The 72,089-nt window shown below is 38.8% G+C and overlaps 1 protein-coding gene across 1 annotated transcript; it reads left to right on the forward strand.

Annotated features, from left to right (window-relative positions):
- The first annotated feature begins 7,744 nt into the window (after positions 1-7,744).
- cbln4 (cerebellin 4 precursor) lies at positions 7,745-23,154 on the forward strand. Its single transcript, XM_041800036.1, has 3 exons — positions 7,745-8,014; positions 15,273-15,389; positions 22,694-23,154. Exons 1-3 carry the CDS (start codon positions 7,745-7,747, stop codon positions 22,889-22,891), a joined length of 585 nt encoding a protein of 194 aa, XP_041655970.1. The 3' UTR covers positions 22,892-23,154.
- Positions 23,155-72,089: the final 48,935 nt, after the last annotated feature.

Raw genomic sequence — 72,089 nt, forward strand, 5'->3', positions numbered from 1 at the left:
ATATCAGGCCCCCCAAAGCTTCCTGTCTGGCCCCCAGATGATCATTAAATTCAGAAAAGGAGGAAAAGCAGATGTGGTTTTAAAAGTAAACCTTGGCTTTAAATTTCTGCAGCTGTTAAAACAATTAATATTGAAAAAGTTTTAGAATGACTTAACATTTGATTTGTTTTTACAGAAATTCACTTGTGAAGCATTATTAGTAAATGTTTTTTTAAAAAAAGGGGTTAAGACTGGCAGAAATGTTGCAAAAATGGCCAGATTAAAAAAATAGGTGATAAGTGGAAAAACTGGTTGTGGAGGGTCACAAAGGGACAAAAACTTGCTGGAAAAGTGGTGAAAATCAGTTAAATGTGGCAAAAATTGGTTAAAAAAAAAAAAAAAATAAATAAAAATAAAAGGAAAAAAAGGGGGCAGAAAGCATCAAAAATTGGTTAAAAGTGGCAAAAAGCATGACATGACATATTAATGAAAAGTGGCAAAAATAGGTTAAAAGTAGCAAAAATTGTAAATAATAATAATAATAATAATGAAAATTGGCAAAAATGGATAAAGAAGTGGCACAAAAAGTAAAAAAGTGGTTTAAAAGGGGTAAAAGAATGGCAAAAAATTGGGTTAAAGAGGCAAAAAGGGGCAAAAATTATCAAAAATGAGTTTAAAGTGGCAAAATGGTAGATAAAAATCCGGTGGCAAAGTAGTGAAAAGGCAGGCAAATGGGGTAAAGAGTGATAAATTTGGCAAAAAGTGGCAAAAATTGGTTTAAAAGAGGCAAAAATGGGTTAAGAGTGGCACAAAATGTTGCAGAAATGGCAGAAGGAAGCAGTGAGGTAGTGAAAAGTGTCAAACATGAGTTAATACTGGTGCCAAATCACAGCTAGGGAGGGACCATCCTCTGGAATTTTCAGGGGCCCAGCCAACTCTGGGGGCGTGACCGTCTCATTGTGGTCTGCAGCAAAATAGATAATAGGGGTAGATCTCACTGGTAATACCTAAAAACTTCTTGTGTTTTGAAAGAAAATACAAATACTGATAAAATAATATGTTAATCAGACCAAAATATTCATCTAATTTTTCTTTATTTGAAAGTCAGGCCCCCAGAGACTCTGTCAAGACTAAATCTGGCCCTTGTGCAAATGTACTTGATGACCCTGATGTAGACTGTTCCCCTATCCATTGTAAGGGATATTTCACCACCATCTGGGCAACCTCCCATACAAAGTGTTGGGGAAGGGTAGAACCTCGTAACAACATTCTTGTAGGATAACTGGACAAACATTCTGTCTGTCACATTCATTACTGGCTTGCAGCAATCAAGACTTGCAAAGCCTGGTAAGGAGAAGAACAGAAGCATCTTGTCTGTCACGAAAAGATTTCAGATTTTTTAGTTTTCATGAAGAAATGTTGTGCAGTTCTCATAAAGAAGCTACTTATTCTGAGCTTATCGCTTTAGCAGCGGCAGCCATTGTTTACCAGCTTGCAGTCCAACTAAACAACAAAACCTAACTATGTGTTGTAATCAAGCTTTGCCATTCAGGTTTATGACCATCTAATTTTTGGTTTCCTAAACCTTACCATAACCCAAATCAAAGGTTTAATCAAATTTTATTTTGAAAGTTTCAGCGTACACTTCCTTAGTGACAGATGCTACGTCTCACCATAGTGGTCTGTAATGGGGGGTGTTGTGAGACCTGCAGTCTGCAGCCAGACTGTCTTGGAATCCCCTGGGAAGAAATCGGAGAAGGAGCAGAGCAGACAAGTGTGTGATCATACAGGGCATTTAAAACAAAAACAAGGATTTCAGAATGTTTTCTGAGTTTAACTGAAAGTCAGAGCAGAGAAATTAAGATTGTTGCTGTATGAACGGACCGGTTACATCTAGCTATAGTTAGTCAAAAATAAAAGTTGGCAAAGGGTCTGTTATGCTTTAATTTCTTAAATTTTATCAGGCTGAATGAGCTTGACCTGTAACTTCCACATCTGACCAGTTATGAAAACATGTTCTTAATAATGACCTGGAGGGATGAATGGATGTAAGGACTTACTGATGAACAACAGAGATGCCCTTGGCCTTGGCTTTTGCCTGCACAGAAGCATTTAGAGGAGGAAAAAATGTCCTCAGTGCAGACCTTTATTACTCTATGCACAGATATTTGTCTGCAAAATGTTCAGAACCATGTCCTAAATAAAGAGCTGAAAAAAAGAACATGACTTCACTGGTGCAGAGCCCTGAAAAAGTATTTGCCCCCTTTCTGGTTCCTGAGTTTTATGCATATTTATCATGCTTAAATGTTTCACATCATCAAACCAATTTTTATATTTCTCAAAGACAACCCAAGTAAAAAGAAAATGCAGTGTCTGATGGATTCTTTAAGTTTGTAAGGGAAAAAAACAAACCCTTCTGGCCTTGTGTGAAAAAGTAATCGCCCCCTGAACCTAATAACTGCTTGTGCCACCCTTGGCAGCAATAACTGAAATCAAGTGTTTGCGATAACTGGTGATGAGTCTTTCACATCGCTGTGGAGGAATTTTGGCCAGCTCTTCTTCGCTGAATTGTTTTAACTCAGCCATATCAGAGGGTTTTCCAGCATGAAATGCTGTTTAAGGTCACACCACAGCATCTGAATTGGATTTAAGTCCGGACTCTGACTTGGCCACTCCAAAACCTTAGTTTTGTGTTTTTGAGCCATTCAGAGGTGGACTTGCAGGTGTGTTTCGGGTCGTTGTCCTGCTGCATAACCAAAAGAGCACTTCAGCTTGAGGTCATGAACTGATGGCCGGACGTTGGCCTCCAGGATTTTCTGGTAGACAGCAGAATTCATTGTTCCATCAACCACAGCAAGTGGTCCAGGTCCTGAAGCAGCAAAGCAGCCCCAGACCATCACACTGCCACCACCATGTCTGACTTTTATCATGGTGTTCTTTTTATCAAATGCTGTTATTTTTAAACCAGATATAACGGGACTCAAACCTTCCAAAAAGTTCAACTTTTGTCTCGTCAGTCCACAGAATATTTCTCCAAAAGTCTTGGGGATCAAGATGTTTTTGACACATGTGAGACGAGCCTTTGTGCTCTTTTTGGTCAACAGTGGTTTTGGCCTTGGAACTGTCCCATGATGCCATGTCTTTCTTATGGTTGAGTCATGAACTCTGACCTTACCTGAGGTCAACAAGGCCTGCAGGTCTTTGGATGTGGTTCTGGGTACTTTTGTTACCTTCTGGATGAGTCGTCATTGCACTCTTGGAGTCATTTTGGTTGGCCGAACACTGTTCACCACTGTTACAAGTTTTCTCTATTGGTGGATAATGGCTCTCACCATGGTTTGCTGGAGTCCCAAAGCCTTGGAAATGGCTTTGTAACCTTTTCCAGACTGATAGATTTCAATTACTTTGTTTCTTGTTTGTTTCTTTCTGAGATCTTGTAGCCTACTTCACTTTGTCTGACAGTTTCTATGTAAGTGATTTCTTGATTTAACAAATCTGGCGGTAATCAGGCCTGGGTGTGGCCAGTGAAATTGAACTGAGCTTTCCAAAAACTGTGGTTAATCACAGTTAACTCATGCTTTAACAAGGGAGTAAATTAGGTTTGGATTTTTCCCCCCTTCAAAAATTAAATAATCATTTAGAGCATTTTGTATTTACTTGGGTTGGTTTGGTGAAATTTAAAAATTGGTTTGATGATCTGAAATATTTGAGCTTGATAAAAAAAAAAAAAAAAAAAATCAGGAATCAGAAATAGAGGAAATGCTTTTTCATGGCACTGTAAATGAAACTTAGTGTACTTTATGAAGAGCATGGTAGTCATGCACCCAGCCGTGATCAGCTGTCAGCCAGCTGATCCTAATCATAGCCTACTACAGCCAATCACAGCTCTTTCTCTCAACACAGTGGTGTTTTCAAATATGACACACTTCTCACTAATCCCTGCTTGCATTAATGCTGATACACTGCTGCTGCTGCTGCTGGGAAGCTTAACCTCCTCCACCCCAGCCTCCTCCTTTATAGCATAATGCTTGTTGCACATTCTCTGCCAAGTAAAACTGTATATTCAATTTGCAATAAAATGGTGAATTTAAACTGAATCAAATATAATAGAAGTTAAAGGTTTTGATAATCTTTCTGAATTATCCTCCACATTATAAATCAAAGCTGATAATGAGTGACTGATGGGATCATGGGAATATACCCCGCTCTGATTTAAACATGCTGATTTTAAAAGCAGCTGCAGAAAAGTTTCAAAGAAGGAAAATGTATCTGCATGCTTCAAACTTGCTCCTTTATTGAAATGTACACCTGCGTTAAGACAATTTGGACTCATTTGCATATTTAACTGACCTGCAATGTGCTGATAAGAAATCTCACTTGGAAATTAATTTAAATTAATTACTTAGAAGGGAACTAATCAGGCACCTGTCTACATCTAATTTAGCAAAAAGTCCTGTATTACATTTTTCTCTCTGCAAAAGCACATTATATGGAATTCCTGCACCTGTTTTAAGAGCTTGACGAGCTCATAATGTCCTTACATTTCTTCACAATTACCTCAGCACTTTAAATGAAAATTAAAGAGGCTATCTGCTGATTCTCTGAAGGTGCCGGATCATGTTGCTTTTTGTAAGTCAGAGAAAGGACATCAGATTGATCTGATGTTTGTTTGGGGCCCTCGGTGGCACAAGGACAGAGGTGATGTGCTCACAGCTCTGAAACGTTGTCAATAATGTCACAAGATGTTTGAATGACTTGTTGATTTAGTGCAGCTGACGGACAGGTGCTGCAGATCATACTGCGAGATAAATGCATTACACCCAAGATTGAAAAATTATGCATGAGTGAGAGGTTTCCAGGATGGGTTGTTGTTGTTTTTCTAAGATTCTGAGGAATTAGAGGCAGGGGGGTTGCACGGGGGGAAAAAAGGTACTTATAACCCAGGCCCACAGTAGGGAGGGGTCCTTGAGAAGCCCACAATAAGAAGTGTGATTTTATTTACTTTTCTTAGCATTTAGTGTCATTATTGGACCAAAAGTGACTAAATGAATTGGTCAATAGAGCGAAATTTGTATCAAATAGAGCAGCGATACTCAACCCTGCTCAACCAAAGAGCCAAACTGTTGAAAAATACCTTTGCAAAAGCCACAATCAAAGTGGTATAAAGTGGCAAAAGTGGACTAAAGTGGCAATAAAAAGAAGTTTAAGGGGGCAAAATGGTCAAAAAGCAGCAAAAAAGGATCAAAAAGCCATATACTGGGTAAAAGTGACAAAAATGGGGGAGAAAGAGTGGCACAAAGGGACAGAAAATGACAAAATGTGAGTGAGAAGTGACAAAAAATGTGTTACAGGTGGCAAAAATGGTCAAAAAGTGGTAAAAAATATGACAAAAAATGAGTAGAAAGGAAGCCAAAGGTGGGAGAATGGGTAAAAAACAGCACAGTGGCAAAATTTGGGGAAAAAAGTGGCATTTAATGGCAAAAGGCAGCTTAAATGAGTGAAAAGTGGCAAAAATGGGGAAAAAAAATTGCAAATAGTAAAAAGCAGGATAAAAGCGTCAAAAACTGGACAAAAAGAAGTGACAAAAGTGGGCTCAAAGCAGTAAAAACTAGAAAAGCACTCGGAGAGCGCAGACCTCTGCCATTAGCCCTATCTCCCAATAGTGAAGAATCCTTTAATAGATTTCTGGATCCATTCCCACGTGCCCCCCACCCCGACATTCGCTGATTACTCCCTCCCTGGTTGGGTGGAAGCGCGGCGAGATAAAGCATAGGCTTCACTACGGGTGGACTGTCTTAGTGGAAGCATTGCCTGCTGGTGCCAACAGATGAACTGACAGTCTGACCCATGGTCTCACCGGACAACTGAAAACCATGGCAGAGGGTGAATATTCCTCTATTCCTCCCAGCATTGTAAGTGTTCTCGCTACAATTCGCTGTCTTTCTCTCTGTTATGCTCCAACTCTGTTTGACACTTTGGATAGAAACACACCCACAAATGCTGCTGGGATTGAAGTTACTCATGTCCGCCATCTCCTGGTGTAAAGTTGTAACAGCGCAGACCTCCACCATTATCCCTATCTCCCAATAGTACAGAATTCTTCGAAAAATTCCTGAATCCAGACGGTGATCCGGATCGGTCCCAAAATCTAATGAGTTTTTCCTAATGCCATTTCTGACATTTCCTGAAAATTTCATCAAAATCTGTTCACAACTTTTTGAGTTATGTTGCTAACAAACTAACTAACAAACAAACCCATCCGATCACATAACCTCCCTGGCGGAGGTAAAAAAAAAAAAAAAAAAGTGGCCAAAAAAGGAAATAAGGGCAATGAAAATATACAGACAAATGTAAAAGTTGACAATAAAGCCAACTGTATAAATGTGGGAAACAAACTGATGAATGTGACTTGCAATGGATAATTTCTGAGGTCAAAGTTTCCCTTTATTTAAGGTTTTCTGGGGGAATAATGTTTCAAATCAAGACATAAAAGAGCCACGTGTGGCTCAAGAGCCATGCGTTATCACTGAGACAGAGTAAAATACAATACTGAAGGCCTCCGCTCCTCCCTTAAAAGTGTCTAAATGGTGTGGTCCAGCACTGCAAAATAATTCATGTAAATTTAATAAATATAATGCTGATAAATGGGGAAATTATGGCCCAAAAATACATTAAAACGCAGTGATATCTGTAAAAATGAGAACATTTGTTGCTCGGCAAGCCGGTTAAGGGGGGTCCTGTGTAATATTGTTTCTAGGGGCCCTCGATCCCTTCGCTACGGCCCTGATTAGAGGTGACATGAATGAATCTGAAGGTCTTTTTGAGATAAAAAAAAGTTTATCCTCAAGAGACAGGCAGTGAAAAGATGAGTTTTTTCTGCCTTTGTCACCAAGACAGCTGTAAATAGACTAAAGGTCCCATCACTGGCTTCTGTGGAATTCAAACCTGAACGATTTTCAGCCCACCTGTGCAATGAGATAAGTATGAGTCACTGTGTTAAACCTAAAGCCAGAGTGGACAGGAAGCTCTGTTTGACGAAAGAAAGCAGAAGAAGAAGGAGTCAACTCCTCCTCAGATGTCCTTTTTTCAGCCACACTTCCACATTACATTCACTGCAAAGTGGATAAAATCCCCTGAAATATGTTTGGACATAATTATTTCACGGATTTGCTCCTAGATCCCAGAAAAGGACATAATTGAACCTCCACTACTTTCCCCCTGTATCATTACCAAGCCAATTACTGAATGTATATTTAAGTTGGAGTCTTTTTAAAGGAGAATTAGAGAAGTATAAGCTTTCTGCAAATTACGCAGGGACTGTTAATTATAACTTCCACTACAGGAGCGTGCGTAAAAGTGGATGGCTTTGCGCGCACACGCAGCACATCACTGCGGGGAACAGCTGCTGTCAGACGCATTATTCGGAGTGGGAGTGAGGGCTATGGACGATTTATGGACTGATTCGCCTCTCAGATTGGAACAGTCTCACTTAAAACGCACCACATTTTCCACTTTTAGCCTCCCTTTTGATGAAAAAATGAGACGCAATCGGTGATCTCTGCTTGGAAGATTTAACAGAACACGGATTCTGGTTTTGTTCACTCGGATATGGCTCACATTTGGATGCACTAAGAGGTTTTTTAGACGCGTCTGCGGCGGGGGAGACCAGCGGAGGGACTCGGAAACTTGTGTGGTGCAGGAGACGGGCTCTCTTTTTTTCAGGATCTGCGCTGCCACAGCTGTCACAAGAGAGAGAGAGAGCGCCATGGTGAACTCCCTCGTATTGGTGCTCAGCTGGGCTGTGATGATATCTGAGGTGGCGAGAGCTCAGAATGACACGGAGCCCATCGTCCTGGAGGGGAAATGCCTCGTGGTGTGCGACTCGAACCCGGCAACGGACTGGAAGGCTTCCTCCTCTCCACTCGGCATCTCGGTGCGCGCCGCCAACTCCAAAGTGGCTTTCTCTGCAGTCCGGAGCAACAACCACGAGCCTTCGGAGATGAGCAACAAGACGAGAATAATCTACTTCGACCAGGTTAAGACGATTTTTTCAGCATTTGTCTCATAAAAAGTGTTTAAATTTGCTTTTAGTGGCACTTTGCGCAAATCCTCCCTCTTATCCTTCGCTCATGCGTAATTCTGGCACTGAATCCTTTCAGATCCATAATCTACTTCGACCAGGTTAAGACGATTTTTTCAGCATTTGTCTCATAAAAAGTGTTTAAATTTGCTTTTAGTGGCACTTTGCGCAAATCCTCCCTCTTATCCTTCGCTCATGCGTAATTCTGGCACTGAATCCTTTCAGATCCAATTCCTCCTTTTGTTTTATTCCAACTAATCTCCATTCTTAACCTCTTTTTCCCCCATCTTTGGAATATTTAAGTGCCATAAGAGGCACGTGCTCTCCGGAGTTTAGTTTGGGGCTCGCGGCAGTGTGCTTTGCCTCCTCTAAAAGTGCACATATCACGCGCAGGCGGGTTAGAAAGTGACTGGATTCTGTTTTAGAGAGGGCACCCTGCAGAGCCTGCACACACGCATCCATCACATTGCCTCAAGCTACCCCACCACGCTTTGCGCACGCGCTCGCACACACTCCCCGCACACCTTGCATCAGCGCACCCAAACAAATCGCAAAAAAAAACACACAAACAAGCAGAATGTGATTAGTCATACAGAAGTGGGCAGTGCAAGGTGTTTGCAACAAAAAAACCCGAGCCTCTGATCCGCTGCCCTCTCATTTACATTACATAACGAGATCCCTTTTTACAGATATATGTGCATTTTTAACCATAACCTCCCAATTTATGAGTATTTTTTACTGTGGCTAAATTAAATTGACTTGCATTATTCTGTAGTGCTGGACCACACTGTTTGGACATTTTTGAGTCTGCAGAGGTGTCTCTGAACAATTTGATACAAATTTAAGTCTGTTTATTTATTTGGTCACTTTTGATACAATAATGAAACTAATTATTAATAAAGAAATATAAAGAAATCCAGTCATAATTATGAGATTAAAATTTATAATTATAAGATAAAAAATCATAATTAAAAGATACAAAGTCGAAATTATGAGATCAAAAGTCATTTAGTCAATTATAACTTTTTCTGTCATAATTTTGACTTTTTAATTCATAATCTTTACTTTTTATCTTATTATTATTACTTTTTCCCACTAATACTGACTTTTATCCCATAATTCTGACTTTATATCTCATAATTCTGACTTTTATCCCATAATTCTGACTTTATATCCCATAATTCTGACTTTATATCTCATAATTCTGACTTTTATCCCATAATTCTGACTTTATATCTCATAATTCTGACTTTTATCCCATAATTCTGAAACTAATTCTGACTTAATAAATAAATTCTGACTTTTTATTGTAGGCATAATTCTGACTTTATATCCCATAATTCTGACTTTATATCTCATAATTCTGACTTTTTATCTCATAATTCTGACTTTTTATCTCATAATTCTGACTTTTAATTCCATAATTCTGACTTTATATCTCATAATTTATAATTATAAGATAAAAATCATAATTAAAAGATACAAAGTCGAAATTATGAGATCAAAAGTCATTTAGTCAATTATGACTTTTTCTGTCATAATTTTGACTTTTAATTCATAATCTCATACTTTTGACTTTTTGACTTTATTAATTCTGACTTTTCCATAATTATCTCATAATGACTTTTATCTCATAATTCTGACTTTTAATTCCATAATTCTGACTTTTATCCCATAATTCTGACTTTTTATTCCATAATTCTGACTTTTTATTCCATAATTCTGACTTTATATCCCATAATTCTGACTTTTTATTCCATAATTCTGACTTTTTATCTCATAATTCTGACTTTTAATTCCATAATTCTGACTTTTATCCCATAATTCTGACTTTTTATTCCATAATTCTGACTTTTTATCTCATAATTCAGACTCTGTATCTCATAATTCTGACTTTTAATTCCATAATTCTGACTTGTATCCCATAATTCTGACTTTTTATTCCATAATTTTGACTTTTTATCTCATAATTCTGACTTTTTATCTCATAATTCTGACTTTTAATTCCATAATTCTGACTTTATATCTCATAATTCTGACTTTTTATCTCATAATTCTGACTTTTAATTCAATAATTCTGACTTTTATCCCATAATTCTGACTTTTAATTCCATAATTCTGACTTTATATCTCATAATTCTGACTTTTTATCTCATAATTCTGACTTTTAATTCAATAATTCTGACTTTTATCCCATAATTCTGACTTTTTATCCCATAATTCTGACTTTTGATTCCATAATTCTGACTTTATATCTCATAATTCTGACTTTTTATCTCATAATTCTGACTTTTAATTCCATAATTCTGACTTTTATCCCATAATTCTGACTTTTTATTCCATAATTCTGACTTTTTATTCCATAATTCTGACTTTATATCCCATAATTCTGACTTTTTATTCCATAATTCTGACTTTTTATCTCATAATTCTGACTTTTAATTCCATAATTCTGACTTGTATCCCATAATTCTGACTTTTTATTCCATAATTTTGACTTTTTATCTCATAATTCTGACTTTTTATCTCATAATCATGACTTTTTATCTCATAATCATGACTTTTTAACTTTTAATTATGACCTTTAATTTTATTATTATGACTTAGATTTTTTCTTTCAGGAATTGCTGGACTTTTACATTTTTTCCCTAATAGTGAAATAAGTGCCAAAAAAAGAGTCTTTTTGGACGCCTTTATTGTAGACAACCACGGTTAGGTGGCCTCCTGGGTACCATGTACAGGACCTATTAAAAATATTAAACCCCTTTGATTTTAAATATCAATAATGGCCAATAGAATTTGACTTTTTGACAAAAGATCTCTTTAATGTCAACATGAAAACAGATTTCGACAAAATTATTTCAATTAAATGAAAATATGACGTAAAATAAGTGGCATAAATATAAATAGTACATAAATATTCAACATATTCAAGTCAGTATTTAGTAGGTGCACCTTTGCTGCAATCACAGCACTGAGTCTATGTGGAAACTGCAATTTTACTCCATTCTTCTTTGCAGATCTATTTCAGCTCTGTCTAGTGTAAACAGCCCTTTACAAGTCAGGTCACAAGTTCTGTTTTGGATTGAGGTCTAGGCTTTGACTTGGCAACTCCAGAACATTCTCCTTGTGTGACTTTTGCTGTATGCTTCAGGTCTTTGTCTTGCTGGAAAATAAATCTTCTCCCAAGCCGTAGTTCTCTTGCAGACTGAATAAGATCCTCCTCCATGATTTTCATTTATGTTACTGCATTCATTTTACCCTGTACAGGCCTATTCAATTAGAGGCCTGGGGGCCACATGCGGCCCAGAACCAACCCCCAAGTGGCCCAGCCCATGTTCATGCCAGAGATGCAGAGGGCAACCTGTTTCACAAGTTTTCACAAATTCCCACAATATTACAGACCATGAATGCAACGCTCCGTAGCTAGCGATGCTGACAGAAGTAGCCCCAACTGAGTATAAAACATTTCCTTTTTAACTGAGGCTAAAACTGTGCAAATTTAGTTTTTATGTACTTTAAGATATGCCAGGGTAAGATGTGACCAAAGTTATTATTCACAGAATTTCATTTTATTTTTTATTCTATTTATTTTCTTTGTTTTCAAGTGAAAAACATGTATACTACCTCAAGTTATGTTCAAATACAGCTCTGTTGTTGTGTTTTTTGTGCTTTTGTCATGTTACCAAATTTAAAAGGGAGACTATGAATAAAAAGTGCATATTTTTCATCGAATTTATCTGTATTGATTCGAAATTTGACTTTACTAGCTACTTACTGGGCGCCGAATATGTCTGGCCTGGCTACATTGCTTGATTTTAAAATTTGGACCAGTTGAATTTGTAATTGAATAGCCCTGCCCTACAAGCCTTCCAGGGCTGGCTGCTTGGAAGCATCCCAACAGCATGATGCTGCCACCAGTGTGGACGGTGTGTTTGTGGTGATGTTCAGTGTTTGATGTCCACCAAACATAGCGTCTTTTCTGATGGCCAAAAAACATCATTTTTGTCTCACCAGACCAAAGAGCTTTCTTCCACTTGACCATGGAGTCCCCCACGTGTCTTTTGGTGAACTCTTGTCCAGATATAATCTGAGTGGCTTTCTCTTTGCCACTCTCCCATAAAGCGTTGTCTGGTGAAGAACCCAGCCAACAGCTGTATGCAGAGTCTCTCCCATCTCAGCTGTTGAAGCTTGAAACTCCTTCAGAGTAGTAGGTGTCTTGGCTGCCTCTCTCACTAGTCTCCTTCTTGCACACTCACTCAGTTTGTGAGGACGGCCTGATCTAGGCGATTACACATGTGACATATTGGATTTTAACACTGCCTGACTTAGACTTATCGTTACCTTTTCTCTGAGTTTCTTGGAGTGTTGTCTTCATGGTGTAATGGTATCCAGGGACATTGATTAATCAGTGACTGGGCCTTTCAAACACAGGTGTCTTTAAACTACAGTAACCTAGGACACATTCACTGCACTCAGGTGATCTCCATTTCACTAACTGTGAGACGAGTAGACCTCTGTTGAATGAGGCCAGTCACTTAAAGGGGGTGAATATTTATAAAATCAATTATTAATGACATTACTTTGTAGAAATCTGCTTTCACGTTGACATTAAATCTTTTTTTTTTTTTTGTCAAAAAAGCCAAATTATAGTGACCATGACTGATTTAAAATATCAATAAAAGGGCAAAACATCCAACAGAGAAAATTTGCCCTCTCTGATGCCCTTTAAATGGTCAAAAATACAATTTTCCATCTTTGGTGCCCTCTTAATGGTCAGAATTGGACTGACAAATTTGACTAAGTGAGGGCACTTTGTCAAAGTGTTTATTTAGACTCCCTCTACATGGACAAATTTTGACAAATTGTCCTCTCTAGTGCTTTATAGTTAGACAAAACATGAAAAGTACCTTCCAGGGAGCCTTTAAATGGTAAAAGATTGACAGATTGCCTTCTTGGAGTCCTCCAAATAGGATAAAAATATACAGTTTGCCATCATTGTGCTGTCTGGATGAACAGAATTTGACAAAATGACTTCTTTGATGGCCTATTAATTGTTCAAAATGTAATAAATTTCCCCTCTTTGGTGCCCTGAAATGAGCAAAGTTGACATATTTGACAAAAGGAGTGTACTTTTTCAAAGTACTCATTTTGGCACCCTCTACTGGACAAAATTTGGCAAAGTGTCTTCTTTAGTCCCCTTAAAATTGACCTAAATTGATAAAGGCCTAACCTGACACACCAGATGGATGTGCAGAGGCTTTGAAAAAAACTGGGAGTGTGATTGGATGAATGTTCTGTCAGTCACATCTCTACGGGCAAATAAGAGGAACAAAACACGTGACGTAGCCGCTATCGAGCTGCGCGTGTGCAGCTACGGAGAAATAACGTGAAACTTCGTGACTATAGACACGACATGAGTAAGTACACGACTTTTGTCGTTTTTGAAAAGAAAACAACTCACTGCTGTTCTTCTCCTTTAATAATATAATAATAATAATAATAATAATAATAATAATGTCGTCAAGTTCTGGTAAAACTGGCGCTTTAGCAGCATCCACGCTAAGCTCTTCAGCCATAATTGCTCCGGCCTCTTGCTGCAGCTTGTTTACGTCACGACTCTGCCACGCCTGAAAGTACTGCCCCTCATCGCTGATTGGTCCTGTCACTTTCTAACCGGGCCCAAACGGTTCAAATGGGAGCTTTGCAAGATGGATGCACCAGTGAAAAACAAGGAAACAGGCGTATCCATCTACTTTGCAAGGTTAATAAGTGCCCCCTTTGGTGCCCTCTAAATTAACAAAATTTGACAACATGACTTTTCTTATGGTCTCTTAATGGTGCCCTCTAAAAGGGACAAAAAAAAATCTAATTTTCCATTTTTGGTGCCTTTTAAATGAACAAAATTTGACAAAGTGACACTTGTAATGGCCTCTTAATGGTCAAAATTTACTAAAGTGCCCTCTTTGGTGCAGTGTTAATTTCATGGACTAAAACTATGACTAAAAATGTTCATCGACAGCCTTTTTCTCCATGACAAGAACTAGACTAAGACTGACAAAAATAGATCTGTGATGACTAAAACTGACATAAACTAAGTTTAGTTTTCATCAAGATGACTAAAACTAGACCATAACATAATGTAGTTTTCATCAGACATTCAAAATCTGAGATATTTCTCCACTGTGGGTAAATCTGTCAAAAACAATGCATCTGTAGCTATTCTGCCTCTCAGCTATAGAAAGCAGGGACCCCAGGTTAGACAGGGTGCAGAGAACACACTACCAGGATTTGGTATCAAATTTAGGCAAGAAAATAAATTCTTGGACTAAAACTAGACAAAAACTAAAAAAGGTAGAAATGATTAAAACTGGGCTAAAACTAAAATGCATTTCATTTAAAGAAACTAAAAACTATATATATATATATATATATATATATATATATATATATATATATATATATATATATATCTGCCAAAATGAACACTGCTTCAGTGCCCTGAAAAAGGTAAAGTTGACAAATATGACAAGGGGGGCACTTTTTCACAATACTCGTTTTGGCGCCCTCTACTGGACAAAATCTGACAGTGTCATTTTTGTTGCCATGCAATTAGACAAAACACGACAAACTGCCCTTTTCACTGTGATCCCCGCTTGTGTATCTTTGTGAAATCATAATAGTAGCAGTAATAATGAAATAGAAAATAATTTCTCACCCTTACAGTAGCGTGCTGAGGTTATAATCACATAATAAAAGCGTTTAATCTTAACCAGAGTGTTCCAGTGATGCTGTGCTTACAGCAGGACCCCTTTTATCATTTTTGCCCCTGTCCCTCAAACGTCCTGCGTCCGCTGCTGATGCATGTGATGCTATTCTTCACATGCTGCTTATAAAAACACACAGAAAAAGGCTTAAGCTGTCATTAAACATCATTTTGTTTTCTCCTTGAACAGTCGGCTGAGATGCTGGGCGAGGTCCAGAGAGAAGCAGGTTGAATTGAATATTTTCTGAAGTGTGTCACACTCACTTTGCGTCTGAGCGGAGGAATGTCTGGTAGCCCCAACACTGATTCCTGAGTGTACTGCTGCTTTAATATTAACACATTTAACCCTTCAGTAAATGGAAGTCTTTGTTGAAATGCTGGGCATGTAAAAAAAAAAAATCACAGTGTGTTTCTCTCTCTCTCTCTCTCTCTCTCTCTCTCTCGTAGGTTCTGGTGAATATAGGAAACTACTTCACATTTGAGTCAGTATTTCTGTCCCCGAGGAAAGGAGTCTACAGTTTTAACTTCCACGTCATTAAAGTGTACCAGAGCCAGACCATACAGGTAACATCTGTCTGTTTTACAGTGCTGTCCTGTTGATTCTGATGTTAATCTGCTCATGTGTTTGACTGGGATAACGTGCCCTTATTAGGGGCTGATGGGAAATGAATGAATGAGAAGGGGAGTGTAAGTTAAGTGCAAGCTGAATTAGCAGATACGCTAAAATGGAATGCATATTTGTGTTGAATTAACATACTGCTCTTTAATGCCATTATTTTATTCCAAAATGCACATACGGTGCATTCACAGAGTAATCAGATCTCCTTCACTTTTCTCTGTTTTCTTATGTTGCGGCCTGATGCTACATTCATTTTTATTTCTCTCATTAATCGACACTCAGCACCCCATAATAACAAAGTAAAAACAGAATTTTGGACATTTTTGCAAATTAATGACAAAGAAAAACTGAAATATCTCACTGACATTAATATTCAGACCTTTACTCAGTACTTAGTTGAAGCACCTTTGGTGGCCATTACAGCCTTGAGTTTTTGGATTGGGGGATTTTTTTTGCCATTCTTGTAAATCCTGTTGAGTCCGGTTTGACCTTCAGTGGACAGCCATATTCAAGTCTCTCCAGAGATGTTGGATAGGGTTCAAGTCAGGGTCGCTTTAGGACACAGGTGTCAAATTCAAAGCCTGGGGACCAAATCTGGCCCCTGGAACAGATAAATCCAACCTCCAAGATGATCTCACATTTCTGTTATAACTGGCCCAGCAGTATGAGGTCTGCAGATTTCCTCATGTATAAAAATGTGAACTTATCCTTGATGATTTAAGATATCCTTGTTAAGTCACAAAATCTGAAAAAGGAGTGAAAATATTTAAATAAGAAGTCAGGAATGTGGGAAAAGAAATTAATTGTGTTTTAATTTCACATTTTCAATTTAGCATCTCACAATTAGGATTCAAACCTGGATTTTGACTTTTAATTTCGTACTTTGAGCATTTCTACTCATAATTTTGATTTTTCATGTAATATTTTGAGCTTTAAGATTCAAAATTCTAATTTTTAAGAGATATTTTGACCTTTTCAACCAATTATTTAGTATTTTACCTCACATTTTTCAACTCCAAACTTTGACTTCATAATCATATAGTTTGAGCTTTTAGACTCACAATTTATTTATTTAAAAAAAGACTTATTTTTGGGCCTTTTCGTGCCTTTATTGGATAGGTTTGGAAACAGGGATGAGAGTGGGGGTGAGACATGCGACAAAGGGCCACAGACCAGATTCGAACTTGGGACGTCTACTCATCTTTTTAACTTTTTAAATGTCAAAATTGTTTGTCATCAGTACTAAGTTTTTTTTTAAAAATGTTTTATTCCTGGTGAAATGAGGTTGACAGTTCATGGTTAAAAAGGTGACTCTGTTAGGCCCTCAGGTTAGTCCTGAATCCAGAACCGGCCCCTGCTGTGACTGACTTTGACACCCCTGCTCTAGGACATTTACACAGTCGTCCCTAGGTTCAAAGTCAGGTGTACAGAGTCTTTCCTGACATCTACTGTTTTACACCAGCTCTGGTTGATATAAAGACACAAGCCTCCACCAAGTCATGGTAGGGTCTCTGTCCAGACAGAGGGGACTCTCAAACAATCATCAGTATCATGACTTGAGCACTGCAGAATGGCAGCAGTTCATTGATGTCACCTCAGTTTTAACTATGCCAGCGGTTTTCAAAGTGTGAGAACTTCAGGGGAGGCGCGGAACCATAAACCAGAAAAAAAATGATTTGCTTTGCTAACCTGCTGTTTATGGAGCAAAATGAATAAACTTATAGATACTTTGAGGCAGTAATACTCAGTGTGTGATTATTGGTGGTTCTTTGATGTCTTCATTTTAAATATTATTCCCCAGAAAAACCTTTAAAAAGGGAAGCTTTTTTGCCTCTTTATACAATTTTTTGATGCTTTTCATCCATTTAAGCATCCTTTGGTCATTAAATACCACTTCTTTCCTACTTTTTGCTCATTTTTGCCACTCTTGACTGCTTTTTACCAATTTTTTTACTCTTTTTTTTGCCTTGTTATTGCCACCTTTGGACCTTTTTTTGCCACCTGTTACTCATTTTTTTGTCACTTCTCACCCAAATTTTTTCACTTTTTATCCCCATTTTTGCCTGTTTTCACCCATTTTTTGCTGCTTTTTGACCATTTTTGCCATCTTTAACTTATTTTTATTGCTACTCTAAGCTGTTTTGCCACTTTTCAACACTTAGATTGTGGCTCTTGCAAAGGTATCTTTCAACAGTTTGGCTCTTTGGTTAAGTAACGCTGCTTTAAGGATTATCAGAGCAGAATAATCAGGTAGTATTGGCGATAAATTCATTACTGAAACCAAATAACTTTGGAAAGATGAATGTTTAAGAACATTTGCAGACCAAAATATCAAAGATAAGAAATATTAAAAATATTTCAAATTATATATAAATGTTTGAAAATATGGTTAAGTTTTTTTCAGTCTGAATCTTTATGTGCATGGGGGCTCATGAATGAATAATTTTCTCACACACTTTGAAAACCCCTTGGCCACACTCTTTCCTTCTACAGCGTCCTAACTGTGTGAGATAGTTGGTTTTTCTGCTGTTGTTACAATTAAGGCAAAAAAATCAAACATTGAAAACAGCCTGAGATTGTCAGTCTCACAGCTGCACCCAAGACTCAAGAGATCTGTAGCACCAAAAAGCCCACAGTATTAGATTATGGCAGGACTTATACATCTTAATAAAGATATTTGTTAAGTTTTTATTCTCATCATCAGAGTCAGAATTTTAAAAAACTCAAAATTTCACAGTTTAATGTGTTAAGTTCTAAAAAAAAAGAATAAAGAAATTTGTGTGCAAAAGGTTTGAATGCTGATGTTAGTCATACATGTTTATACATGTTGATATGTATGGTGAGGGGTGGGGGGGCCTGAAAATATTTTCATCTGCCAAAGGCGAACCTGACAAAAAAAAAAAGTTTGGGAACCACTGAATTAGAGCAAGAAGACAGGCACTGTTGTAGTCCTTTAGTAACTTCACATTGGCTTGAAGCTCATCAGCTTTGTTACGAAGTGACTGGACGTGAGCGTGGATGACTGAGGGAAGTAGTGTCCGGCAGTGACCCAGTCTCCTCAGCCTCTGGCGTACGCCACTTCACTTTCCCCTTTTCCTCACACCCCCCGAACTTCTTCACAAGCCCTCAGAAGGAACCCGCAGGATGATCACCTTAGGAAATGCAGCTGAGGGATCCACAGTACCCATGCCAGAGTCATGCAGCAGCAGAAGAAAGTCACGGCCATATTGAAGAGGCTCCCGGTGCATTACCAGCTCTACACAGGAAGTGACTCACTCCTGTGTTGTCTTGGCTGTGTCCGAGGATCACGTCATTTACAGAGTTTAAGCCTCAGCTCAGTCCTGAGCGCTGCAGAACAGATTATCCTTGACAATATCTCTGTGCTTTGCTCTAATCTTCCTATCAACCCTGACCGGTCTCCCAGTCCCTGCAGCTGAAAAACTCACCAACAGCATGATGCTGCCCCCACCAGTTTTCACTGTTGGGATGGTATTGGGCAGCTAAGCCTGGCTTCGTCCAGACATAACAGTTAGACATGAGGCCACACAGTCCAGTCTTAGTTTCATCAGACTAGATAATCATGTTTCTCTCAGTCTGAGAATCCTTCAGGGGAATTTTTTGCTCACTCCAAGTGGAGAGGCTTCCATCCAGCCACTCTGCCATAATCCCAGACTGGTGGAGGGCTAGCCACCTCTCTTACTAAGGCCTTTCCCCCGACTGCTTAGTTTTGCCAGGCAACCAGCTCTTGGAAGAGCCAAATTTCTTCCATTTGAGAATTCTGGAGGCCACTGAGCTCTTGGAAATCTGCAGTTTTTACAGCCTTCCTCAACAATCCTGTCTCTGAGCTCTGTGGGCAGCTCCTTTGCTCTGATATCATGGTCAGCTGTGAGGCCTTTTATAGAGAGGTGTGTGCCTTTCCAAATCAGGTTCAGTCAGTTTAATTCACCACAGGTGGACTGTAGTCATCTCAGCAGCTATCAAGCAAAATGGGAGGAGCCTGAGCTACATTTAGTGTTTCTGCAAAGGGGCTGAATACTTAAGTCAATGTGATATTTCAGTGTTTTCTTTTGTCATTATGGGGTAGTCAGTAGATTAATAAGAGAAAAACTAAATTCAAACAGTTGTGGCATCAGACTGCAACATAACAAAACTGAAAAAAGTCAAGAGAATATTTTTGAATGCTGTGTATATTTTGCCTTTTACTGTGACGTAAGTTCTCGTAAGCTGTTCTTCAGCCAGCCACAAGGGGGCGATTGAGACATTACCTTCATATTTACTACATACATGTTGCTGTCATGTCGTCCATCTCTGTCCATGTTTACATTTTGCATTCAGTGTAAAATCTGAAACCTTAATTCAACTCAAACCGTTAGAGGAAACTAATTACCCAGTACCATTTAAGTTTACTAACTCAAATCATTTAATGTGTCTTAAAGAATCAGTCTAACTCAAATATTTCTCATTAGTACAACTTAAAAGAAATAAAACCAAACAAACTCTTTTTATTTAGTGTGTGAAATTAAAACAGTTTGAGCGTCTGTAACTCACATAAAGCATTAAAAACATGTGATTACCTTAAAGTGATGATGTAAATTTAACTTAGTTATATTGACATGCACAAATATGCGCCTGCAGTACTTGCTTATTGCCTCAGTTATCATGTGTAAAGGCAAGGTCAGGTAAACTACATGTGCACACTGCAGGAGTATTATCCCAAATCGTGATGTTTTATCTATTTTAAACTATTTTATCATCTCTATTTTATTGATTTAATATTGCTTTATAGACCTCTTATTTTAACCAGCTCAGTATGAAGTCATGGTGGGGCTCTTTCAGTGGCTTAAATCTCATTAGTGGGCACAGGGATCCTTCTTTTATGGACTATCAAACAATTCTGATGTGATTTTATGAACTCAGGGTCCCTCATTTACATTTAAATACTCGCCTTAATCACTGAAGTCCTATTTTGATGTATAACTTACATTTGATGTTCACCTTTGCCCCCAGTTATTCACAGTCTCTGACTAATGGCAAAACTGCCCATGGATGCAAACAATACTAGAAAATTTCTTCTACAGCAGTGCTTCTCAAACTATGGGCTGCAGCCCCCAGGTGGGCCCTAGACACACTGCAGGTGTGGAGGTCATTAATTCAATTATAAATTGTTGGCATGATTTAAAGCCTCTGTAAAGTCATTTAAAAAAATCTAAAATTTAGGTTTGTTGTATGGAAGAGAACTGTCTTATGAACCACGAGTCCAAATTTCAGTCATGAACAACATCGATGTATAAAATTAAGCTTCAAAATCATGAAAAATGAGGCAGTCAAACCTGCTCTAGGATGGTGTGGGTGTGTCAGTTGAATGTGCTGAAGCCACGCCCACTCACAGGAAATACGATCCTCTGAAATTTAATACAATGCTACAACTGGTATGGAGGAATTATCTGCTATACTGCTATGTTACAACTCCCCTTTTTTCAAGCCACTAGAGAAACAATCAAAATGATTTCTTCAGACAGTTTAGAGCTAAATGTCAGTTTCATTTTCTCCCCCTGCATTAAACACTTCAGGGTCCTGTTATCTCAAACGTTATGTCTTTATTTTGTTAATGAGATATCTTTATTGTCAAGTTGTCGCTGAAAACACTCTACTCCATGTTGCTCTTCTAAAATGAAAGTCTTAAATGATGATTAGCATTGGAGACTTTTATTGTGAAAGACTTGGCAGGAATAGAACATGTCTATCATTGGATAATTGATCAAACTTTTGCTTTGCAACACTCACAGAGAAAGAGTGATTGAACTGTTGTTGCTTTGAGATATGCACCATTATAAGATGATTGCGTTAATTCAGGAGAAGAGAAGTTGCTGCGTTGAGAGAGACAAAGCCACAGTCCAGTTCTTTAAATCATCCAGGACTAAAGACAAGTAAATTATGGATTAAAACACACCTTCAGCAGGTAAGATAGTTGGTCCTGCTGGTTCTGGTTCAAGTCAGAGTCAGCTTTATTGGCCATGAATGCTTAAGCAACAAGAAATCTGACTCGTTAGCTTTGCTCTCAGTGAACAAGAATTAAACATTAAATACTTAAAATAAATACATTGAAAAAGTGTACAAAATTAAGATTTAAACATGTACAAGCTCTTGTTAGGTATTATTTCAAGTCTCTGTTCATTGACAGAATGGTTGCAAGATGTGTGAAGCATGCAAGAATGCTGACTAGACAGGATCAGAGTATGAAACAAGAATGCAAGAATGTGGGCAGTTTTAGATCAGGCCGATAAGATAATTTAAGATAGTTGATTAATGCAAATGAAGTGAGGCACACAGACCACAGAGAGCCTTCTTACAGCATTTGAGTTACAATGAATCTTGCATTTTATTACAGTTAATAGATTAAATTACTCTGTACTACAGCAAGTATTAATGAGTAATTATATGTTAGTGAAAATGGACAAGTACTCCAGTAATTAGCCCAACCCCTGACCTTACAGTGACTAATGTCCAGAGCGTGGCTGTCTGGCTCTGTGCCAGAGCAGACACAGAAGTCTGTTTTCGGGCACAGATCTCTTTGTTAGGATCCACAGACCAACCGTGGCTGATAGATCTTGGAAATCTACCTCAATGAACAAAAACACATGTAGATGGCTGTTAACTTTTAGTCAAGGCAGTGACATCAGCTAACAACAACAGTTTCCCTAAACTGCTTGTGATTATATATTGCTGGAGTGTGGGGGGTAGGGGTCATTCCCATAGCAGCACGTGACATCATGGGGCACTATATTTGCACACAAAAATCTCAGTGTTTTAACACATTTACAGCAACCTTATTCCAACATATCTCGTGTGTTTAGACTAGAACTTTGGTTCATGACTTTAAAGGAGTGATTCACAACTGGTTTAGCATCTAGGCTCACCGCCATCTTCATCATGAACCAGAATTTCTTAAATCATTACCACATGTTTTTAATGAACAATGGGGCAGTTTGGACTTCAGATGGAACAAAAGATATAACAAAACAAAGTGGAGAGATTTCCTTCAAAATAAAAGCATATAATAGCCTGTTTGCCACATCTTTTTTTTCTGAGCACACATCCGTGACCCATTGAAAATAGCTTTGTGGCCCACTTTTGGGTCCTAACCCACAAGTTGAGAACCAAGGAGAGTTAAAAGAAAGAAATCACATGAAAAACTCAGCCAGATGATTCTTGTTTTGTGAAGTTGCTAATAGTTAACTCTGTGTTGCAGGTGAACTTGATGCTGAACGGGAAGCCCGTCATCTCTGCCTTTGCGGGCGATAAAGACGTGACTCGTGAAGCAGCGACCAATGGAGTTTTGCTTTATCTAGAAAAAGAGGACAAAGTTTACCTGAAGCTGGAGAAGGGAAACCTCGTTGGTGGATGGCAATACTCAACATTTTCTGGCTTTCTTGTGTTCCCACTGTAAAAAAAAAAAAAAGAAGATTGTAAGCTTACTGACTTCTTCATAACGTGTTGTCACCGTATAATCAGAACATTGCTGCTGCGTCTGGTGGATCTTGCTGAGTGGCTGAGAAATTATTGATGAAAACTGGATCTGAATGGAGGGGGAAGAAGACTTTGGACATGGTCACGTATCGGGAAATGCTGATGAAAGAGACCTGAAATGTTCCCTATCGCTACTGTACGTTCCTGTCACTCAAAGAGCCTCGGAAAGGAACACCGACACATCCCAAACGTACTTCTCAAACCTCAACTGGTTGGAATGAGTTCTAACTTTTTCATGACAGCTGTTGCATTCGAGTACATCTGCCTTTTGGGTGTAAACTATAACTGCTTGTGTTACTTGTGTGACTTGTCATCACTGATAATAACTATAACTATTTCTTCTGTGGAGCTAATTGTTCAAGGCCAAGATTTGGTCAAACAAGATCAATTAAAGTGATTTCGGTCACTCATGATCAATACAGTTTTTGTGGGAGTTGCTTGATGGAACAAATTCATTTACATTTCATTAAAAGGGATTAATGTTTATTAAACAGCTGTGTTTGATGGTTTAAGGCATGAAGGTTCACCGGCAAAATGTTACTAAAAACAAGTTCAACAACTACAAAGTTAATAAATCACATAAAAAAGACAGTAGAGCAGAAATTCAAAGGGACAAAGACTCAAAAAATTTATTTTTAAATGACTACAAAGAAAAGCAGAATGGATCAAAAGAGCCTCAAAGACACTTTGAACAACTTTAAAGTCACTAAATGTTTTAAACACATCAATGAGGAGATCCAAGACGTTTACCTAGAAATGTGAAACATCCACAGATTTGTAAGAGAAGCACAAAGTGGCTCAACAACCACAAAGAAATAATAGAGGAGTTCAAAGTGACCTCTGAGTGACACACGAAAACTCAACTGTGATTGAAAATGACTACAAAAGGACGCAATGTGACTAAAAGAAAAACAATAGTGCAAAACAACCACAAAGACACTTAAGATCACTTGAAATCCAAAAAGAGGCCGATCAATGACAAGCAATGGGTCAAAAGTAAATAAATATGAAAATAAAGAGATGCTAAACGACTTAAATGTGCATAAAAAATTGCCCCAAAGCGATACAAAACAACCACAAAGGCACTGTAAGAAACCGTGACAACACAAACGTTTTGATGGCTGGCAAAAAGCTTAAAAGAAATAAAACATGACTGCAATGAATACGCAGAAACCACTAAGTGGTTTAAAAAGACTAAATAATGAATAGAACTACAAAGAGATATAAAATGGCAAAAAGAGATGCTAACAGTTCAAAGTCAAAGACGTTTTTAAGATGAAACACAAATACTTTATTATTTTTTTTAAGGTTTATTTTGGGCATTTTTGCACCTTAATTTGATAGAGGAGGATAGTGGATAGAGCCAGAAACAGTGATGAGAGTGGGGGAGAGACATGCGGCAAAGGGCCTCAGGCCGGATTCGAACCCCGGGCCGTCTGCGTACACGGGGCGCGCCATAACCACCCAGCCACCTGCGTCCCGGATGAAACACAAATTCAAAGAAGTGTTAATCACAAATTTGTGAGCTAAGGACAAAATTTGCAATACAAGCACAAAGTGGCCAAAGCCCAAAAAACAACAGAACAAAGGAGCTCAAAGTGACTGCTGAGCGACATTCAAAGACTCAAAAATGAGGAGAGGGGTCTGGCTGCAGACCGTACAGACGCTGTATATCTTAGAAAGGAAACGCTATAATTGTCCAGTACAGCATATTTAAACATATTTAAACTTTTTTATAGTTAAGCATGGAAGTTACATCATGAAATAACCACATTGCAAACATTACAGACTAAGAAATGCCATAAATCAAAAGAAAAAAAAAAGTTAGGGGTCTAATCAAGGATTTAAGTATTTACATGAATGGTTGCTGGCTTTAGCTACATTAGCTTTAAGCTAACATAGCTATGCAAGCTACTTAATTAACATAAGCCAATGTAGCTAAGTTACCTTTAGCAATATGGGCTTCAGCAACGTGAGCTTCAGCAAACATAGCTAAAGCTAATTTAGCTACGCAGATAATGTAGATACATAGCTTACATAGCTGCTTTGTGAGCTTAGCTTTAGCTATGTAGCTAAGTAGTTTATGCAGCTAACAGAGCTTTTCAAGCTATGATGACTGCAGTGGAATATTTCCACTGAGACAGTTTTTTTCCTGTTAGCTTGCTGTTAGTTTTTGACTTCTAACTTTTGGTATCCTAACCCTTATCTTAACTCTTACCATTACCCTAATTTTATTTCTAGAGTTTTAGCATGTACTGCCGTTCTGAGATGGATGGCCATCAGACTACAGCCAGACTATTGAAAATGATTGAGATCAACTACAAATAGATGCAATATGAGTAAAAGAGAAAGAAACAACTCTGAACATGCAACACAACTAAGCGATGCAAATGACTACTGCTGAATAAATGTAACATTGTTGAACAACAACAAAGTTGCTTAACCATCATAAAAAGATGGCACAATATGATTGAAAAAAAGACAAAGACTGAAAAAATAAAGAAAATGACTATAAAGACAAAAAATAACTTGATATAATAGTGTTAATGTATAACAATCATACTGTTTCAGCCACCATAACAAAGATGCAAAAATGGTGCACAAAGACTAAATAAATAATTAAAAACAACTACACAGAGATACAAAATGCCAACAATGAGATTAAAGACAGCTGCAACAAAACTTAAAACGACTTCATTACCGAATGCTTTGAAAGTTCCAAAGCATCTACATAAAGACACAACTGCAAAGATATGATGAAAGATGAGAATAAAGTTGCATAAATACAAAGTGACATATGAACATAAAGAGACATAACAAAGGAGTTCAAAGTGACCTCTGAGTGACATGAAAAGACTCAGAAATGATTGAAACTAACTACAAAGAGATATGACTTTGGAAATAACAAAGGGACTAAACAAACAAAAAGACACTTTAAACAAAAGTCAAATGCAAAACAACTAAAGACAAGAATGATGACAAGAAATATGGTGTGATCATGAAGTTGTTAAACAACCATGAAGCCACTAAACAACCATGAAAGGCAACAAAGGAGGACTTAAAGAAATTCAACACGACAACAGTAGTTTTTTTTTGTACCATAGAGAAAAAAAAAATGACCTAAAAGAAATCCAAATTTTTCACAAAGATATACTAAACAGCCACCAGGACATGCTAAATAATTCAAAGTCACCAAACATTACTGAAGGCTTCAAAAACAGGTACAAAGACATTAAACATAACTTCAAACAAATATTAAACAATTACAACTCTAACGAGCAGAGCAAGGTTGCAAAAATGCTACAAAGTGACTTAAACGTGGAAAGACATAACAAAGGAGTTCAAAGTGAGCTCTGATTGACATAAAAAGACTCAAAACTTGACTAAAAATGACTACAAAGAGACAATACCAGTTAAAAAACAATATCAAAGCTGGAAAACAAAAAGACACTTTAAACAAGTTTGAAGTCATGTTAAAAAAACTTAAGACAGATGCGAATGACTACGAGAATGAAGCGATGGTTAATTTTTTTAAACTACTACAAAGTCACTGTATCACCACAAGACACAAAAGGAAATAGAAAAAATTTACCGCAAAGACACGAGTAACATTTTGAAAGTTAACAGAAGTTTTGAACATCATGGAAAGAACGATAAATTGGTTATGCTGGACCAAAGAGAAATGTGAAAAGATCATGCATTCATCACACAACAACAAAGTCCTTTACAAGGATACTTTATGAAGTTAGTTTAAATGTAAGGAAATGTGTGTTTGGTAGATTATTTCTCTGCTGTAACAATGCTTATTGGCAATAAATCTTAGCCTTTTAGATAGCCTGTTTATTTCCTTTTAAATGGTGCCACATTTGAAAGGAGCATGCCTTTGTGGGATGAGCAGCAGAGCTGAGGAAGTGGGTTACACCAATGAAAGATTTGCAGAATCTTCTTTACCAATGCCAAACAGCTTATTCTGCAGTTGCTACTGACAATCAGGCACCTGATTATCAGTACCTGTGAGTATGAGCCGTGCTACAGTAGTCAGTGGATGATTGCTCTAAGAACCAGCATGCCCTAACCCCAACCCTTTGACTAACTGGGATAGGGCCTGTGTGATAGGGCAACCTCAAGATGGTGTTCCGCAAAGTGGGGGTGGGGGTGTCAGTGACAGGCCCCAAAGTGGGCATCCAAGAAGACTGTTTCAACTGGCAAAAAACGCTGGTTGAAGAATGGGATGCTGACGATGAAGGTGACCAGCATGAGGAGGCAGGGCCAGGCTGTTGTGGCTGCGTATGGTTCTTCCACACACTGCCGAGACTCCTGTTTGTTGAATGAAAGTGCCAATAAGTCTGTTTTCTTCAATCAGACAAGAGTGAATGGAAGAATAAGATGTTTGGCATTGGCAGAGTTTTGGCCCTTTTTTTTTTTATTGGAGCAACCCCACATACTCAGCTCTGCTGCTCATCCCACAAAGGCTTGTTCCTTACAAATGAGGCACCATTTAAAAGGGAAATAAGCAGGCTTTCTAAGGGTATTATATTTATTAGAAATAATCTACCAACACAAATTTGCTTACTTTTTGGGCTAAGTTTATACAACTAAGGTGACCAAAAAAGGACACTGAACACCCCCCACCCCCACTCCACCCCCTAAAAACTGAAAACAACTACATGGAGAAAAACATGGATACAAAAAAGACAAAATGACTGTGAGACAGTGGTTCTCAACTGGTCTGACATCAGGACCCACCACCTCCTCCTTAAGAGAAATCATGACCCACATTTAAAAAGATGTCCTTCATTATCTCATGAATGCTGGTTAATCAGTATTTTTGGCTACCATTACACCATGAAGACAAAAGAACACTCCAAAAAATGTTGATGTTTGGATTCTAAATAGAAAAACTTATTGAACGAAGAGACAGGACAAAACAGACGCTTTAAAAGCACATCCTTACAGAAGTATTTGCATGCATATATCTTGTTTTAATCCATTTTCCCAAGATAGCATGGAAGTTTGTTAAGCCCCCAAAGAATTTCGGCATTATCTTGGGAAAACCAACTTCATTTCCCAACAAAAGGGAGATAAATAGGTAGAAATCTTGAGAAAATACTGTATTTTACTTAAAATCACAGTGACCTAAAAAACTGCAACTACAAATAACTGTATGTCCACTTAGGGCTTCTGTAGATAGAGTTTTGTCCCCTTTTTTTCCCCCGGCATTCATTCCTGACCCACTAGAAAGAGCTTCGTGACCTACTTTCAGGTCCCGACCCACCAGTTAAGAACCACTGCTCTAAGAGACTCTAAACAAGTGTGGGAGTGCATGCCAGTACAACACATTAATGGGGCTGTTTGAATTTAAAGGGCAATCAGGACTTCGGGGCAGGTTTCATCATCATTCAGTTGATTTTGACTCTGATATCTTATTCCTTTTTATGATTCAAAAAGATGACTTTACGATTAATTTCTTAGAAACCACATTTACACAGCCCAAGTTTGTTTTGCTTGATACATTTTGAGGGAAACGTAATTCCTGCCTTGACTGTGTTCATAGATGGTTTCACTTTTAAAAGTTGATCTTCAACCTTAACCTCCACCCCTGAGTTGACTATCAATTGAATTTCTTTGACTACGGTGAATATTCCTCGGCACCAAATGGGTGCATGGTTCCTGTGTGTTGAAAATGTTTCTCATAGTGATGAACCGACAGTGACCTATCCTCTGACTCCTGTAGATCTACACAGTCTTTATTATCTGGATCTCATTGAGTCTACAACTTCTGTGTTTTGGTTCAGTCTTGTTTTTTTTTTGTCTGCTTCAGGCACCTGTTTTCAGCAGATATGTTTGGATCGATTTATTGTACGCCGACTTCTCTGCCACGGCTCCATAGAAAGGCAATGTCAGTGACTTGTTTGTGAAGATAGTGGAGCGTTTGGCAGCTAAAGAGATGAATGCACTTTAGAAACAAGTCAAGGCCAAAGCCTGCAGAAAACACAGCATAGGAGCTGGAGTTATTAGATGAATGCACACAAGACTGATAACACTGATTCACTTTTACTCCCTGTGTAAATAGGCATCTGTTTGCAGACAAAAAGGGTTTACATCTTGTTTCTGCAGCCATAAATAACAGTAACTGGAGGTCTAATGTGTGGTCAGACTACATATTATAAGCACCTTAAAAATAGATTCAACAAAGATAGCATTTCAGGACCCGTCAGCCCTGAAAATTGTTTTTTTTCTCCATTTATGTCATGCAGCCTTCCGACAAGCTGGTTCCAGAGCTGGTGCTGGGCTAGAGCTGGAGCTGGTTTCCATTTGGTTTAATCTAAGAATTGTCAGAGACCTGGTCTGCTTCTCTGTGGGCTAGAGCTGGCCAGAGAGCCACATTTTCCATCTTCGTTTTCCCAGCAACACTAGTGCTTATAGCTCCCTCCACACAGCCAGGAGACAGCTTGTCTCCTTAGACCCTGATGCTTTTAATTTACATACATGTTTTTTTTAACTGTTGTCTTTCTGCCTTATGCAAATCTGCTGTGAACAAATGGCGCTCTTCCTGTTCAGCTGTTCATTCCAATGCTGCCCCCAGACCAGGTGCAGAGCCAGTAGAGGTAAAAATCCAGTGCTTAGCCCATCTAAGGAAGATCTGGACCCATGCTATCTTGGAATGGCTGTTGCATGCCCTGTTTTTGAGCAATTTTGTATACAAATGTAGATCTAAGATGACAACGAATCCACATTATTTGTGCAAAAATACCACAGATCCACCTAAAATAGTCCTCCTGTAGAGCCAACATCATTTTTATGATGTGAAAGTTCTCCAAGTGTCCTAATGCTTTTGAAATCAACACACTGATGATTATTAATTTCTACTTCTGCCTCCTAAGAAAGGCAGAAACTGCTCAGTTTTAAAGCCATATAACAAAGGTATGATAAGAAAGTAAAAAAGTTTAAAATATTGATTGTAAAAGAACAACAAAAGCAAGTTGTATGCTTCAAGAAATAGATTTATGATGAAAATGTAGAAAAAGTTTAAATTTGGCACAATGTTAAGAAAGTAATCTTCACTCCCAACTACATGTCATCTCCAAAAAGGGCAATTTGGCAACAAGACTTTTCAGGGTTCCTCTGCCTGTTATCATCTATTTCTCTTTGCAATTATCCATTGTAATAACCAGCAAAAAGCTACTTTACCAACCTAAAACATTCTGGGCTAAAACCCCCTCACTTCACCTTTGCCCCAGACACAGATATGCAGCCCCCAACACAAGAACCCAGGCCACTTTGTAAAGTAGTTCTGTTCCCTGGACCAGCAGTGAGTCACAGCCATTCTAAAACAGCAAAGAACTGGTACTAGACTCTGCATTGGCTCCAAAGCAGCCCTGGAAAAGAGGGGATGAAGAGCAACACTTAAGGCCACATATGCCTCACAACCTCTGGACAGAAATTCTAGCGTGTTTGAATCTATGCTCTGCTCTCTGTTGGGGCTCTCCCACCATGGCTATTGGGCACGCTGATCCAAACCAAGCTGTCTGGATTTATTTTCTATCACCAGTTTGCCCGTGCCGGGCTAAGCTGAGTCACATCCAGAATGGCCCTAATCTGGAGCAGGGCCTAAACTCGACCGTCCCACCTCTTAGTGCGCCACAGTGACATCATCGGGGTTTGTCATCTTTTAGGGAAGCCTTGCAGAGGATTTTAGGTAGCAACCACTGCACCAACTTTTGAAATGCCTGCCAGATTACAGAAAGAAGAAGAAGAAACTTTGAAGTAGAAACCAAACAGTGCTTCTTCTCCTGGCAGAAGAAAACAATGCTTACTGATCTGCAGCTGTATAATGTTGACTCAAAATGCGACGTCAGCAGCTCTGAGGAGCACCCTCAAACAGGTCGCTCAGTTTTTGTGGTCCCCTGCTGTGTTGGGCCGCTATGCCAATTCAACCCAAGTAGAGCCAAACTGCTTGTGATGCGATTGTGATGTGATTTATTCTGGGATGTCAGTGACGACCAGTAAGAGCACCGAGGGCTCTGCAAAACTAAAAGTCATGAATGTAAACAAACCAAAGGGTGCGGTAAAAGAATGGTGATAAAGTTGCTGCTTCAAGACGGAAATATGAGACAGTGGAGAAGTTTTTGAGCTTTGGTATCAACATTACAGAAATGTTGGTGAGAAATATCAGTCACAATTCAGCAACCTGGGGAGTAACTGCCGTTAGCATCATGCTAATTTATATTCATCATAGTATTTGGATATGGGAACAAATGCAGTATAGGCCTTTATTATCTGATGAAACCAGTGGCAGCTATTCTTAATTTTAGTTTTAGTCTTTGAATGAAATGCATTTTAGTTTCAGTCACATTTTAGTCATTTCTGCCCTTTTTAGTTTTAGTCTAGTTTTAGTCGATGAAAACTCAAAACATTTTAGTCTAGTTTTAGTCCATAAAAATTCCTCTCATTTTAGTCTTTACTTTTAGTCCAAGCATTTGTTTTCTTGCCTAAATCTGGTACCAAATCATGTTAGTGTGTTCTATGTGCTCTGCCAAACCTGGGGTCCCTGCTTTCTACAGCTGAGAGTCAGAATAGCTACAGGTGCATTGTTTTTTGACAGATTTACCCACAGTGGAGAAATATCCGGGATTTTGAATGTCTGACGAGAACTACATTACATTTTAGTCTAGTTTTAGTCAGTTTGACGAAAACGAAACTTAGTTTATGTCAGTTTTAGTCATCACAGATCTATATTTGTTAGTCTTAGTCTAGTTTTTGTCATGGAAAAAAGGCTGATGAACATTTTTAGTCATAGTTTTAGTCAACGAAATTAACACTGGATGTAACAGTGTGCTTCAGCCCGCCTCAACCTGGACAGCGAAAGTTGCATTTTACTCACTGGATGCTAACGCTAACTAAATACTTTGGTCAAATTCCTCACCGTCAACTCTGCAGTGCACATGTTTTGCTTTAAACAGAATTATTGTGGTTGAGATTAATCTTCCCTTTATGTTCCATTTAATAATTCCACTATTCCGCTTTTGAAACAGTTTTGTTTTATTTTATATTTCTGTTTTAAATGAAGTGTATATCCTAAAAGAAACCAAGGGTAGATAAAAGATTATGTCTGAGTTTTTATAAAGTGAAAGGAGCAGTAGTGGACTTATTTTACATCATTGTGGCTGCAGAGAGACACTCATGTAAATTAACCAAAGTGTACTGAAACAGACAATAAAGCATGTGATTAATGTGATTAAAAAACATATGCAGACCTACTTGAAATGTCAGTATTGGATGCCTGCAAATCATTTTTTTGGAGCATAAAACAAAGCATTTTTGTTATAGCAATTGAATGAGGTATTGAAAACAGAGAGAATACCTGAGTATGAATCAGTTCAATCAGTCTCGTATGCCTGCATCTTTGTGCAGTCTGATGAGGAGATTTTGACATTATAATTAAAACTGAACAAAGAGGTATTCATGTGGTTAGATAAGTTTGCAAGAAGTCTTTTGTATGCTTTAAGATCACTGCCTGTGTACAGAGAAAGGCCTCTTACTAAATTCTTCAAAAGTTTCTCTATTTGAGTGCTTTCAAGGTGAATCATGTCATTTGGCAGAGTTTCTGACATTTGTGCTGAGTCAGCTGATTTTATTTTGCTTTTTGTCTTGCTTACAGATTCACCTGAACGTAATTGTAGACTAACATAGCCTGATGTCAGGCCTGGCACTTCTGCCATCCACTGTAGTGAGTGACATCATAATAGTGATGTGTCTGCCTTAAGTCCACACTACAGTCTTTTTTTTACGGGTGTTGTCTGGCCCAGCCCATCCTTCCTTCCAACGTCATCACATTGGCCGTTATGATTGGTCAGGTACTGTGTAGTCTTTCAAAAAGTCAAGGCATGTATTTATGGCTCTATAATTGTGTACTCTGGCACAGCGACCATCATTAAAGACAAAAAGATCACTTAGTCTGACCTCAACATAAGGTTGTGGATATGTTACAGTCTAAAAAGTCGATTGTGCCTCAAGTCACTATTGCCTTTACATGAATTTAGATGAATCTGTAGCACTTTATTTAAGTGGGTACTAATGACTCAGTAATTTTATAGTAAGAAGTAATAACTTAGTAGTATTAAAGAACAATTTACCTAGCAACAATGTATTGTTATCAAGTAATTCCTAGTAAAATTGTGGAAGTTATTTAGTTCTTAGCTGGTATTTCACTCCTGCCCTCTAACCCTAACCCCTAACCCTAACCCTCTAACCCTTACTGCTCCCCTAACCCTTATGATATTGTGGTAGTTCTTTAGTACTTTGGTGGTATTTCACCCCAAACCTAAGCCTCTAATCCTAACCCTAACCCCATTACCCTTACGCTAACTCTCATAATATTGTGGCAGTTCTCTGGAACTTAGGTGGTATTAAACCCTAACTGTCCAACCCTTACTGCAACCCTAACCCTAACCGGGATAAAGGCACCTCCTGCCACTAACACCGTCAAATTCTGGACAGGGGTCAACCTGTTACTTCTACCTGATCTACAATGTCAGGTCTCCTCTCATCACCAACATTCGGTACCCTCCTGCTGTCTCTGCCAGTCTATTACTGGTTCCTGGTCTCACTGCTTCCCAATTTCTTTCATTCTTCTACAGTGCCGCTCTGAATGTTCGGGTAACACAGGCCGGGAGTTCTGGGTGATGTGCAGGACCCATGCCCTTCCCTTAACCCTCTATACCAAACCATCTGGGTGTCGGCCAAGGTTAGGAGGGTCATTGTATTTTTAATACCCTAACACTTGTAATATTGTGGCAATTCTCTGGTAATTCATTGGCAATTTACTCTAACCCTTACCCTAACCCCTTACCCCTAACCCTTGCAATATTGTGGTGGTTATTTGGTACTTAGGTGGTTTTTAACCCCTACCCTCTAATCCTTCACCCTAACCCTTAGACTAACCCTCAAAATATTGTGATAATTCTTTAGTGCTTAGTGGTATCTAATCTTAAACCTAAGCCTCTAATCCTAACCCTAATTGCCCTGATTCCAACCCTGACCCTAACCCTCATAATTCTGTGGCAATTATCTGTTACTAAGGTTCTAAGTCTCTCGGACCTTCCGTTCCTGAGTTTGAGGCCTAAACGTCCGCCCGTTTACAATGAATGGGGGAAGCTGAGTGGCAAGTATGGATGTGAAAAAAAAACCCTCCCCCAGGGAGTGTTTAGGAGCATGTTTGAGGCCATTTGGAGTTGATTGATATCTACTTTTAAGCCATGTTGAAAGAGTTTCCTTAGGGATTATGGGTTAGTGAGATGTTATCCCTTCTGCAGTTAGAGCTTGCCTTGTCCCCTGTATTTACACCCCTACTCATGAATTTCTTTTCTGATTTTTTTCCCCTAAACTTTTTGTTTAGTCTGTTTTAACCCTTACTTGATAATTACACACTAGGTAATTACTTCCTTATTACTACCATATCACAGATTTATTACTTGTAGCATGTTTATTATAAGGTAATTACCACCTTATTAATGAGAAAATACTAGATAATTACGTCTATATATACTGGCTAATTATGGTCCACTAAAATAAAGTGTTACTGATTCACCTTAACAAATTACTGAGTGCCTACCTGAACCATTAATAGTGTACATCATGTTTTGAATGCTTCAGACAAGCATAAAATATGCTGCATTTCTGACTTATCATACATTTTAAATGTGGCAGAATTACGTTTCCTTTAAAATGTATGTGTCGTTAAAGATTATCAGAAAACGAATGTACTTCAAACCTGTGAAAATGTAAAGGACCTTACAGTGTCGTTGATTCTATTTGATTTTTATGGACCTTAATAAAGCTTAATGGACATCTGAGCACATAATTGACAAAAGACAAATATCTGCCACAGCATGTGAGCACAAACAGCGTCCACCACACAGCCGGGTATAACTGATGAATTAATAAAGTCTGTAATTACTGCTGGATGTGACGGCTCTCCTCGTCATGTCTGTTCAGCAGAGCGACTGTCAGCCTCTCTGCAGTGCGTGTGCTGCTGGTGCAGTGTGCCGCCGCATTGTTAAAATCAACTTTAAAGCTCGCCCAGGCTTTTCTTGAGAGCTTATTTGAATGATTATTTCACCCTGAAGTAATAATCTGCTCACGCATCAGGTTGAGCCTCTGTGAAGAGCTCTCGATGTTCACTTTCTTTGATCAAACTGAAATGTTTGCCGACATGTTGTTGTCAGTGATTGATAAGTCGTCCTTGGCAGTTTTGACATGATTTTTTTTTCATAACGGTCTGGGAGAATGTTTGATGGAAGGGGTTTTTCTGTATTTTGGCTCAAAAGTAGAAATGAAAGCAGTGTGCAGCTCAAACATCATTCTGATGGTTTTAAACTGAAGTTTTTCACACTAAAAGCCAACATCTTTTAAAGGAAACACAGTTGGAAATGTGCCGTGACTAATCCTGGCATCATTTTCACTGACATGGCTCTGAAACCGTGGCATTCATTGGATCACCATGCTTTTATTTATGACAGTTTATTTTGCCTAACTAAAACATTTATATTTGGGGGGTTTGCAGGTCTACAGTACCTTACATTTATATGTGCACACATTGTTTTATTAAAATGGAAGTGAGACTGTGCCACTAAAATGATTACAGCTTCAGTAGTTACTTATATAATTACTTTATTTTGCATTTGAATGATGCAGATGTAAATCTTTGGTTGAAAGGTTGGTATGATGTTATGTTATGATGCACATATTCACCATTAACAGGTTGATTATTAGCAAATATTTGCAGCATATTAGCTCCTTATTGCTAATAAAAGCAATTATTAACACCTAATGAGCAGTTTCTGCAACTATCAGGCCAGTAACTTGCATTTTCCTCATACCGACCTCTTTATTAGGTACACCTGTTCAACTGCAAATCAACATAGATATGTAATCAGCCAATCACATGGCAGCAAACAATACATTTGGACAGGTGGACATGGTCAAGATGAAGTGCTGAAGTTCAAACTGTGCATCAGAATGGGAATAAAGCTGTTTAACTTTGACTGTGCCATGGTGCTTTCGGTGCTCTCGCAGGCTTTCTAATGTTTTCACCAATGTCTCAATAAATGTCACAGCTGCTACCAAGATTTATCAGGCTGGGCGATGTTTTTCTACTCTTCTAGAGGTTTTTTGCAGTCATGCAATTCTGATGAACGTCCATGGGGAAGTAGGGGACAGTCATTAAGAATAAATGGGAGCAGAGGAAAGTTAGTACTTTACAGCTCTAAATGGACCTGTATGCAGCAATTATCAGAGAATTTCTACATACAAGTGATTTTTTCCCACATTATGAACCAATCAGTATCACAATGCAGGCCTCCTAGCATCTGGCATTGTCTAGCCAGATGATTCAGTCTTATTCTGAGCTAAAAGGCTAGCTGAGCGCCTCTAAAATATAAAATATTCCTCAATTTGTCACAAACATGCTTTTAGTTGAAACGGTGATGCACATCAACGGAATAAACCTTGTGGGGCAAGCGATTAATTTAACAAATCGGTGTTTCATGTTAGCCACTTTAGCTAGCTCTCGTTTGAGTGCCAGTTTCCTTTTCTCCATCCTTTGTCGTTATTTAATCCAAATGTAAAAAGTCAACTGGTACCAAATGAAGGGCCATTTGGGAGCCAGCTCTACTGAGCTGAGACCTGGATCTCTTAAAACTGATTTTTCAACACAATAAGAGGCTGGATGGACATCAGCTGTGGAAATACTGTCAAAATCAGAGTTTAATGTGCCAAACCAGTGAAAAACTGTACTGAATCATCCAAGCTTTAACAGGAGGCTTTGTAATTCCTGCCAGCTGTCATTTTTGTGAGTTTATTATTATTTTTTTGCCTGAATATTTAATTACTACTTCTGCTGTCCTACTGCATTTCACTACTTGGAAATTAAAAATGTTTAAATTTTTTCATGTTTTTATTTTGAATGCTTGGCATAGTCATAAACAGCTCAAAACACTTTTTGTTTATATTTTTCTATGCAGAAATCACTACAGGCCCCCCATCTAGATCTCCACTGCTGCATGACGACATTTGCAGAGACCCTATTGTCCAATTTGTTGAGCCAGTGTGAATAGTAGCCTCAGTTTCCTGTTCTTAGTGGCACCTGTGTGGCCTCCTGCTGCTGCAGAGAGTCTGCTCCCAGGTCTAACGTGTTGAGATTCTCTTCCACGTACCTCCATTGTAAGGAGTGGCTATTTCAATTATTGTTGCCTTTCTATCATCTCAAACCGGTCTTATCGTTCTTGTCTCATCAACAAAGCCTCTTTCATTTTCTCACCATTCTCTGTAAACCTTAAAGATGCTTGTGTGAAACTCCCAGCAGATAAACCACAATTCAAAGCCACTTAAATCACCTTTGTTTACCATACTGATGTTGGGTTTGAACTTAAGCACATCATCTTGACCATGTCTACATGTCTAAATGCTTCCGTTGCTGCAACATGATTGGCTGATTACATATTTGCATTAATAAGCAGCTAAACAGGTGTACCTAATGAACCGGTCAGAGAGTATATTGCCCAAATTTTGCAAAGCAAGTAGCTGTACAATGGTGAAAACTCTGGGGTTATAGGCTGAATAGTCACGGCACAAAACCGCCAATATCTCACAGTCTCTGTAAATAAACAACTAGTTACTGGTTAATATGTGCGTCTGAATACAAAGTGTTACTAAAAGGTTTTAATGTCATTAATAAATGTTCCAAGTGATTATGTACGGAATAATCCTGGATAAAAATGGTAAATAAAAGTCATGGTTTTATAAAATGTACTCATTGAGTGCTTTTTTTCCAACTGATTTTTAAAATATTTGAGATATTTGCCCATTTTTAGCGACTATTTCGATAAATAAATGCATTTTAGATTGAATAATAAACTTACTGGAGAAGTTTTATTCACTAAGATAAATCACTGAAGTTGCACCACCGAACGGTCTGCCATCAGCTTTTATCACTACAAAAATAATACTACAGACACAACCAACAGCCCTCATAAGCAGGTCAGAAAGAGGAGTATTATTCTGTGTGACAGCAGCAGCCAACAAAATGTCACTGGACCTTAGTCAGTGTGTCAACGGCATAGAGGAAAGGAGGTCATATTTAAAGATCCTGCTTTTGGAGGTGAAATATTTTACTTAAAGGGCACAGTGAAAGAAATACTTTTTTAAATAGTTAGCTTTATAGAATATTGTGGATTTGTTTGGTCCATCCACCCTCACCTACTCTCCTGTTCTCATACCACCACTGGGTGTCATTGCCCCGGTGAAATTATGCACTGCTCCTCATTCCAAAGGGTGAAAACAGTGTGCTGCTGTCCCTTTTCAGTTGAAGTTGAACCACCATGTAGTTGAGTGCAGTTATTCAAAAGTTGTGCCTAAATTTCAGAGCCTTCCCTTCACCCCCCACCTGTTTCACTAAAGTGGCAAATGCTGAGATTTACAGTCAGCGCAAAAACTCTTAAGACTCGCAGCAAAAAACAAGAAAATGCCTTGTAAACCACATCAAAAAGTCAATTTCGACAGCTGAAATAACACGTCGGGCTAAAGGGAGAAGAAATTATTGGTGCTGTGCCCTCACAGCAAAAAAATTTCTGGTTGAAATCCTGGTCAGGCAAGACACATAAAAGCAGAATCTACTTTCTTGTATTTTCTCGGTTAAATGAAAATATGTACTCCATGATTTAAAATAAAAATAATTTTGTCCAGTTTCATATATGTAAAGATAGTTTTTATTTTCTATTTATATTTTTATATATATATTTAATCTGATTGTTTGAGCTTTTAATTTAGAAAACTTGCACAGTCCTTGTCTACTGTATTAATGATGTAACAGACTTGCCTCTGGCAACATGGCAGCAACATCGGCGTCTGGACAGCCAATCTCCTGTTGCATATTATGTCTGTGCAAAGTGATACTTGAATTTTGATCATAAATCTATTTATTCAAATGAATTTTAAGTAATCTCTGTGCTTGTTAGTCTGAAAAGTCGCATATTTTTCATCTACCTGAATTTCCTTATGTGGCGTTCTTTCCTCTATTAATATGGCGGCGACACAGGAGAAAACAGCGAAGAAGACGTTCGGTTCAAGTGATTTCCGGTATTAGAAGACGAGATATGGCAGCGCACGACCAACTTCCTGTGTGAAGTGGAGGTCCTCGGGTGCATCCAGGGCCCTCTCAAATAACGGGGCAAAAAGTGGCATAAATGGGTTTAAAGTGTGAAAAGGATTGAAAACAGGTAAAGAAGGGCAAAAGTTGGCAAAAAGGAGTTAAAAAGTTGAATTTAAAGGGCAAAAAGTGGCAAAAAGTTAAATAAAGTGAGATGTAGAAGAGGGTACCCCACAGGGACAGTAAATAGGTGGGTTTACTTCATATATATCTTGCGCCACATGGCTGGCTGAATCTTCTGCTATCACAGCCCTGTCTTTATTAGAAGTTTTTCCTCATAAATCCCTCCTAACTGAGTCGTGAAATATTCAGAACAAAAGCACTCTGTACAAACAAGGTGAGTTTCTCCATACATGCCAAACTGGACTTTTACTTTGAAAAGCACAAATTAAATGTGTAACCATACTTTCTTTTTCTGCCCTGCTCTATAAATGTAGACATAAAACCTGCTAAAACATGGCAAACAGGGCTCTATATTTGCTATTCCAGTTTATTTTTCTACTTATTTGACATTTTCTACCATAAACAAGCCATTCAAATCCTTTAACTTGTTGCAGTTATTTTATAAAATGCAAACTCCCTCAGTCTAACAGCCCAGCCGACTGAAAAGTAAAAGAGCAATAATCCCGCTCCTGTAGAGTTATGGAGCCATTAAACCTTCCTTCCTTCAGTGAGCTGTAACTCTCAGCTGACACAGAGGTACAGTATCTCACATCTATCTCCTCAATTACAACTGATAACAGCAATTTAATCTGCAGGAAGGTGTCTGATCATGACGGAGAGTTTTCAAATATATCACTTTGCACTTTGGTTTGTACTGTTGTATTTTTCATTTTATTATTAGTTTTAAAAAAATGTCCAGCAGTTTATTTTTGCAGCTCTTATTTTGTATCATCTGTGTATTCACATCCGATTATGATAACATATTGTCTGTTAAAATATCTTTAGAAAGGATGCAGCATTTTTAGCCAGGAAATTGATATGCTTTCATTTTTCCTCTCTTTGATTTCAGTTTCCTTCCAAAGCTGCCGGTGTTGAGCATGACTGTGAAACAAAATAAAGACTTTCCTCTGATTCTGCCACTGAGATTTTAAATAAAGTGGAACCCTTCAATAATGTCCGCCCAAAATCGGCTTTCATTGTTAACGCTGGAAAGGATGTAAATTATGAGCCTTTATTTGTTGAAATTATCTTCACTTTGTGCAGGTTTCACTTTTCAATGAACAGAATGGATTGAATATAAAACCACGTTTCATTGTGATTTCTGCACAATGAAGATCTGAGTTCTTGAGAATCATTAACACAACATCAATAGCTTCTTTTGGACACTTCAAACCCATAAAAATCTAAAATTACCACAGTCTGATGGTGAAATCGACGGGTTAACAAAGTGAAAAGACTAAATTCAACCTGCTAAATGAGGTATTTTCTTTTTTAATTTCACACTACGTCCTATTTCTTTACCAAAAAAAAACATTTTTGGTTTTAGAGTGTGTTGAAGCCATTTTGTGGCTTTTATGGTCATTTTTTTATTGTTTTTAAAATTATTTTTGTACTGTGTAATATCAATGTGCCAGTGGGTTGGTATAAATGTTAGTTGAATTCATGAAAAGTTAATTAATGTTTGATAGTAATAACCAGGTCTGACAATGAGAAATTATTGCACAAGAAAATTAAAAAAAAAAAAAAAAAAAATAAAAAAAAAAAAAAATAATAATAATAATAATAATATAAAAACAATAATAACAATAATAAAAAATATTATTATTATAATAACAACAACAACAACAACAATAATAATAATAATAATAATAATAATAATATAAAAACAATAATAACAATAATAAAAAATATTATTATTATAATAACAACAACAATATTGATGATATAATAATAATAATAATAATAATAATAATAACAATAATAAAAATATTATTATTATATTAACAACAACAATATTGATGATATAATAATAATAATAATAATAATAATAATAATAATAATATAAAAACAATAATAACAATAATAAAAAATATTATTATTATTATAACAACAATAATATTGATGGTATAATAATAATAACAATAATAATAATAATAATAATAATAATAATAATATAAAAACAATAATAACAATAATAAAAAATATTATTATTATAATAACAACAATAATACTGATGATATAATAATAATAATAATAATAATAATAATAATAATAATATTAAACAAAGCATATCATTTTTATTGCTAGTGATGTATGATGTAATTTTAAGGCCAAAAAAACCCTGAAAGTAACAATTTGTTAGAATAACATTAATAAAAATTATAATTTATAAAATTCAAAGTAAAAAAGATTCAGAGATTAAAAAAGTTATGATACATAAGCAAAATATATGAATGTATAATACTGTTATTCATGAATGCTGCCATTTTTGGTCACTAACACTGTCAGAGAAACAGTTTCTTTAACACCATCTGAGGGTTAAACCATACACCACCCTTACCTTTGTCAAATCTTCTGAGCCTAGTCATGGCATATTATTTAGTCTATATCTATTATTATTATTCCCAGCTTAATTCAAACTGATCCTTGTTTGAGTTAAACCCAGACTGACTCATGCAGGTTCATCACAACATGAAGTGAAACTGTTTGCAGGTGCAGGAGTTGTGAAAGTCAAACTAGCAGACATGGAGAGAATAAAACAAATGGGCAGTGCTGAAAATATTGTAATTAAAAAGTACAAAGTGTTGGCAAGATGTCAAGCTACATTTGTGAAAATGACCAAAATTTCATCTAGTGGAGGTACAGGCCAATGATGATGAAGCTGGATGAAGCAGCAGGAACAGGACAGGTAGGCATGTAAAAAAATGAAGCAGAACAGGTGCAACCTGTATTTATGGATAGACTGTTTCACATGTCCATTGTATTAGACATATTTCATATCCACTGGGGCAACAGCCCATATACCATGTTTGGGAAGGGCAGAACCTCCAAAAACATCCCAGAGACTGATTAGACAATTATTCTGTCTGTTACGTTCATTACAGGCCAATCAAACATGACATAGTGGAGAGTGATTAGAGGAGCAAAACTGCCTTTCCTGCCAAGAACAGCTGTCAGTGTTGCTCTTTACTCTTCTTTTTGATATAGAAATGTGGCCCAGTTCTGGTTAAAACTGCCCCTATAGTTACAGTATATCCATGCTAATCACTGGTCGCCATCGTTTACCAGCCTGCAGTACAACTAAGCCCCGCCCATAGCTACTGTTCCCATCAAATGATACTGATTGGTCCGGTCCATCCTCAGACCAGGCTCAGTCATTTCAGACTGGAACTCTGCAAGATGGATCTGCTTGATGACAGACGTGGAATCTGGACAATCCATTGACTTTGCAGGGTTAAATTTTACTTTCACAGTTTGATTACATGGAAATTAGGATCCTGCTTATGTTTGGAGTGGTGCTGGGATTGCATGATTTTACATTAAATAAAATGAATGGAATAACTAGTTTCTATGGAAATAAATAAACATTTGGCATCATGCACAAGGCACGCAAACTACAGCTCAGCCTTAAAATAGATACTAACTGTGCAAATATCCAAATGAAGCCAGCAAAACATGGATTTTTCAACAATTGCCTTTTTCCCTACTTCTGGGTTTGTTTGCCTTAACTAAATCTGTTACAAGGGCTGTCAGGATTTATTGCATTAATTGCAATTAATGAAGGTCCACCATTAATGAACTGATTTTTCAAATTGCAATTTATCACATGTCTCATTGTCCCTTATAGCTTTGGTTGATTTACTGCAGCATCTCCCTGCAGCCAGTAATGTAAATAAGTCCACCACCGCTCCTTAATGTCTTATTTTAGTTTTAAAAACTCACAGACCGCTCAGTGGACAAGTCAAAAGTGATATCAAACATTTAGGGTTTTACGGTCCCCTTATTTCCTTTCAGTCTATAACACTTTCTTTTATTCCATCGTTAGTTTCATGTTAAAATCCTCAGTTAACCTATAAAAGCTGCTCTGTGTTGAAACGGGAAGTTAATTACCTTTAGTTTAAGACAGTAGAAAATGGCACAACACAGATGTAAAATGCTATAAAAAGAATGTGATCAATCACTTTTAACTACATACATTTGGAGATTAATTGCAATCAAAACTTTGATTTTTTTGACAGGACAAAGGAAACGTACAATCTGTCATCATTTCTTTGGTGTTCCACATTTTTAAAGGTCACATATTATGCAAAAATCACCTTTTCAGGCTTTCTTACAAAAAATATGTGCCCCTGGCCAGTCAACAATCCCCTCAAGTACCACAAAAATCCCCCCTCTTTCTCCACCTTTCAGAAAATGTGTGCTGAAAAAAGCTGTTCCTAGATTTCAATCAATCAAGCAATCCTTTATTGATCCCCGGGGGGGGGGGGGGTTGCCCCTCATGATGTCATGTGGGGAGTTAGCACCACCCCCAGGTTTGGTTGGCCCTCTTGGAAGAAAGCTCTGCCCTCCTCTCAGGTCAGGAGAGCCACATCCATCCATTGAGCCACATCCATTTCTTGAGAGGGGGCGGAGTCAGACAGCTCAGTAACATTTAAAGCTACAGATGCAGAAATGGCTCATTCTGAGCAGGGCTGAAATAGAGGGGTTTTTAGACACACAAAAATCCAACACTGGAGTGTTATTCAGCAACAAACCTCACAGGCATGTTTTGGTGACCTCTGAGACAAATATAAACTTGTCTTTAATGGTAAAACATGTCCCCTTTAAAATAATTCAAGGTTTGAAAATAGCCAAATGGAGCCAGCCTGGTCCTGAGAGTTTGGTGGCTGCCTCTGGATTTGTTTGCTCTGAAAGGACTGATAATCTATGTACCAGCCTGGATTGTATTAAACTCCATCTGACTGAAGAACTCTGCCCCTTTATGAGCTGTGCATTCTTGGTGCTCCATGCTGTTTCTGATGCACATGAAAATGTCTCACCACTTTCAATACTCTAACTTTAGTTCATAAATAACTGCAAGCACAGATCTATGTATAACCATATTAAAACATGGCGCTGAATCAATTATTCAACCAGCCATGTGGGTTGCTGCAGGAATTTGAATGAGACAGCACTGAAATGCATGTCATTCCTAATTGTTACATGGTACCTTAATGGACAAGCAGAGGTTTCTTATAGCCTCTTATCAATCAGTTTTGTGTTTATTTGGAATGAAAGTGCTGGTAAATGTGCTAAACCATGTCCTCTGTATGTCTGTGCCGCATTCTGAAAAAGCAATAACACCCTCTGTTAATGAATCTAATCCTAAAATCATTTGCAGCAGATATTTATCTTTTCTGCAGCCTGGCGTGCTCACAGGTGTGTTCAAGCTGTCACACCGACTGTTTACGAGATAAGAGAGATCCAACGAGAAAGTCATTTTAAGTAAACCGAGCAGCTCTCTCCACTTTACATGAATTTCATTAGACTGCAAACAGAAGGTCATCCTGAGAACTTTACACTCAGTGGTTTTATGGTTGTGGAGCTGTGGGGAAAACTGTGCTGCAGAAAAGAAGGATTTTAGTATCACTACTGTCCTCACCACTATACAGGGAAGGTGCTGAGCTGAATTTCAAACTTCATTTTGACCTTTCTTCAATCATTACTGTGGAGAATACTGAGATATAGTTGGACATATTCACATTACACAGTACCTGCTTTTCAAAGACACATGCTGTACTACACAGAGGATCGGCACAGCTTTTTAAAAAGTCCTGGGATGTGAAGATGCACTATTTAGTACTGTGGAGCCCTCATAGGGCAAATCATTTAGAAGGCCATGTAAATATTAAATCTTAATGCAAACTGCAGAAATGCTCTATTTTATTCAAAGAGCACAGAAAGTAAAAGAAGTGCAGACACTGCAAAGCACTTTGTGCTATACATTTCAACATGTTGAAACTATTTACTGAACACATTTACAGCAATAGTTCAATCACAGCTCTGCTACTGTAACTTGGCGTGACAGGCATGCAGTTTTGGATCTGTACGCTGCTGTTTACAACGATTTTAGTTGACCCTTTATTGCAGTTGGCTTTTCACTTAATCAACTACATTAATGCATTAAAGCTTTTTGCAGATGATGCTGTTCTGTTTGCTTCCTCAGCTCGAGGGCTCCAGCTGGCATCGCTGGTTTGCAGCTGACTGGAATAAGAGTCAGCACCTCCAAGTCAGAAGTCATTGTTCCCTTCTGGAGAATGCTCTCTGCTGGTAGGAAGGGGTCTCTGCCCAAAGTGGAGGAATTCAAGTATTTTAGCATGGTCTTCACTAGTGTGGCTAGAATGGACTGAGACTGACTAGAGGATTTGTGCAGCATCAGCAGTAGTGCAGGTGTTTTACTGGACCGTGGCGGTCAAGAGAGAGCTCAGCTGGAAGGCAAAGCTGTCAACTTACTGGTCAATCTTCATTCTTTCTCTCAGCTGTAGTCATGAGAATTAGGTATCAACCAGAGGAATGAGATTTTCCTCCTTGTAGAGGTTTCAAAGGCATGTTCAACTGGCAAGAGGTGAATAAAATTAACTGGTATATGAAAATTTGGCAGAATAATGAATATTGCAGCAGTAGTGAGTATATATTTTTTATTAGATGCATTTGAATAAAGTACAAGGAACTCAAATAACTTTAGGGAAAATTGATGTGATACTTGCAAAAAGAAGGAAAAAAACTGAAAAGTGGCAAAAATTGGTGGAAAAGTGGTGAAAAGTAGTAAAAGAGTGGAAAAATGGCATAACAGCAGCAAAGAAAGGCATAAAAAGGCACACATGGGCAAAAAAATGTTGAAAAGCCGTACAAAATGGCAACAATGGGTTACAGAGGCAAAAATATCCAAAAATAAATAAAAAAGGGTTAAGAGTGGCAAAATTGGTGGCAATAGTGGTAAAGGTGGTTAAAGAAATGCAAAAATGGTATAACAGCAGCAAAATGGGCTAACAATGGCAAAAAAGGGCAAACATGGGCAGAATGATTGGTGAAAAGCTGTTAAAAAACTGACAGTAATAGGTTAGAGAGAAAAAAAAGGGTTGAAAGTGGCAAAAATATGGGGCAAAAGTGCAAAAAATGGGTGCTAGCAGTTGGTGGCAAAAGAGGCAAAAGGTAGTTAGAGATCAGCAAAATGGGCTTATAAAGGCAAAAGGGGCAAACATGGGCAGAAAAAAAAATGTTGAAAAGCCGTTAAAAATGGCAACAATGGGTTACAGAGGCAAAAATATAAAAAAAACAGGACAAAAAGGGCTCAAAAGTGGCAAAAAATTGGTGGCAATAGTGGTAAAGGTGGTTGAAGAGATGCGAAAACGGTATAACAGCAGCAAAAATGGGCTAACAAAGGCAAAAAGGGGCAGGAATGAGCAGAAAGAATGGTGGAAAGCTGTTAAAACTGGCAGCAATAGGTTACAGAGACAAAAATGGGTTAAAAGTGGCAAAAACTGGTGGAAAAAGTGCAAAAAATTGGTGCTAGCAATTGGTGGCAAAAGAGGCAAGAAGTAGTTAGCGATAGGCAAAAATGGGACAGAAGCAGCAAAAATTGGCTTACAAAGGCACAAAGGGGCAAACATGGGCAGAAGAAATGTTGTGGAAACCATTGGAAAATAGCAACAATGGGTTACAGTGGCAAAAATATAAAAAAAAGGAAAAAAATTGGTCAAAAGTGGCAAAACTGGTGGCAAAAGTGGCAAAAGTGGTTAAAAATGTGGCAAAAATGGGATAATAGCAGCAACAATGGGTTAAGAAAAGCAAAAGGGGGCAAACATGGGCAGACAGAAATGGTGAAAAGCTGTTAAAAGTGGCAACAGTAGGTTACAGGAACAAAAATGGGTTCAAAGGTGCAAAAATTGGTGAAAAATTGGTGAAGAGCTATTAATAAGTAGCAGCAATGGATTGGAGAGGCAAAAATGAGTTACAATTTGAAAAAAGGAAAAATGTTCAGAAACAATGTGGAAAAGGGTTCTAAAAGTGACATGAATATTTAATTTGAACATCAGAACCAGGGTTAGGGTTACTTTTCATCTCTAACTTTTATCTTTTAGCCAGGATGCAGCAACACCACCTATCCCACATACATGTATTGAAATCATCAATAAGTCACAAGTGGGGAGGGCCCATTCGGTGTTTTTATGGGGCCCAGACAATTCTGTGGGCAGGCCTGACTCCAGATGCTTGATCTGCATAGTTTTACCTGATACCTTTAGGGTGTATTCACACCTGTGGCTCGTTTGCTTTGTTCCGATTCAGGGGCAAAAACGATACACTTGTTTCAGTTGTCACTTGGTTCGTTTGTGTTCACACGGCAAAAGTCTCTTGCGGTCCAAAGTTGTAAACAAATGCCACGTGCGCTCCAATTCATCTCTCATCGGTCTGAAATCTTACTCAAAAGGCGGGGGAGTTTCCTTATCTTCATTCATTCAGGTTCTTAACCGCTTTCCACAGGGAAAAACAACAGCCATGGAGCATCAGCAGCGTGTGTGGCTAGTTTTTTTTCATCTGGCTAATGTACCAGTGTTCGCTAAATCAGCAAAACATGCATTTTTTTCGACAGTCAGGACTGCGCCTGGAAAATAATGTGCTGATGCACTTGTTGAAACGAAGACGTGACGCCTCACGGAGCCCACGACTCATTTCGCTCAGATAGATCTGTTGTTGGCGCTCACTGTTTCGGAACAACTGCCCCAAACGAGCCAGGTGTGAATACACCCTGAGACACATTTGCACCATGAGTGAAGTTACCCACTCAGTTACAGAAGTTGTTTCTGTGGGGACCAACTTCAGCACAATAGGGATGATGTATTGAACTCTATGGAGGAGCAGTTTCTGGGTCAAAATGCACCTTTCAGTCTTTGTTACCTGTAGTCAAACAAATGAGCTTACTTTGAGTGGCATGATTGATCAAAATTGAAATATGTGAAAGACATAAGGGGAAAATATCAGTGGGTGAGATTTCTTGTAGCTAAAAGGGTCTTATGTTAATTTTTGCCCCGGGCCTCCACAGTACTACAACCACCCTTGGATCCAGGCCTGAGCCCCTGATGTGAAACCACTCTAATCAAGCTTTAAGGGTGGCTTGACTTACCTGTGTGTAATGAAACAGAGATGTAAATCTACCAGAGTGGACTGTTGATCCTGACATTTTAGTAAAGAAGCAAAATAAACTTTTAGGTGCTACTTTGGCACACTGGTTCAGCTCCATGCCTCTCATACAGAGGTGCAGCCCTGTGCTGTGTGTTGTTCCCCTACTCTGCCATCTTTGTTTCTGCTTCTGTCTGCTCCTCTCAATTAAAGCACAAAAAGCCCAATTATGATCTTAAACTAAAATAACCCTTCAAATCAGTCTGCATTATAGCTTTACAGCAGGTGACACTCTAGCAGCGCAAGGACAATGCTGACAGTGTTTCTTAAAACAGGCTAATTCCTCCTCTAATCTTCTGCTTTGTTTGTCTGGAGGCATCAGTCAGTATTGAATAAGTAAACAACTGTGGGATAAGTCTGCTTCAGGTAGCAAATGATGGAAATGAGAGGGATGACTCATGATTCTTTCCATCCACTTTGACTCATTTTTGGAGTCTTCATAAAAGGGAGATGGACATAAAAGAAACATTCTCTCTGATATGAGACAATAGCTGCATACCTGAACAGTTTAATTCAATGCAATACAACAGCTCAGCAATAAACGCATATCTTTTTAAGCTTATAATTCCCCCTTTTTTTGCCTTGGCACTGAGTGAGATAGTGCGGATTTACTTCTGTAGATACGTTTGAGGCTGTTTGTGATGGATTGCATTATATTTTGGAGGTGTTTTGTTATTCCCTCCACCAGCCTTGCAGTCAGACTTCTCTCACCTATCTGTCTGTCCCAGAGTCTGACTTGAAGTGAGCACCGAAGCAGTTTGAGCGTAACAGGAAGAGAATTTACCTGTTTTTAAATAAATAAGCACAGCAGTTTTTCTCTGTGATAAACACTCAGGTTCTGGCAGTAAGCCTCTCAGTGTTCATTGTTAGAAAAGATGCCAGGACACTTGTGAGATTTGAAGCTTTTGATTCCTTCCTCAGCGGAGGAAAATGGGGCCGCTGCACAGCTGCTGTTATGGCATCGACCTGGAAGACACCTGAAGACGCCTCATTATGTAAGAGACAAACGAAACCCAAAAAAGACGAGTCTGTAGAGCGTAATTACTGCTTTCGCCTCACAAAATCCTGACCTTCATTATTACATCAACCTGCTCTGATTAAGATCCTTCCTATTGTTTGAAAGCAGATTAAGTTGTAGATCAACCAAGGTCAGATCCATGGTCCAAAATCCAGTATCTGGATTAATGTTTGGTACTTAAATTGCAGTACTCCTGGGCCTCTGCGCTTGCCTGCAGCCCAGTTTCCATTGCAAGTGGGTGGTGAGCCCACAGGGTGGCAGCTCCATGTTATTCTTTTGGGCTGGGCCCGGCTGGGCTGCATGGAGAAAAGCCCGCACACCAGATGCTCACCGTTTTGCACAGGTTTGGCTCCATGGGGGCGCCCTGTCTTTCCTATTCTGGGCGAGGTGATTCCATACCATTGGCTTCACATCATAAGGGCTGTTTTGAATCGCTCTTCGTCTGGACCCTCCCCTGGGACCATTTTGCCCTGGGAGACCCTACCAGGGGCATTAAGCCCACACAATATAGCTCCCAGGTTCACTGGGACACACAAACCCCTCCACCATGATAAGGTGGCAATGCTTGGAGGTGTATGGAGGTGGATTGCTCCCTCTGGGTTGGGAGTGAGTCTTTGCCCCAAGTGAAGGAGTTCAAGTATCTCAGGGTCTTGTTCAAGAGTGAGGGCAGAATGGACCATGAGATTGACAGACGGATTGGCACAGGATCAGCAGTTTTGCAGGCACAGTACTATACCAATCCTCACCTATGTTCATGAACTCTGGGTAATGACCAAAAGAATGAGACCGCGGGTATAAGCAGTCGAAATGAGATTCCTTCGGAGGGTGGCTGGGCTCAGCAGTAGAGAGAGGGTGAGGAGCTCGGAAGTAGAACAGCTGCTCCTTCACGTTGGAGCCAGTCGAGGTGATTCGGGCATCTGATCAGGATGCCTCCTGGGTGCCTTCCTGAGGAGGTCTTCCAGGAAAGTCCTATTGGGAGGAGACCCAGAACTCGCAGGAGGGATTATATATCCCATCTGGCCTGAGGGTGCCTTGGATTCCCTCAGGAGGAACTGGAAAATGTTGTGGGGGAAGGGACGCCTGGGTTGACTTGCTTTGCCTGCCGACACCACGACCCGATGCTGGATACGCGGAAGAGCTTAGATCAGGGATGTCAGGGGCCGAATTCCAAATTTGGGTGCAACCTGAGGGCTGAACAAGGCCAAAATTTAACCATAAACGGTCATCCTCATTTTCACCAGCAATGTATTACGGTGGAAAAAAAACCTTAGCACTGATGATAAATGATTTTGAAAATTAAAAAGTTTAAAGGCTCAAAATCTGAGACAAAAATTCAAACTTATTAGCTCAAAAGGCATTTAAAGTCAAATCATGTTTTTAAAAAGCAAATATACAAAAAAAAGTTTAAATCATGATTTTTCAGGCTCAAAACATGAGATAAAATTTTGAAATCATGAGTTTTATAGGTCAAAATATGAGATAAAATTTTGAAATCATGAGTTTTATAGGTCAAAATATGAGATAAATTTAAAATCATTGGTTAAAAATGTCAAAGCCTGAGGAAAAAATAAATGAATTTTGACTTTCACGGCTCAAAATATCACTAAAAATTAAAGATTGGGGATACAAAAGGCCAAATTATGAGATAAAAGTCAAAGTAAGGAGCTAAAAAAGGTCAAAATGTGAGAAAAAAATAAAATCGTGAGTTAAAAGATGAAAATATTACTTAAAATCTTAAAATTGTGTTAGAAAATAAGATAAAAAGTCAAAAATGTGAATTAAAAAGGTCAAAATATAAAATAAAAAGTCAAAACCATAACTTTGCCTGATACTGTGAGATGCAAAATCAAGAATATGAAACGATAACAGAAATTTATTTTTCCACATTCCTGACTTTTTATCCAAAATTTTAACTTTTTCATATCTTTATGACAGAACAAGGATATTTCTAATCATCAGAGTTAGGTTTAAATTTTTGAACTGGATGAAATCTGCATATCAGTGGGCCAATCATAATAAAAATATGATAGGATCTGGCGGGCCAGGTACAACTGTACAACCAGGTACAACCACCGGCTGGATTTGGCCCCCCGGGCCTTGAGTTTGACACCCCTGGCTTAGATGGATGGATGGACTTTAATTGCTTGCAGAAATTATGTCTATGACATCATTTGACATTGTACGCTGCAGAGAAAATTTCAACATACATGGGGTATGATCCATGCACTTTGCAAAAAAGTGATTTTTCTCATGGGTTAACTACTTTGCCTGATGTGGAGGCAATCAATATCACAAATGACTTAGTGCTGCAGACCTCCTGCATGCCTAATCAGATGCAAGAATTCCATGCTGCTTTTAATGAGGATACCTGTTACCTTAATTTGGACATAAATATCCAGAAAAAAGCCAGAAATATTGGTGTTTAATCTCGCAGAAAACACTCACATCCTCAGCCAAAGTTGCTCTTTAATACCAATGCATCTTTAATCAGCCTGATCAAAGCATTGATCACTAATTAATAAGACTTTTCGACTCACAAATATTCCTCAAATCACTCAAAAGACAGGGATTCAAATTCACTCCACTCAGCCCAGAATAATTTCATGAGCAACCAACTTGGTCTCCTTTGAAATTTGTACTTTTCCATCCAGCACATAGGCAGAAAATGCGAGCACTGTATGCTAATAAGTTTGGAACAGAATTGTTGATTTGTTGGGTTTAAGAATTGTGAAACCACGTTTGCATGCAGCGCACTTCTTCAGAGCGCCTCTGTGCTTGCAACATGCCTCATTCCGGTTTGTGAATAGTAAATGAAAAGCTCATTTGGCAGGGCTCTGAAGCTGGGGTTAGGGTCAGAGGGGCTGCTCGAGGTAACTCCGAGTCGCTCTATATGATGAGATTTCAGCTGGTTCATTACTCGCAGTGCTACCTTTGTAATTCAGGCATCTGTCAGTTTCCAGAGGGAGCGGGTGGGGAGAGGGAGCTTGATATTTTTGGCAAAGCATTTCTTAGGAAGAGAAAACAAGGATAAAAGAGCTTAATCCCAATATGTCTGTCAATTCCTGGTGGAGTGTATAAAATGGAAAATAATTATGCCTGCTGACGTCAAGTCTCTGTGATACTCAGTATTTACCTTATCAGTAAGCAAAACAAAAACAGACCACTACGGCAGTTATCATCCTTCAAAGTTTTCTGTTTTACCTTGACTATGTTCCACAGAAATGCACAAATCATTCAGCATCCTCACTGGCTGATGAATGAGGTCAAGTGCCATTAGCTGCAGTTCCTTGAATGGCCACAAGAGGGGTGGCTCCAGAAGTGAGTCAAAGCCTATCTACTCTGGTTACAATGTCAAAGATTACAGCAAATCATGTCTCCTGCAGTGCAAAAATCAAGTGATAGTGTTGTCACATTACTCTTGATATCCTGCAAGAAAAGATCTGCAAACTTTGACTCCAAAAAACTTGGGACACTGCTTAAAATGTGAATAAAAAAACACTGGAGTGTTTTTGCAATCTGTTTCTTTTTTTTTTTTTAACCTATTCAATCGGATAAATCACAGAGGACAAGATGTACTATATGGACAAAAGTATTTGGCCACACCTGTTAATTGTTGAATTTAGGTGTTTCAATCAGACCTGTAGCCACAGGTGAACCAAGCATCTACACGGTCTCCATTTACAAACATTTGTGAAACAAAATGGGTCGTTCTGAAGAGCTTGGGACTTTTAAGTGTGGTACTATAATGAAGGCCACCTTTGCAATGTGTAATTTCTGGATATTCTACAGTCAAGTGGAAGCGTTTAGGAACAACAGCAAATCAATTACAATTTGGAAGATAAAGTGAAATCACAGAGCGGGTCAACAACTGCTATGGTGCATGCGTAAAAGTCTCCAAAACTTTGCTGATGTCTTAGCTGAAGAATTTGGACCTTTACTTGCATTAATGTAAACAAAAAAAAAAAACTGTGCAGAAGGAGCTTCATGGAATAGATTTTACATACATGCAAACCTCATATCACCAAGTCCAAGAGAAACATTTTGTGTGGAATGAGAGGCAGTCAGGGGTAATGGTATGGGGCTGTTTTTTATGGTTTGGGATAGCCCCTTCATCTCCAGTGAAGGCCAATCTTAAAGCTTCAGCATATCAAGACATTTTGGACAATGTTACTCTTCCAACTTTGTGGAAATCTTTGGGGAAAGGTCCTTTTCTATTCCAACATGACTGTGCTTCAGTGCACAAAGCAAGGACTAGAAAGACATGGTTTGATGAGTTTGGAGTGGAAAAGCTTGACTGGCCCGCACACAACCCTGACCTCAACACCTTTGAGCACTTTTGGGATGAACTTGAACAGAGATAATGAATTCACATCATAATTCTATGTGTGCAACACATTCCTAAAAAGTTGGGACAGGCCCCAAACATGACAGGGGAAGTTCTGGATGCTAAAAAAAAAAAAAAAAAAACAACACCTGCAGCATTCCAGAAGTAAGCAGATTATTTGGTAACAGGTGATAACACCATGATTGGTTTTGAAAAGGAGCACTCCTGAAAGGCAGAGTCATTCACAACCAATCATGGTGTGAGATTTTTAACTTTGTGAAAGAATGCATTGGAAACCAGTCCAGTAGTTTATGACCAACGTTCTTCAACATAACATTGCATTGAATTTAGAAATTTCACCATCTGGAGTCCATGATATCATTAAAAGGTTCAATAAAGCTGGAGAAACCCTGCATGTCAGGTGCAAGACTTAAAACCAACACTGAATGCCGGTGGCCTTCTGCCCTTCAGATGGAACTGCATTAAAAAGCAGCATCATTCTGTGATGGATATTACAACATGGGCTTGGGAAAACCATCTTCAGTTAACACAGAATACATCTGAATTTTAAATGCAAGTTGAGACTCTACCATGCAATGTTTCAAGTGAGAGCCACTGTGGCCTGACGATTGTTCTTTAGGTAAAAATTGGCTGTTAGGTCATCCAGACTGTAGAGCAGGGGTGTCAAGACGTACATCACTGAGGGCCACATACAGAAATATAAAAGCATGGTGGGGCCACTTTTATGTAACTCATCCTGAGGATATTAAAGGTTAAGAAATGCTTAGTGATTGATTGAGTATGCTGTTTATTTATTTTTGCCTCGTTTGGCCCATTTTTGCTACTTGTTAATCCTTTTTCATCCATTTTAAACCAATTTTTGCATACTTTTGCAGCTTTTTGCCATTTTAAATAAATTTTAGCTACTTTTTGTCTTTGAGACTCAACTTTATAGCACTTTTTCACTATTTTTTGCCCCTCTTTCCTTCTTTACCCCACTTTTAACCCATTTATGCCACTTTTTGCCCCCTTTTTTTGTTGATTTAAAGGTGACAAAATCCGGCATGAATAGAGTAAAAGTGGTTATTATCCATGGCCGCCAATTTGGCTTGGCCCCGGAGAGGTTTCCCCTTTAACCCCCCCCCATGCACACCCTTAGCTGAAATTAAAAAGCGCAATACAGTCAGGCACACGCTTCATTTTCTAGTGAGTGTCATATCTAATTTTAGAACTGTCCAGATTGCAATAAATTCAAAGATCAAAAGCCAGCATCTGTGTTGGTGTGAAGGTGTATTAATGCCCTGACATGGGTCGCTCACACATCTACGATGGAAACATTAATGCTGAGAGGCACATACAGCTTTAGAGCAATTCTGCTTCCACCTAGATGACGTCTTTTTCAGAGACCTCCCTGCTTATTTCAGTGAGACAAACCAAACCACATTCTGTGTCAGTTACAACAGCATGGCTTCACAGTGAGAGAGTGCAGACACTAGACTGGTCTGCATGCATTCTAGAGCTGTGTCCCACTGAAAATGTATGGTGCAATTTGAGGCACAAAATAAGACAACAAATACCCAGCACTAAGATGTAAATCATGCAAGAGATGACAATATGCAATGGGATTTTGGTCAAATCCTTTGTGCTCTGTCTTGGTTGGGTCTCGAAAAAAGTGCATTAAACTTGAAAACCAAAGAAAGATGAACATTTTAGCAATCTTTACAAATTTTTAAGACCTTACTACTAAAGTTGTCCTCTGGCAGTGCAATATAATTTCAAGTTTGTGCATTAAGCTGGCGAACTTAGAAACACAAAGACAGGAGTGAAGCCCAGCAGAATAAATCAATCTAATTAAATTTTACACCTGAGAAATAACTGGATCATAAAATGCACATCCCTGTTCCTTACAGGCTCTTTAAAATAAGCTCCTGAATCTAATCTTAGTAACATATTTCAGAGGATACAGCAGGTAATTTAATATTTAACACATGTGAAGAACTTGTGGAACTAGTCCAGTCATCTTCCACTCGACTCTTCCCCGATGACTCGGTGATATTAACCACGAATGACATGCCCTGCTCTCAGGATATTGTGCTTTTTTTTCCTCTGGATGCATTCGTGAGTGAGATGGGCTGCATTATGTAAGGAAAAGAGCTGCACGTTAACGCTAATGTGCAGGGCATGATGAAGATGAATTGCCATTGTCTCATCATCTGTCTCTTGTGAAATCCAGAAGCAAGGAGAGGAGGGGGGAACGGGGACTACTTACTGGCATGGCAGCTCAAGAATGACTCAAATCAAGAGTGCATTAGTGGCTTTGATGGACAATGAGCATGCAAGTGGAGGAGGAGGATGGGGGTGAATTCATAAAGAATCAGTCTGAAAATATAAACAGACATCATGGTGATGGATTTATGAGCAAACAGCAGCCCTCTCTATCATCCAGTGACCTTTAGGACTCTTCTGCAGATAAATTAGACAGGGCTGACTTTGATGTGTTTCCTAAACAGCAGATAATAACCGTCCAACCAGTGCAGGCAGGTGAAGGTTTAATGATTCCTGCCTTTTCTTCTTCTTATAAATGCCAGAGTGGAATTATAAAATCTGTTTTTTATTCTAAAGCTTCAGTAGAGAGCCGTTCCTGCCACGCAGCTGTGTTTGAACATAGTGTCACAGATCTAATTGCTTTGTATTGACTCATGTCAGCAGGAGGTCCTTGACATGAGTGTAATGGCACATTCAGCTCGTTGGAAACACTCAGACCACTTGTTCAACTTCAGCTGATTGTAGAGAATAATTTCATGAATATCAAATGATTCGTTCTCAGGTTTTGATAGGCTTTCAGCAAGAACATACTGTAAAAGGACGATAACCCTGCCTGTTGTGCTCTGTTCAACTGCAGTGACCTTAAAAATCACAGGGCCACGGACTCATGATAGCTACATCTTTTACGTTATTGTCCCAGAGTTCTGGTGTTTTGTTTTACAGTTTGCAAATCAGGCCAGTCATACTGGATGCTCTGTCTCTGTAAAGATATATCCAGCATGAATATGCAAGGCAATGCATTTATACAGTGGTGCAAGCAAGAATAAACACATGCAAAAGCAGTGGCGGACTCGAGACGTTTCAGGGACAGGGGTGAAAGATTACAGAAAAAGAGGAAACCTGCTGTGTGCAGCGGGACGCCATTGTTCAAAACAAACATTCATAGTTAAATAGTCAGAAATCCTGGTTATGATTTAATATTCTTTTATGGTTATGACTAGTACATCTCTGTAAAAAGCAGACGAAGAATTCGGAACCATTTAACCATCGATTCAACAAAGATACACAAGCAAGGATGTAGATGAAAATGAACTTTACAGGTCTTTTCCACTGAGAGGACACCTGTCCACTGGACAAGGGTACTTTATCATGTATTGTCCATTTAAAGGTAGCCTAGACAGGACAAAGTCCACACCTGCGCCAAGCCCATGCTCCATCTCTCCAGGTATCCTCCCAGCTGCCCCCTCCCTGACGCATGCAGTCGCCCCGGCGTCTTAACCAGCCCACTAGGTCCTGGGCACCCAGTATGCAGTATGCCTGGATCAGGCCTAGGTGCCTGTTACAGCCAAGCTGCCATTCCTGTTTCCTGAGCACTAGGTTTTGCCATCATACTCAAAAATGTGCTGGAGAGAAGTCATCCCCAAGGAGTCAAAGTGCCAAGAGACACTTTGTCATATTCACTTAGAGCAGTGATTCTCACCTGGTCAAACCTCAGGATCCACCATCAGGTCTTCATTGAGACACAAGTTTCTGACGTTTTTTGACCAATTGGATTTATCTGATGAAAAATGATAGACCTCCCACAATACAGGACAAAACAAGCATGTTTTACATGGCTTTCATGGACTTTTGCTTCCAGGGGAACATTTGTGACCCACTGAAAATGGCTCTAAATTTGGGGTCCTGACCCACCAGTTGAAAACCATTGACTTCAAGGGCACTAAGCCATTTTTGGTCCACTGAGAGATAAGAGCACTGTTTGTCGAATTTTGTCCTCTTAGAGGGCATTAAGCCAAATTTTGTTGGCATAGGATGTCAGTGTATTTTCTGGCAGGCGAAAAACAAGCCATTTTCTTTCTTTCTTTCTTTTTTTTTCATTCTTTACAAAATCATATATATCAAAACAAGAGCATCCACTGATTTTACAGTACCTATTATTTATCATTGTACATAGAGCAGTTTGGCCTTTTATCACACAGTAAAACACAACTGATGGCTCTTGTTTTGACAGTGAGGCTTTTATTCTGAAATGCTCACCTTTCCCCATGGGTCACATGATTTCCTTTTCCTCAAATATTTCATTAAATGAAGAAACCAGAATAACAGAATTGAAAACCCTTTTCAAATATGTTGTCATTTCTTTTTCCATTTTGTGACCAAAGTTAAAAAAAAAAAAAAAAAAAAAAAAAAAAGAATAAGGAGAATTTCTCCTGATTTTTGAGTCTGGTTTCAACCAGGAAATGGATCAGCCAGAAAATACACTGTGCACAGGGCCCACTTAAGAGGGCACTTTGTCAAGTTTTCCTTCAATAAGAGAGCACTGAGCATGATTTTGTCCACTGAGAGGTCACTTAAGAGGCATTTGTCAAATATCGCCACTCATAGAGCACCAAAAAAGGCAATTTGACAAATTCAATCTACTTAGAGGGCATTTTAAAGGGCAATTTATCAAGTTTTATCAACTTTGAGGGCATAAAAAAAAAGAACATTTTTTCAACGTCTTCAATTTGGAGGGCACTTATGAGGCAATTTGTGATTTTTTTAAAGAGGGCACCAAAGAAACTTATTTGTCAAATTTTGTCAACACAGAAGACACCAAAGAGGGTGATTTGTCAAATTTGTGGCTTAAATAAAACAAATGAAAGGTTTTGGAGTGGCCAAAACCTGTCCACCTGTCCTGTCTGGACTCAAATCTGATTGGGAGGGTGAGGCATGTCCTTAAACAGGCTGTTCATGCTTGAAAATATGTGAAAGACTCAATGCCAGATATCGCAAACGCTTGCTTGTAGTTGTTGACCCCAAAGATGGTGTACTCAGACAGGGTCAGGTGGGTTTGGATGGCTTTTCCTCTTAATAGATAAAACTGTTAATTTCCCAAATCTGTAGTTGCTCATGTTGCAAATAAAACATTATATATTCTCTAACAATTCTTCTCATGTGTTTTTTCATATTAACTCTAGCAACAGAAAGTACATCTGACCCAACTGAAGCATACAGAATTTTTGTATAAAGCCCTAAGCAAGACTTAGATAAGAGCTCGACTGGGTTAAATAGTAAAAAAACAAGTCTATTATGAAAAAAGAGAGGGCCCGGTTTACTTTCTAAAGTGAAATCAAAACATCTTCCACTTTGCACAAAGCAGAAGGCGCTTTGTGGCTCACACATGATGTGAACCCTGCTCTTACTCTGAAACACAACCACCATTCACCCTGAGCACCTCTCCACTCCTTCTTTCTCGAGGCATAATGGAGTTTTTCCTTCGCTCAGACACATTGCTGTGAACCTAATCCAGGACGTGATTATTTCTCCTGCAAAAAGGTGATTGGAAAAACAAATAAGTGTTATTAAATGTAATTTTCAGCACGGTTGTGGAGTTGCAAAGTGTTTTCTCAAAGTGAGAGCAGCTTTTTCCTTCAATCCTGGGGTTCTTGGTGCTTTAAAGAATTCTGAGGGTGACGTGTCACCTCGCAGGATGTAGTGATGCGGTGAAGAAGCTGCAAATTTGGTGTTATTTTTACAGGTTTGAGATAATTACACCTTCCTCTCCAAACTTTACACTGAGTAAAGTTAAACATGCACTGAAATGTCGGCGTTAATAATTTCTCTGTCAGTTCTGCTCCGCTATGATTCAATAAAATCCTTAGATAAAGCTCCTGTCTCCTCTCCTTTATGTCTTGCATGCCAGTCCTTTCTGTGCTGTTTGTAGACATTCTCTCTAAAAATGGGACAGCAACTAGATAAAAGTCAACACGCAGAATTAGATCTACTAAATCTAATAAAATCAGACCTACAAAATAACATAAGCAAGGCCCTGATTAACATTTTTGGGATGTTAAACAATGGCCTGCTGCTGTTTGTCAGCTTTAAACAGCAGACATGCACACACTTTTTGCAGGTCAACTCCCACATGCCTGATCTGGTTATGCATTACTCTGGGTGGTTGATACTGATACTGCCTACATACATAGTCCAGTTCTAGATCAAAATACTGCTAAATCACTGCTCTTATGAGATGCCATCTGTCCAGTGTGCCGGTTTACATTTAGGCTGTAGCTCAGGGAGACCCATAAACTGGAGCTAAAGCCCCAACTGGTAACTGTCATGGGTGGCAGCTTAGACAACATTCAACCAGCATTGTGAGCCACATTAATCAAAATAAGAAAGTAAAGAGGACTTTATAGAATAGAAAATGTGTGTTTATGTTGGTCTGGGAAGTATGACTGCAATGTAGGAATACTTATAATTAATTTGAAATTGCAGTCTAAGTCTTGCAGTTTGCAGATTGATGGCAGCGTAATCCACCAATATGCTAACTGTGAGGCTGCTGTTAGAGAGGAAAGATAACCCTTCCCTTAAGGGGCATGAACCTCAAGCAGAGGCCTGGACAGTCACTGATGACCAGAGACGCCCACTGGTCTCTTTTGTGGTGCCTTCTGTTCAGCCCATCTTAGGGTATCGTTGGCAAGACCATGTTTCTAATGCTAATTTTTAAAATTACTTACAAACACTGGACCTGTCAGCATTAATGTTTCGATTGCAGTGTCCTAACTAGACTTATTAAACTTCTTTAATCTTAATAATTACATGTTTGTTGTTTTGGGCGCATAGTAGTGAGGTCACCAGAGTATTGCAGCAGTTGTATAGGCCAAGTACTCACTTCTGTCTTCTGTCTCTCACAATGATGCTAAATAAGGACACTGGAGTGACTTTGAATGCCTCGTTTCACTTTAATATACTCACAGACAGCTCAGTGGATGAGCCAGAAGTATCCTCCCCTGTGTGATAACGTACGTTTTAGTTTTTGCCATTGCCATCCATAGCAAGCTCAGTTGTCCGTGGTTAAGCAAGTGTTGTTTCTTTATCTCACGGAAGATCTATATTTTCTTTTAATATATATATATATATATATATATATTTTATCCAAACAATAACTTAAGTACCCTCAGCTTCAGGTCATCCAAATTACAAAGTGAAATCATCACAGTTGGTAGAGAAATTCTCTTAGCCTAATTATTAACCTCAGCTGGGTCCCTATGCTTTTATTTAACCTTTAATAACTGGATGAAAACACATTGAGACTGAGATCTCTTTCAAAAGGGTGACCTGGCCAAGGGGTCAGCAGCAAATGCCCCAATAAAAAGATCGTCATTGAAAATAACTAAAATTGAATTTTTGAAATTTATAAATTTTGTCCTATTAACCCCTTTTGACTTCAGTGAGTCATTTTCTACATGCACTTCTGCATATTTCTTAATGTGTTACAGTATTAAAAAGTGTTTTTGTGTTTGAGAGGGTAATGGGCAGTCATGGCTGCAACTCGTTAAGTGTCTCGGCTGCAGCCAATCTTTGATAAATCAAGATCTCTTTTAAACACCTCATGCCTTCAGACACCAGAGTATTCCCTCAGCCTCATGTGTGGTAACCTGGCTCTCTACTCTGTGTGCTTTAGCAAGTGATGTTTTTTCCGTGACTCTGACCTGGCTGATACCTTTTTGCCCTCTTCTCTTGCAGTGTATCCTACTTCCTGCCAGTGCTTCTGCCTGCCAACAGTCAGCATTTGTCAAGAGTTAATGCTGACTTAGACATTTGTTTCAAAATTACTATGTGACAAAATGCCACTATCGAACTCCAGTGATTACTTGCAATAAAAAAATATTTGACAGCCCTAATATTAAGACTGGTAAGTCTGTAACAACAAGATTTGATCCCTTAGTCGGTAAGTCACGCACATTACTTGTAAAAAACGAACATTGTGACAGTATATGTAAACTTAGCACAAATGGTAAGGAAATTTGTGTTTGGTAGATTATTTCTTTGTTGTAACAATGCTTCTTGGCAAAAAATCTTATACTGTTGGAAAGCCTGTTTATTACCCTTTAAATGGCGCCACATTTATAAGGAACATGCATTTGTGGGATGAGCAGCAGAGCTGATTATGTGGGTTGTGCCTATGAAAAATTTGCCACATCTTCTCTGCCAATGCCAAACGGCTTATTCTGCTGCTGCTATTGACTCTTAATTTGACATCCTGGCACTCCTCTGTGCTAACAAACCGTTGCCTGATTTGTCCAACAATGAGTCCAGATTCTGCTTATGCAAAAGTGTCAAAAGTATTCACATTCATTACTCTGGTAGAAGTATAGATACTAGGGTTTAAAAAGACTTCTGTAGAAGTTAAAGTGTCAACTTAAGCTTTTTACTCAAGTAAAAGTGTGAAAGTACTGGTTTCAAAACTACTTAAAGTATAAAAGTAAAAGTAATGTAAGGGGGAAAAAATGCCATTAAGGATGTAATGCATGTTCCTCACAAATGTGGCACCATTTAAAAGGGTAATAAACAGACTTTTCAACAGTATAAGATTTATTGCCAAGAAGCATTGTTACAACAAAGAAATAATCTACCAAACACAAATTTCCTTACTTTTTGTGCTAAGTTTCTTTCATAAAATAACTTGTTGAAGGGTCCCTACAGCACGTCTGATTTCCTGTCACCACACTGCCAAAATTGTTGTCACACAGACTACCAGATGTTCCTCCTTAATTCCAGTAATGTCGCCATGAAACTTGGTGGCTCTGTGTTTTTTCTCACAGCAAGCTAATTAGGGAGGGCAGGAGCACTGGGCAGTCATGGCTGCAGCCAATCTTTGTGAAATAAAGACTTCCTCTTTAACACTCTGTGTTGATACTTCAGATGCCAGAGCATGCCAACAGCATCATGTGCGGTAACCTGGCTCATTCAATCTCCGACTCTATGCTTTAACAGGTGATTTTTTTCAGTGACTTTGCTAATACCTTGGTAATGCCAATTCCCTTTTCTCTTGCAGTTCCTCCTGCTTCTTTTCATTGCTTCTGCCGGCCACCAGCCAGCTCACTCACCTTTGTTTTGCACCATTATCCCCTGTAAAATAAACTCTATTGACTTCCAACCTTGGCTCGTGCTCCTCTTTTAGGTTCTGGTTAGCAATTCAACAGAGTTAATACTGACTTAGAAATGTGTTTTGAAATTCAATTTAAAATATGATTCAGTCAATTAGCCATGCTAATCTCTTGGTAAAACTTAACATTGTGTCAGTGAAGAGTATACTATATATGCCATTAAATAATATGTTGAAGGGCCGCTACAGCACATCTGATTTCTTGTCACTGCACTGCCAAAAGTGTTATAACTCAGACTACCTGATGTTCCTCATTAATTCAGGTAACGTCGCCATGAATCTTGGCAGAAATCAAAATCATATGCACCTCTTTTACAGGTTTCTTTAAAGGCTTATAAAACACCTTTTCCTTGATGAAAAGGGACCTCTGAAATCGGAGAGCTCTTTGAGTTGATCACTGCTGTATTTAGCTCTAACTTTAGGAATGTGTTTAATTTTGTGGTGCGACACAGAGAACATCAGCGTGACGGTCAGACGGGCCTGCAGGGATTGTGACCTTTTAATCAGATCTCTTTGGTATGAGACTTTAAATCCTTCTTGGTGAGTAAAGATCTTATCTAAAGAAAGTATGCTTTTAATATGATTTTGAATAACATTTTAAACAGTCTCTCATGCTTTGCAATTGCTCACACTTGTGCTAAAGAGCTTAAAGAGCCTCTGAATCACTCTGAAAAAAGGTTCAGATGGAGTCATACAAAGACTGCATTAACATTTCTGAATCCATATATTAATAACTTTTCTCTCTGGAGGAATTTAATCAAGTAAAAAAACTGAAGTTCATGAGCTTAAGTTGTTAAATCTCTGTGAGTTTATCAGAAGAGCAGCACTTTCCTCATCAAACCTTCTGATTCGACTCAGTGGAGGACAAAGCTGTCTCTAAACAAGCGTCGGTCGTTAATTTTTACTTATTTGTCAGTCCCAAAAACTCAGTGGCTCATTAAGTAGAGTCATGTTCAGTCTTCAAGACGCTGAGCTAGCGTCCCATCACAACAGATCTGCATCACAATGCTTTATTTAAAGAGTCCAGTGTTGATGCTCTTACACGGATATTCTCCGGTCTCAACGCAGTCTCTTGTCTGATTCCTGACCTCAGAGATATGACCTCATTTTGATGTCTAAAAATAATATTGTTAAAGATGAACTCAAATTATTCTCTTTCTTTGAGGCAAGGACATATGAGGATACTCTCATATGCTTTTAATTTCTCCTCTGTGCAATATAGTGTAATGACTTATTCTTCCAAATTCTCGCCTTGTTTTTCTTCTTTCTTTTGTCTTATTTACATTCCACATCAGAATCAGCTTTATTGGCAAAGTATGCAACAAGGAATTTGATTCTGGTAAGCTTTGCTTTCAGTGTACAGAAATCAAACATCAAATACAATAAATGAATACAACTGAAAAAATATAAGAAATTAAGACTCAAATACAAGCTGTTGCTAGGTATTTTTTCACATAGTCTGTGTGCATTGATAATATGGTTGCAAGATGTGCAAAGGGTACAAATGTGTATATTAGGTGAGGCATTTTACCACGGAGAACCTTCTGACAGCATCTGAGTTACAGTGAATTGATTAAGGGTGCTTTCACATCAGGGGCCCGGTCCTGGATCTGAGTGCACTTGAGCCCAAAGTCCTGTTTATTTGGGTAGTGTGAATGCAAACTAACCATGGGGAGGTGGTGTTGGGCATGATTCAAGTGGACTCTGACATGGTTTGAATGAGATGTGAATGCAACCGCGCTCGGATATGGGACAAAGCGCCGTACCAGCTTTATGACGTCATCATTAAAAATAAACTTCTTTCAACAGCCCGGCATTTTGTTCACACTTTTCCTCAATATGGGGGGAAATCGTCAGAATCCAGTCAATAAACGGTCTGTTGTGACTCACCTTACAGATGAACACAAGTTGGAGTTAGTGAGAGGAGTTGCAATGGCAATACAGTCTCCTGTCATGTCAAAAACTGCTGTATCTGTGCAGCGCGAGCCCATTTAATCCTTTTAGAGGTGTAGTAGATGTGCAGATACGAAGAACGAAGTTGCTGGCATTTTAAAAAGTGATTTTAAATCATCCATGGCTGCAGGATGGACTTTTTACCGGGTCAAAACAAAAACAATCTTCCCTCAGGTCATGACCCCAGTGGTTGCCATGGTAGTTTCTTCTTCTTTCTCCTCCTTTGCGGGTTTGTGAACCCGCTACGTGCATACTGCCACCTGTTGTTTCAGACCGAGTAAATACACAAGTGGGCCTGGGCACGGTTCGATGTTGCTAGTGTGAAAGCAAGCCAGTGGGAGAAGGGGGAGGGGGAAGAATCATGCTGCGGTGCGGTTTGAAACTACTGGGCCTGATGTCAAAGTGCCCTAAATTAGTAATGAGTATTTCAAATAGATACATTATTGCAAATATGCATGTGAGGCAAGCATTTGCTGTAGTGGGCCTTCTTACAGTATTTGAGATACAATAAAAGCAAAAGAGACGGTGCAGGATATTTTACATTGAGGGGGCAAATGTTAATGTTACATGAAAGTTCAACTTTCTGACACTGTAAATGCTGAGTGGTCATCAGAGTGACTCTGTGACTGTTAAATGGTCATCATGCTGACTCCATGACTTTTGAGTGGTCATCAGACTGACTCAATAACTGTTATGTGGGCATCAGACTGACTCCATGACTGTTGAGTGGTCATCAGACTGACTCCATGACTGTTGAGTGGTCATCGGAGTAACTCTGTGACTGTTGATTGGTCATCAGAGTGACTCCATGCTTGTTGAGTGGTCATCAGAGTGACTCCATGACTGTTGAGTGGTCATCAGAGTAACTCCATGACTGTTGAGTGGTCATCAGACTGGCTCCATGACTGTTGAGTGGTCATCAGAGTGACTCCATGACTGTTGAGTGGTCATCAGAGTAACTCCATGACTGTTGAGTGGTCATCAGACTGGCTCCATGACTGTTGAGTGGTCATCAGAGTGACTCTGTGACTGTTAAGTGGTCATCAGAGTGACTCCATGACTGTTGAGTGGTCATCAGAGTGACTCCATGGCTGTTAAGTGGTCATCAGAGTGACTCCATCACTGTTGAGTGGTCATCAGACTGACTCCATGACTGTTCAGTGGTCATCAGAGTGACTCCATGACTGTTGAGTGGTCATCAGACTGACTCCATCACTGTTGAGTGGTCATCAGACTGACTCCATGACTGTTGAGTGGTCATCGGAGGCAGAAACCCGTTTTTTGTCAATTTTGTGTAACAACTCCAGTGAACTGAGCTCCCACTTCTATGTTAGTTGTCAGTGCCCACCATGCCATGCCATTCTTTCTCTTATCACATGGCCATCACTGCCCAAACAGATTAATGGTCTGTACATGCAAACTCTGGGTTTGGACAATGCTGACACTACCTACCCTAATCCATGACTCATAATTGACAACACATTTACACAACTTTTCCTGGTGCCAACATCAAACATGGAATAGAACTGCAAAGAAAAAACAAGAGAAATGGAAGGATGGAGAAAAGTCAGTGAGGTGCCATTGCCTGGGTTGATGCTCTACCTCCTCCTACTCCCAGATTTTCAGGAGGAAAAGAGAGGAGTCAAGTGGCTTTCCTTAACTGACTTGTTTAAACTGCTTCTTCTGAAACTTTCTTAACTGTCTCTTACGAACTCTGTCCCCAAACTCCCAGCTCTCTAAGTAATGAAAGTGTGGACCTTGCAGTGAACACCCTACATCCCACTTCTTCTTCCCATTAAACATGAGGTTTATGGGCATGTTACAGGATCCATAACAGTCAAAAGCAATATCAACAAGTTTAAACGTCAATGATTTTTGAGTTTTGAGAAATACAGAATAAAGATCCTTATCTGTGGTGTATTCATCAATATTATGATATTAGTTTGTTTCCTTCCCGCAAAGCTAATGAACCCAATAGCGACACTACACTACGCTAATATCACAATACACATTTATATGATTCTGTGCTGATTCAGTAACTGTATCACATGGGTCAGGATGCTGATATAATACCATACTGATATTTTGCTTTACCTCATGTGAAGAATTTTCCTCTTTTTTGACTTTAACTAAATTTTTAAATGAAGAAGTGATAGCACTACCACCCAGAATTTTCAGATTATTTGGGATAGCAAAGGTGTATTTTAATTTGGTTTGACTTTTACACTGACCCTACAGGGACCTTGATAATATTTCATAGACAGCTGAGAACAAACACTTGAGAAAGTGCTTACTCTATTCTATAGCAACAGAAAGTTCTTAGAGCATCTCACTGTTCCCTTCAGGACCGATCTGTACATCTTAACCCTGACTCTACATGAAAAGGTGAGGTTGAATCTATAACTGATGTAATTCGAAAGATCACTGCTTTACATTTAGAGGGCCTGTTATTTAAGTTGTTTAGAAGCCTGTATTTTTATATAAAATGGCTAAAGTGGTTGGGCTTAACAGCTGAAAAAGTCTCCTGTGAAGTTTAATGAATTGGTGTGCATGACTCCTGATTGCTTGCAGCCATTAGTCTTAATTGTAGGTAAAGTTGTTCACTACAGGCGACCACTTGCAACTTTCACAATCAGCCTCTAATGCCTGGCCCCCCAGGGGCTCATTGCTTCCGGTGGTGTTTACTTCCCTCTCTAATGAAGACTTAAAATAACTACTAACACGGTGGTTTTCAGTACCATCATACTGAGCCTTCTGTTTAGTTAAAACTTCTATTCCACCATATCTCAGCTAAAAAAAAAAAAGAAAAAGAAAAAAGAAATAGAAACAAAATGTTTTTACAAGATTAAACAAGGAGTATGGGTCAAACTGAGACTGGCTTAATTTCAGAGATATGTGCATTCGATTAACCACATGGCTTTACACACCTGCCAAAGAAGCTACCATGGCAACCACTCAGGTCATGAAGGAGTCGTGAAGATTGTTTATGTTTTAACCCGGCAATAAAGTCCATCCTGCCACCATAGATGTTTTTAAAATCCCCTTTTAAAATGCCAGCAATGCTGTTCTTCGTTTCTACACATCAACATGCAGCGCAGAGGATTAAATGTGCTAACACTGCAAGGATAAAGTGGTTTTTTAGGTGACAGGAGACTTTTATTGCCTTTGCATCCCAACTTGTCAGTATGTATTGGCATAATTCTGATGATTTCCACCAATAATTGAGGAAAAGTGTGAACAAACTGCAACACTGGGGAATGAAGTTTAGTTTCTACAACAACGTCCTATACAAGTGCATCTCAGTAAAATAGAATATCCTATGAAATTTGATTTATTTTAGAAATTCGCTTCAGAGAGTATACAGATTCATCACACACAGACTGACATCTTTCAAGTGTTTATTTCTTTTATTTTGATGATTATGGCTTACAGATAATGAAAACCTAAAATTCAGTATCTCAGAAAATTAGAATATATCTAAAAAACAATTAAAAAGGGGTTTTTAACACAGAAATGTTGAACTACTGAAAAGTATGGACATGTGCGACACTCAGTACTTGGTTGGAGCTCCTTTTGCATGAATTGCTGCAGCAGTGCGACGTGGCATGGAGGCGATCGGTCTGTGGCACTGAAGCCCAGGTTGCTCTGATAGTGGCCTTCAGCTCTTCTGTGTTGTTGGGTCTGGTGTCACATCTTCCTCTTCACAATACCTCATAGACTCTCTATGAGGTTTAGGTAAGACCAGTTTGCTGGCCACTCAAACACAGGGATACCATGGTCCTTAGAAAAGGTACTGGTACTTTTTGGAGTGTGGGCAGGTGCCAAGTCCTGCTGGAAAATGAAATCAGCGTCTCCATAAAGCTGGTCAGCAGCTCACTGACCGAGCTGTCCCGGAAACCCGATTTGTACTGTGCATGTGCAAACACGTGTCTACATCTGCTCCCTACAAAACATGCCCACTTGTGCTGTTTGCTTAGTAAAAGTTAACTTAGATTAGTTAAAATAGGCCTTAATTAGCTTTACGTTAGTTTTAGCATTTTAATTCCCACTGGTTAGATTCAGGGATAGCTCATTGGGGTAGGTGTGTATTTTAATTAACTAGCTTCCTTGGGTTAGGTTTAGCATTTAAATTCCACTAGTTAGGGTTAGAAATAATTTATGTATGGATCAATGGGGCGTGTGTTGTAGGGGGCAAGCGGATGTAGACGCGTGTTTGCACATGTGCAGAACAAATTGGGTTTCCGGGCTGGATCGGGTAGTGAAAGGGGGAAGCATGAAGTACTCTAAAACTTCCTTGTAGATGGCCGCACTGACCTTTGACCTGATAAAGCACAGTGGGCCAACACCAGCAGATGACATGGCTCCCTAAACCATCACTGATTGGAAAATTTACACTGGACCTCAAGAACCATGGATTCTGTGCCTCTCCACCCCTTCATTTCCAAATGAAATGCAAAATGGCTTGACAGGAGGCATCTGACAGTTTGGTCCATGTTCTGGATTCATCTGTGTGTGGTGGCTCTTGAAGCACTGACTCCGGCTGCAGTCCACTCCTTGTGAATCTTGAACAGGCTTTAGTTTCACAGTCCTCTCAAGGCTGGGGTTATCCCTGTTGCTTGTGCACCTTTCTTTTTTTTACAGCATTTTTTCCTTCCATTCAACTTTCCATTAACATGCTTGGATACAGCCAGCTTCAATAGCAATGACCTTTTGTGTCTTACCCTCCTTGTGCAGGGTTTCAAAGATCATCTTCTGGACATCTGTCCAGTCAGCAGTCTTCCTCATGATTGTTAGTGTACTGATCCAGAAAAAAAGACCACTCATAGACTCAGGAAACCTTCGCAGGTGTTTGAAGTTAATTAGCTGATTAAAGTGTGACACCATGAGTCTCCAGGATTATATATAATTTATATGAGTTTACCTTTTTTGAATTGAATTACTGAAATAAATAAACTGTATGATGACATTCTAATGTATTGAGATGCACCTGTAGCTGATATGACACTCTATCCTGTATTCGGTGGGTTGCATTCACATCACATCCAAACCGTGCCAGAGTCCACTTGAATCGTGCCGGAGATCACCTTCCCAAGTAGGCCCTGGTTCATTTGCATTCACACTGACCAAAATGAACCAGACTTTGTGCTCAAGCGCACTCTGATCCAGGACCAGCCCTCTAGTGTGAAAGCCACCTAAATGCTAGAAATGTGTAAAACTATGTGGATCGTTTCCTAACCTTTTGAAGCTGTTTCTGCTAATCTGTGTTGTGATGTTTATCAAGCATCACAACAGTTAAAAGATCTCGTCTTGAGGCATTCATCCATCAAACAGCAGCTTCCCAGCATGAAAATCCCCCTCCATTCATGATGTCACCTCTGTCTGAAACACCTGTAGGACGGCTGTCTGCGGCATCCCCTGGGTGTCTCTTTAATTTAATATCCATTTGTAATCTAGTGAAGACGCTTTTTTGTCCTCCCTCACCTGCTTGAAGTGAGCGACACCGTGCCGTCGGCGTGCCACACAGTGAATTAAAAGTGTGAGTAAACAACTTCTGTGTTTAATCCAGAAAATAAACTCAATGAGGCACAGCATCTTTTCTAAGAGAGCAGGAAACAGCACAGACAGAGCTCCACATCCAGATCACAAGGCTAGTTGAGCGAGCAGGGAGTGCCGTCACCTTGACGATCTGAGTTCAGAATCAGTTATTAGCAATCAGCCGGCCTGCTGAAGTGTCCTTCAGCAACACACTGCATCCTCAACGAGTTCTTTTCTGTACACACAGAGAGAACCTCCCCACTGAGACAATAACACATCGCCACATCATTATTAATTTAATCTGCAAGCAAGTTGCATTTGACTCGATAAATAGAAAAGTCAGTAATGCTCAGATTTCTGTTTTGTAAGGGCTGGTGGTTTTCACTGAGCTGAAGCATTACATTAAAGGTTGATAGTATTTTAGAATCTTTCATAGTTTTCAATCCCACTACCTTCATTTTAAAAGTTTTTTAAAGTAGCATTTAAAAAAGATCTTTAGTAACATTTTCAACTGAAACTGTTATCACTGAACTTCACACACTTTCACCCTGAATACATTTATGCATCAGTATCATCACTTTCTCATAGCGACCCTTTCTGCCAATTGAACATAGTCCACCTCTGAATTTAGATTTTTTATTCCTCTAAAAAAATTTGAAATATTCAGCCCCTGAACACCATTCAACCTAGTCTTGCGATTTTCACTATGCATTTGGATTATCATCAGACCAACAAAAAAAAAGCCTCTTGGACCCATGCCCAAATCTCATCAGGAAGTCAGCTTCATCTAATTTTCAAAATAAGGTGATTTTGATGGTGCCAAATGGCTTTAAGCTTTTGTAACTTTAGTGTACATCATTTTGTGGTCTTCTACTCTTTCTGCCAAGACAACAGTATCACATTGAATACAGTCACTTGCAAATGTCTCATCATAGTGCCCCCTACTGCCAACAGGAAGTGACACAAATGGGTCATTTTTTATTCCTCTTACTGCACTGGAACTCTAAAACTCAGACGTTGATCTGAAGTCCTCAGTCATTCTCCACATGTGTCATCAGAGGACCCCAAACTGGTGATGGTGAGCATTTAGATATCTCGCCATTTACACAGGAAGTTGCCATTACTTGTGTATGAAACATCCTATTTCATTCAAATTTCACTTGTATGATTAACGTCTGCCCCTCTTGCTGTAGCGCCACCTACCAGGAAAAGCCAGTCACAGCTCTAACATAGAGTGTCCAATCCTCAATCATATTTCAAACCAAAAACTATAATCGACAAACTTCACACACTTTGACCCTGAATAAATCTATGCACCAATATCCTCATTTTGTCACAGTACCCCCTTCTGCCAAAGGAACATATCCTACTCCTACTTTAGATTTTTTGCTCTTAAACAACTTTTAACACTAATCTCCCAAAAAACATTTAACCTGTGCACATGATTTCAATATCCATATGGATCATCATCCCAACAGGAAGTCTATCAGCTTCATCTCTATTTCAAAATAAGGTGATTTTGATGGTGTCGGATGGCTTAAACCCGTTGTAACTTTTGTGTACATCATTCTGTGGTCTTCTACTCTACCGGGAGAAGCTGGTTACACCTCTAACTTAGAGGTTCAGATCTTCAGTCATATTTTAAAACAAAACTTCACACAAATTGACCCTGAATACATTTATGCATTAACATCCCCACTCTGTCACAGCATCCCCTTCTACT

Source organism: Cheilinus undulatus, linkage group 11, assembly GCF_018320785.1.
Source record: "Cheilinus undulatus linkage group 11, ASM1832078v1, whole genome shotgun sequence".
In the NCBI taxonomy this organism is placed as follows: domain Eukaryota; kingdom Metazoa; phylum Chordata; class Actinopteri; order Labriformes; family Labridae; genus Cheilinus; species Cheilinus undulatus.

What these genes read in the sequence shown, in the direction of transcription:
- cbln4 (XM_041800036.1), top strand. Translation starts at nt 7,745, where the DNA reads ATGGTGAACTCCCTCGTATTGGTGCTCAGCTGGGCTGTGATGATATCT. An exon ending in GAATAATCTACTTCGACCAG is followed by an intron (nt 8,015 to 15,272) that starts GTTAAGACGATT and finishes TCTCTCTCGTAG; the next exon opens with GTTCTGGTGAATATAGGAAA. An exon ending in ACCAGAGCCAGACCATACAG is followed by an intron (nt 15,390 to 22,693) that starts GTAACATCTGTC and finishes TCTGTGTTGCAG; the next exon opens with GTGAACTTGATGCTGAACGG.